The sequence below is a fragment of the Solanum dulcamara genome, chromosome 8, assembly GCF_947179165.1.
Source record: "Solanum dulcamara chromosome 8, daSolDulc1.2, whole genome shotgun sequence".
NCBI lineage: Eukaryota > Viridiplantae > Streptophyta > Magnoliopsida > Solanales > Solanaceae > Solanum > Solanum dulcamara.
In genome coordinates this window covers 60,047,705-60,118,688 of record NC_077244.1, presented here as the reverse complement: position 1 = coordinate 60,118,688, position 70,984 = coordinate 60,047,705, and the positions used below count along the sequence as shown (strand labels likewise).

At 34.4% G+C, this 70,984-nt stretch overlaps 3 protein-coding genes and 1 non-coding gene across 6 annotated transcripts; 1 reads left to right on the top strand and 3 right to left on the bottom strand.

Annotated features, from left to right (window-relative positions):
* Positions 1-6,757: 6,757 nt before the first annotated feature.
* Positions 6,758-8,381, top strand: LOC129899488 (syntaxin-related protein KNOLLE). Its single transcript, XM_055974474.1, has 2 exons — positions 6,758-7,473; positions 7,941-8,381. The coding sequence occupies exons 1-2, from the start codon at positions 6,868-6,870 to the stop codon at positions 8,262-8,264; spliced, it is 930 nt and encodes a 309-aa protein (XP_055830449.1). The 5' UTR covers positions 6,758-6,867; the 3' UTR covers positions 8,265-8,381.
* Positions 8,382-21,593: 13,212 nt separating this feature from the next.
* LOC129898796 (TNF receptor-associated factor homolog 1a-like) lies at positions 21,594-33,276 on the bottom strand. Of its 3 annotated transcripts, XM_055973481.1 has the most exons (14): positions 33,179-33,276; positions 32,388-32,589; positions 28,869-28,980; positions 27,944-28,032; positions 27,782-27,850; positions 27,565-27,694; positions 26,896-27,054; positions 26,274-26,622; positions 26,021-26,133; positions 25,473-25,614; positions 24,419-24,482; positions 24,031-24,301; positions 23,766-23,952; positions 21,594-23,220 (listed from the first exon to the last, which is right to left on the bottom strand). In XM_055973481.1, exons 2-14 carry the CDS (start codon positions 32,566-32,568, stop codon positions 21,802-21,804), a joined length of 3,285 nt encoding a protein of 1,094 aa, XP_055829456.1. In that variant the 5' UTR covers positions 32,569-32,589; positions 33,179-33,276; the 3' UTR covers positions 21,594-21,801. The 3 variants fall into 3 exon arrangements, with proteins under 3 accessions (XP_055829456.1, XP_055829454.1, XP_055829455.1); XM_055973479.1 differs by having other exon boundaries at positions 24,031-24,491; XM_055973480.1 differs by having other exon boundaries at positions 24,031-24,482.
* A 12,564-nt stretch (positions 33,277-45,840) lies between these two features.
* On the bottom strand, positions 45,841-45,992 carry LOC129901897 (U4 spliceosomal RNA). Its single transcript, XR_008769984.1, has one exon. It is a non-coding gene; the product is annotated as a U4 spliceosomal RNA (small nuclear RNA).
* An 8,028-nt stretch (positions 45,993-54,020) lies between these two features.
* On the bottom strand, positions 54,021-55,960 carry LOC129899531 (serine/threonine-protein kinase BLUS1). The gene has a single exon (XM_055974533.1). It carries the CDS (start codon positions 55,776-55,778, stop codon positions 54,201-54,203), a length of 1,578 nt encoding a protein of 525 aa, XP_055830508.1. The 5' UTR covers positions 55,779-55,960; the 3' UTR covers positions 54,021-54,200.
* Positions 55,961-70,984: the final 15,024 nt, after the last annotated feature.

The following is a 70,984-nucleotide window of genomic DNA, read 5'->3' as shown; positions in this document are numbered from 1 at the left end:
ATACATGAGTTATACATTGAATATACATTATGATACACTCTATACATGAAATATACATCCAATATACATGAATATATACCGAATGACCATTTTTTTGATAATTAAAATGACCGAATGACCATCTATTGTAATTATAACAAAACAAAATTATGGATGAGGATGTATATACACTGTTGAATTAATACCACGGTCACAAAAAAAAAAGATATTGAATTACCCATCTTCTTCGCGTGTTTACGTTTTTGTTATTTTTTGGTCTTCCTCGTGTGTTTACTTTTTAATAATTTTTTAAATCTTCTTAGTAGAAAATTTGTCCCTATCACCGACCTTACTTTCAATGGGAAAAAAAAATACTTATACCTCAAAAAGGCAAAATATTTACCCTTAAATGCCCCATTATTTTCATCAGTGGCAGACCCACCTTATGCCGAGGGGGTTCATCCGAACCCCCCTTCGACAGAAAATTATACTATTTATACATGGTTAAAATAATTTTTTATGTATATAAAGTAGATGTCGAACCCCCTTCGACCAGCTCGTGTGTCTACTTATTTAGATTTTGAACCTCCTTATTTAAAATCCTGGGTCCGCCACTGACTTTTATAACTCCTTTCAACGCCCACTCTACATGATACCGATAGAGTATCAATATACCGACAGAGTATCATAGAGGATTAAACTTAGTCCTCTATGATACCGATATGGTATCAATATACCGACAGAGTATAATAAAGAATATATTTTCTATTAATTTAGAGTTTAATAAATAATATTGTGACTTTAACAATTTTCTCTTAATTGTTTTATTTTTATTTCTTAAGCTCAGTCATATATGATAGCGATATGGTATCAATATACCGATAAATTATCACATAGGATTAATTCATAGCAGTGATGTTGACGTCATGCGCGGAATAAGAAAGGAAAAAGTGGGGGTAAGAAGGTAAATAGTTTGGGTCCATTAATGGTAAATAGTTTGAGTCGGGTCTAATTTGAGTAAATAGTTTTACAGTTGGGTCTATTTTGTGCAGTTTTCCCTTTGTTTTATTAGAATGTCTTACAATTAGTAGGCTTTTCAAGTCTCCATGATTAATAGGGGTGTACATGAATCGAATTGGTTTGAATTTTTTAAATAACAAACTAAAATATTTTTGTCGAATTTTTAAATCTATAAACCAAACCAAACTAATAAAATTTGAATTTTTTGACCTTGGATTTTTTCGGGTTTCTCAGGTTTTTGGTTTTTTTTGGGTAAAGTATTCATACAAACATATAATTGACTTGTGTTTCAGATATTTCTTTAATCCTATCCAAATACAATTATCTAAGGTGTTTCTTAAGAAAATAACATAAGTATGATATGAGTGATGACACTAAAATATTCAAGAAAAATAATAATATAATCACATAAAACAAATATTGCAAATAGATAAGTCAAAATGAAAATGTATAATTTTAAAGTACTAAATCATGGTAAAATAATTCTAATAAGTATTACTTATGTGACTAAACTTTAAATAAAACTAAAATTAAGCTATGTATTTTAATTATCTAAAACAATATATAACTAAAGAAAAGATATTCAACATTAATTGTTATCATTCTTAGTATCGAGTTGATTTTTTTTGGTAGCAACAGTGTTAATTTGTGCTTTATTAGAGTTACTAATATCTATGGAATATAACCTTTGTTAGACTATTCAAAATTCTAAATCAAAATAATTTTGTTAAAAGATAAAAAATATGAAAAAGTATGAGAGATATTTATAAATTATATCAAAGTGAATATTTTTATGTATAAATAATTTTTAAAAATTATATATATGATGTCGGGTTGGTTTGATCTTGGATTGATTTTTTAAAGTTAAAATCAAACCACTCCAATATAATCAGATTTTTTTTCTTCAATACCAAACCAAGTCAAACCAAATCAATATTCAAGAAATGGGACACTGGCCAATCACTTATGTGAAAGCACATGATGACAAATAAATCTGAGATTGAGCCTCATATACAGTGGCATATCAATTCTGGTTCTTGTAGCTTTTGGTGGGATGACTGGCTAGGAATTGGCCCTCTAGCTAATCACAATGACTATCTACCTAGACTCAACAATATCACTGTTTCTGAGTTCTTGGTTGATGGAAATTGGGATGAAGAGAAAGTGAGACAGCTTGCACCACAGCACCTGATACACAAGATCCTCAACTATTCCTTTAAATATCAACCTGTTATCCCAGATGCAGCTTGCTGGAAGTTGACCTCTACTGGAAATTTTACTTGTGCTTCAGCTTGGAACCAAATCAGAAAAAAAAGAAACAAAACTATGACTGACAAAAATATTTGGCATAAAAATATTCCTTTCAGGATATATTTTCTTGTATGGAGAATTCTCAGAAGCAAATTGCCTACAAATGATTGTATTGAACACTTTGGCCATGCCTCTGCACAATGTTGTTGTTGTTACAGGCCAGGATGGGACAATATAGATCACATTTTTCTTTCTGGAGACTTTGCTAGCCACATATGGAAGTCTTTTTCTGATTGTTGGGCCATACATCATAGCAGTAGCCCCATAAGAAGCAAGTTGATGAAATGGTGGCTGACTAAACCAAATAATGAGGTCCATAAACTTTTACTACAAGCTACACCTATATTTATTTGTTGGAACCTATGGAAGAATAGATGTTCTAGCAAATATGGGGGCAAAAAATCTAGTAGTACTAGAGTGAAGTTTTCAATCATCAAAGACCTTCATATGCTACTCTTCACAGCCTTTCCTTATATTAGTTGGCCAAGTGATTGGAAGGAGCTTATAAGTATGGTGGAAAGATACAGCCATGAACTGAAGATCATCCAAGTTATTTGGCACAAACCTGCTTATAGCTTGGTTAAGCTTAACACTGATGGAAGTGCTTTGGAGAATCCTGGAAGAACTGGAGCTGGGGGCATCCTGAGAGACAATAAAGGAGAACTCATTTATGCCTTTGCTGCACCACTTGGACTTGGTTCTAACAACCAAGCTGAGGTGCAGGCTGCCCTAATAGGCCTTACTTGGTGCATTCAACATGGTTACAGCAGGGTTATCTTAGAGGTGGATTCTGAGTTACTTGTGAAATGGCTAAAACAAGAGATCACAGCACCTTGGACCATCAAAAAATACATCATACATATGCAGGAGCTGATCAAAATGTTGGATTACTTTCAATGTAATCACATTTATAGAGAAGCTAATTTTGTTGCAGATAATTTATCCAAACACAGTCACAGAGTAGACAACATCATCCAATTCTACAATGTGCAACAACTTCCTAAGGAAGCAAGAGGATATTACATTCTAGACAAGATGGGAATGGCAAGTTTTAGGAGGACAAAGCTGAAGAGGATCAAGCAGCTTCCTTGACTTGTTTACATTTATTAGTTTCTGTAGTATAACATTATCTATGTATAATTCCAATTTTAGAAACATTGTAAAGGGGAGAGTCTCCCTTGTTTATTGCTTTCATAGAATAACTAACTTACCATTAGAGTTACAGTTTCAAAGAACAAGAACCTCAAACTCCATACTGAGCATCCAGCATCTTCAACACTCAGTCTTGGAGCCTCTCAACACTGCAACAACATTCAGAGATACAGCAGATGAGGAATCCAACCACAGAACACTCTTGGAAGTTTTGCTAGCTTGTGCTAGTTTCTTCTTGCTCTTGTTTCCTTGTTTGTGCAGGGTACAAGTTGAACAACAAAATGGACAGTACATGCTACCCACCTTTGCTGATCAAGATTCCATTATGTACAAACATGAACTGAAGCTCTCAGCAACATCCAACAAAATAACAAATCACAGCACATGGGGAACTCAGAAGCTATAGGAAGCAACAGATGGCTTCTTGTTTGGACTTTGGTGCAGCTGGAATGAAGCAGATGACATTACAACAACTACACTCTTGGAACCCCTCTATTGTTTGTGTGTTTGTTTTCTTTTGTTTGTGCGGGTTGGGTCCAGAACTGTAACTCTCAGCAACAAGTGGAATAACAACAACCACAACAGCAAATCCAATTCACAGCACCCTAGGCACTTGTTAACCAACAACAACCATCCAACTACACATAGTTTGTTTTTGAATGATTATTTTTGTGCAGGTTTCATAAATCACCTTACAGCTGTGGAGTGGGTATTCACAGCACTTTGGATGGAGCTATTCTGTGCAAGTAGCTGGAATAATTCAACAACAATCCACAACTATCATATTTAGCTCAATCCACTGAAGATGCAAAGCCCCACCTGGTTGCTTGAGTTGGTTTGCTTTCCTGTTTCAGTTTCTCAACTGAAACACCATACTACCAGCAAGCTACAGCAACCAACAACTCCAGATTGCAACTATGAAGACATCCAATGTGCACTCACTATACCTTGGCAACAACAAGATGGACCCTTCCTATGTTCATCTGTAGGTTGCTGGAGGTGCATTAAGGAATTGAACCAGCAATTGGTTATGGAATTACAGAAGATACAGAAGACAACCACAAGAATCACAGCACCTTTGGAATTAAGAAGTTACAGAAAAATGGCTTCTTGCTCGACTCTTGGTGCAATTGGGATGTACATCACTCAACAACTCTTGGGCCTTCTCTTGAATACAGGTTGATGGACCATCCACCAACAGCTGAAAACACACCGCCGCAACAACAACAACAAGAATCCATACCAGCAACCCAACATCCAATACTTGGAGCCACACACAACAGCCATAAAAAATGAAACTAGTTTTCCTTTTTTGTTCACTGTTGTGTGTCTCTTGGTACAGGTGTCCTGTTACCTTGAGCCTTGTATTGGATTTACAGCTGATCTTGGATTTCTTGAACCAGCACCTGCAGAGCCCAAGAAGTTGCAGCTCGAACGGATACTTCAAAACGTTAGTCGAGCGACCCTGAAAAAGTTAGCCGACTTAAGTTTCATCAATGAGGTATACTTTCTACATATCCAAATCAGTAGCACCATGCACTATCTTTGCATGATGATCACACGACTTATGGAAAAACTCGGTATGAAAAGATTAAGAAGGACAAAGATGACATGAACGATCTCGATCCATGCAAATGAGAAGTTTCGTATACCTGTTCTTCTTCAGTTTAGCTATGTACTGAATTTAGCTTAGTTGAATAGGACTAGTGTAGGTTCCTTTCTCGTATTTACATAGAAGGTGAGAGTTTCCCTCATTTACGTTTTTTCTTAATCGCATTGAGGAGTCCTCTCTTAAGTTATCATCCATCTTAGGTTCGGAGGTAAGGTTTCATGTCCCCCTCCTTGTACTTGTACTATTACTTTTATATATAATAATGAAAGTTTCGATTAAAAAAAATAATAAAAAATCAATATTCAATTTTTTTTCCCAAGTTACGATTTAGTCTGATTTTCGATTCGATTTTGCTAATCCCTAGTGATTAGAATATGACATTTGTTGCATTAGAGGGTGGTTATTTGGGTGTATATATCATGCAATTAGACATGAATAGCTATTAATAAGACTTCATCCATTCATATTATACAGTATTTTTAGCTTGAACTATTCTTTAAAAAATTCAATCTCCTCTAAAAAGTAAAAGTTTTTTTGATTGCTTGATTACATAAAAAATCACTTAGCTAAATAAGGGTAAATTTAGAAAAAAATTAATCTTTTTGATTACCCCTTACCATTTGATTTTTTATTTTTGATGATTCAAACTCACTATCTTATATGGGAGAGGGAGAATATGCTTTTCAGTTTTTCTATGATTTCTTTATCCGATTGTTCTTTGTAGTTATTGTGCAAAATACTTAGAATTGCAATTGTTTAGCTATGAATATAAATTGAAATTGATTTTAACTTTGTGTGAGTAATTTGGCTTCTTTGATATTTGCTTCAGGCGTTATCAGCAAGGCACTAACCTGTATATGCATTTTCTTGTTACCTTTTTTCTTTTTTGCATATCTTGTATATAAATTCTACTAAGTCAGCGTTGGATCATAAATTTTTAATTATTTTTGAGAAATCAAATTTAAAATGAAGTTTGGATTGAAATTACGAATAATTTTGAAAACATATTTTTTTTAAAAAAACAAAACATGAAACATATTGTATACACATAAGTTCTAGGAGCTATCAAAATATCTATAAATTTGACATAAAATTATCATTTTTATAATGAATTAGATAATACATTATTCAAAAATCATAACACAATATTTTAATAAAAATTGCTAATAACACAATTACCCGCTATTACAATTCGTTAAATTACATTAGTTACGAAAATCCATCGGTGCGAATAAATAAATAAACAATAACAATGATAATTAATAGTTATTCTTTAATATAATATTTTCACATTCTACAAATAATTTCTTAACGACGAACATACATTTCTAAAATAGAAGTATCTTTAATAAAGTGAAAGGATAAATAGGATTAGTTGAAGTCGTAAATAAATAGATGAACTTTTTTAAAAATAAAATAAAATATAAAAAAATAGGATAAGTTTTAATTCTTTTTTAAAAAACACACCAATTATTTTTTGGCCCCAAAACCATTTTATTATAGATTTTGGAATTTCGGGATAAAGTGCTTGCAATATCTTATGACCAAATTGGTACAAACATATGAGATCCAACGAACCTTATTTTATTCAAAACAAAATATAGCCGTTACACAAAAGATCCTCCAACGGCTATCTTTCTCCTTAATCTCCCATGCCTCAATCTTCCTCTTTATAGCCTATACATTGTCCATTGGCATTGTGAATCAATGCAAAATTCACTCTCTGTTTTTCCAAATTCCCTTTCCATTACTTGATTTTTCTGCATATATCTCTCTCTCAAAAAAAATTCAAAATGAATGATCTGATGACAAAATCTTTCACAAGCTATGTTGATCTGAAGAAAGCCGCCATGAAAGATGTTGAAGTTGGTCCAGATTTGGAAATGGGTATGACCCAAATGGACCAAAATCTCACTGCTTTCTTAGAAGAAGCAGAAAAGGTGAAATTGGAAATGAATTCAATCAAGGAAATTCTTCGTCGTTTACAAGACACTAATGAAGAAAGCAAGTCCCTACACAAACCTGAAGCTCTGAAATCGATGCGTAATCGCATAAATTCAGATGTTGTAGCTGTATTGAAGAAGGCTAGAGCTATTAGATCTCAGCTGGAAGAGATGGACCGGTCCAACGCGATTAACAGACGGCTTTCTGGGTGTAAAGAAGGGACGCCTATCGATAGGACTCGATCTGCTGTGACTAATGGGCTTAGGAAGAAGCTAAAGGAGCTTATGATGGATTTTCAGGGGCTGAGGCAGAGGATGATGACTGAGTATAAGGAGACTGTTGAAAGAAGATACTTCACTGTGACTGGTGAACACCCAGATGAAGAAGTCATTGACAAGATCATTTCTAGTGGAAATGGTCAAGGTGGTGAAGAATTTCTTTCTAGAGCAATTCAGGTATGCCTAAACAAACAAAAAACTTAGTCTTTTTTCTCCCAATTTGTCTCTGTTTTTTCCCCTATTTTTCTATCTGCAGAAGAACAATGCTCTGTTTTTGTTGAACTGTTTCTTAGTGGCTTAGTTTGAAGTGTTCTATTTCAAGATTTAAGGGATTACCAACTTAGTTTGTAGACTGTTGTTAGTACAAATCTATAGTGAGAATTCATAAATTTATTGAATTTTGGGGCATGTTGCTAGTCCGAATCTAATAGTAGAATTCATATAGCCGAACATCAAATTATTGAATTTTGGGAGTCCAAATCTATAGTGGGAATTCATATAGCCCAACATCAAATTATTGAATTTTGGTGTGTTCAAAATGGTTAGTGAGGTTTCATGTGGTCTACACCTCAAATTGTTGAACTTTGAACTATATTACTAGTTGAAATTGTAAGCCAGGATAGTTGTTATTTTGGTGGGTGCAGGAGCATGGGAGGGGGAAGGTGTTGGAAACAGTGGTGGAGATACAGGACCGTCACGACGCTGCGAAGGAGATAGAAAGGAGCTTACTTGAGCTGCACCAGATATTCTTGGACATGGCAGTGATGGTTGAGGCACAAGGAGAGAAAATGGATGATATTGAGCACCATGTGGTGAATGCAGCACAGTATGTTAATGATGGAGCCAAGAACCTCAAGACTGCAAAAAAATACCAGAAGAACAGCAGGAAATGGATGTTCATTGCAATTATAATTCTCCTAATTCTGATCCTGCTAGTCATCATCCCCATTGCTACCAGTTTCGCTTAATCTTGAAGTGCCCATTCTTTATATTCTTTTTAGCAGTTGAGAGATGGTTGTTTATTCTATATTTTTCACTAGTCCTGTTGATAGGACATAAAGTGAGTATTGAACCTTAAATCTCCAGAGTTTGTCTCTTCGTCTCGGTTAAAGTTGTACATTATAAACACAAGTAGAATTTTCCAGTACAACTGAAAAGATCTCTTTCTCCCCAAATTTAAAATTTGATTATTGTTCCTACTACTCACGTAACTCGATAAACAACCCTTTTTTAATCTATCATGTATAATTATTTTCTCAAAACTTTATTTTAAAATATTAAAATTATTTTATATTACGATGAACATGCCCAAGTAAAAGGAACTACATCACCCCGTTTAGTCATAAAAAAATATAAATTAACCTTCTTTTTGAAATAATTTTTACTTTATTGAAAAATTAATTTTTGACAATGAAAATTTCAAATTAAACTTGAAGTTGAAATATGAATTTGAAAAACTTCTCAATTACTCCATATCCAGAATTTCAAGTAAAATGGTATATTTTCTATCATTTGTGAAAAAGCATAATAAGCGCAACTCCAATTTTAAAAATTTCTTGTAAAGTGAAAAATATTTGATTTTTAATTATATATGGACAAAAATGTTCATCAAATTCACGATCTATTTTTTTCTTCTAATACTCGAATATTAAAATTATCAAAAAGTATATTTTTATTAGAATCAATTTATTTAAATATTATCTTTCTGACGTGTAATCTAAACAGAAGAAATCATAACATCTACCAAACGTCTTTTCTGAACCTTAAGTTTTCAAATATTAAATCAATAATTACATAAAAACATTATCTATATTTTATTTTAAGCAAATATGAAATAATATGTATAAAAATAACTTCTTGGCAAATCTTTGATTGTATATTTGTCCAACCAAGTTACTTGTTTATTTAGTCTTTGCTATTCAAGAAATAATTAAATGAAAACATGATATCAAAAATTTCTCAAAAAACACACCTCATTGTATCACCCAAAAATGAATATAAACACAACAAACTTTCATTAGTTTTCTACTCATACTCACCAGTCTAATATTATGAATTTTAACATATTATTTTTTGATTATGTTCAAATTTTCAAGTAATTTGGAGTTGTGGCGAAAATTCTACCATTAAAGGATGTTAAAGTTTTAAAACTTTGAAGAAATTTTAAGTGTGTCTTGTTGGATTAGGTTGAATTCGAGCTCAAAAGATATTGAGGTTTGATATCTTGCTCGAAGGGATGCTACTATTGAAATTTGAGGTGATTTCGTGAAAATTTGAAGAAATTGAAAATTTGAAGTTCTTGGTGTTCTTTATGTGTTCTTGGTGTTCTTGAAGAACAAGGAGCAAAAATAGTACATTTGATTTAAAACTCCAATTGAAAAGTGTTAAAAGTTATTTTGGTGATTTTGTAAAATCGAAGTTAAAAAATAATAGCCTAGATGAACTTTTTCTCAAACGACAATGACATATATGAGCCAAACTTTTAACTGATGGCATAAATAAATTTTTTCTCAAAGTTCGATGGCATATTTGAGTTTTTTTCCTTTTAAAAAAGGTAATGAGCAAGATATACATGATTCATTAACTCGGTATATAAACTATTAACCCATATTAGTAGAAGAATTTTAATTTATGGCGTATTAATAAAATAAATTGAATTAAACCTTCTATTATAAATATTAAGTACCAATTTGTTTCATAATTATGGTGTTAAGTGGACGGAAGGTGTAATGATATTGTAATTTATAAAGAGGTATCATATCATCTTGTCTATACCGATCTATATAAGATTATGCATTAACTTGAAAATATCTGGAAATTAGCAATGCATATATTTAGCTTATTCTATAGGAATGTGTTGGCATAACCTTTCTCATACAAGTCAAGTTTTAAGATGATGGTGATCTGGATGGTGATGGATTGTCATTATTTCTGTCTTGATATATTTTTTTCTCAATGAAAATATTTGTCTTTTGATCTTTTCTGTATTTTTGAGTTTCTTCCTTCCTCTTTTTGAAAATCGAATGAAAAAAATTAAGTTTTTTTTTTTGTTAAAAAAAGAAACTGTTAAGTATTATGAATGAAAAGATGGAAAGAAACTAAGAATTCTGAGATTAATATATTATAAATTTACCTATAAATTCAGAAGAGTTGATAGAAAATAATTATAACCATGAAAAATTACAAAGAAATTATTTAAGAAAACAATAAACGCAAAGCAAGAGCATATAGAATTTTTCTCTTTACAAAAATGATAAATGTATGACTAAAATGCACAAACATCATAATCTCAATTCAAAATAGAAAACAATCACTACTCAAAGTTATTACAAAAGTATAAATACATATTGGAACTTTAAATCAAAAGTAAAAAATATTAACAATATCCAATAGCTATGAGAAATGTATCATAGGTAATATAAGTATATAAAAAATGAAGAGAGACAAATTAAGAGAGGAGAGTTTCTTATTCTTCCAAGTATATTCAAGTGTTTTCCCAAATCTTCAAGTGTATAACAAAATCCTCAAGACCTCTATTTATATTGTTACATAGAGACATATAGAGAGATAACAATAAACATGACATTAATCCTTGAGAATGTGGGGAAGATCAAGTGGTGTATATAAAAGATAAATGAGGAGGTGGTGGAGGTGTAGACATTATTACACATAATGATAGAATTACAACTTGAAGTTATGGACATTAACATTAAAATAATATATTTACAACAAAATATTAATTATTCAACAATTATATAAATAATAACCGTTCTACATTAAAATGAGGAGAAAAACTAACAAATGCTCAAAAAAAAAGGATAGATTTATTATATATATAGATTTGGACTTGATACACTTATTAAAAAACAATGATTGACATAACTATTAATTGATGTTTAGTACTCCCTCCGTTCCATATTAGATGTACACTTTCTATTTTACTCGGTGATTAAGTGGATCAACTTTATATTTTGCCCTTTGTTCTCTCAGTGCTAGCTAGTATTGGGAATTGATCACATTCAAAACGCCATATTAATTATAGGAGTAAAATGAGAAAAAATTAATCAATTCTATCTTAATTTAGTAAGTGATGAAGTAATATGGAACAACTTTTTTTAGTAAGATGCTTATCTAATATAGAAATTATGGAGTATTAAGTCTTGAAACATGATTTGGAGAATAAGCAATTAATGTTTAGGGTAAAACATGAAAAAAAAATTATTTTTTCTTGATATGTTAAAAGTGACAAGTAAAAATGAAAATCTATTTATGAAATATTGGACAAAAAAAAGTGAACATATAGAATAGTTTTTAAAGAAGACAAATGGGGTCTTAATTACTCCATCATTTTTCAAGACCTATACTATAAATATTAAGTAATATGGATATTACGGTAAACTAATCATATTAATTATTGTTTAATAAAAAACGTGTAAAATCTTGGGTATGAGATGTTCCTTCCTTAATTAAAGGTCTTGAGTTTGAGTCTTGAATATAAAAAAATTCTTAATAGAGATCGCTATCCCTTGAATGGGGTCCTATCCGATACAAATTCAAAATAATCGGACTTCAATGTGAAAATCAAACTCCAAATAAAAATTAAAAGAACCATGTAAAATTTAAAATCTACAAGTAGCTATTTTTTGCCAGCTATATTTTGCCAGCTACAAATGTGGCATACTTTTAAGATAAAGAGATTGCATTTTTCTTTTTTGGGGGTCCCACGTAAAAGATATTTTACATATCAAAAGTATGACCAGTGAAAAGTTCTATCATAACTAAAAATCAACATTTTCGGAGAGGGAAAAATAAAAAATGAGAAAAGAAAAAAAGAAGGAAAAAAGTTTAAATTTTTTTCTATATTACAAGCAATCCCCTTGAATTTTATTTGTTAAAGAAATTTCTAAGGGAACTTTGAAGCCATTACTTTAAATACCCATATACAGTGATCAAGCTAAGTGTATCATTCACAAATCACAATGAACAGGCTCGATCATTAAATAAATCTCTACTTACTAGATCTAATATCTTCTTTCTATAAATAAGAGCGGCTTAATTAATTAATAAAATCTTTCCTTCGTACATTACAATATAAAATATCTTCCCATATAATATAGTAGATTCATCTTACAATCTTATTTACTTATTATTCATTGTCAACTAACATTGTTCTTCAAATTGAATACGCAAATGGAACTTTGTGTTGCATGCTTAGTCATCTTCCACAAAAACAAAGACTTGTTAATTCAATGTTATCCAATAAGCAATATATTAGTTGTCTCTATTGTTTCAATATTCTTAAGAACCTTAATTTAAAATTAATGCTAGCTAGCTATAAAAGTTTGAATTTGTAACTTGTGTTGCTTGTCCACTCACCAGAATAATTAATTTGCGTGTAACACGAAAGAAATTGGTGAGATATCTATGTTTGTTATAAACATATTTGTATTATAGTGAATGTCTATTACGTGGATTTCTTGAGAGAAAAATTAAGAATTCTACTTAGGGATCAAGTCAGTTTTTCCATATAAATAAAAGGATTTTCCTTTATTGTAATAACTCTTAAATGTTCATCAAGAGGAATAAGAAGTTTCTTTCTTCTCCCTACTATCTTTTCTTCTTATTATTTTATATAGTTTCATAACACGTTATTAACATGAGATTTTAACCAATGGAGGATCGTTTCTTCGCCGCAAGGTATAATACGTTTTATTAAGTACTTGTATGTGTTACTAAAGTACTGCGACGGAAACGAATTTTGAAAATTACATCTTGAAACAAGATGCATACGAATACAGATCCGTAGCTAATGATGACAATGATCCGTATAAAAAAATATATCACCTGCATATTTATGGCCATCATGACTTAAATTTCATTAATTTTTAAGTTTGTTTATGTTCTGACAATCACGCCTTTGATATTATATATCGCAAGTTTTTGTGACTAAGTTTGTTAAAATTAGAAGTGGTTAAATTTGTTGAAGTGCAGTATCTAATCTTTTTTTAAATATTACTGCAAAATTATTGGGAAGTATATCGGTATGATAATTGTTACCATCTTTATTCATCTGTAGGTGTATTACCTGCTAATTCACGCAAGTCAATTTTAATTTTTGGACTACATTCTACTTTGAGATTTCTGTTTGCAAATCATATTTACTGATGAGTGCAGGATACTTTAGATATTGAGTATTTGATTTAATTCGTTTATGTTTATACTCGTTAAATGTTTTAATATTTTAAAGGTTTGATGATGAATCTTGATGTATTTTGACCTATTATGTCATTAGTTAAGGGTAAGACGATGGATTTAAGTTCTATCGCACCAAAAGGATAAGACATCCACTATGATGATAAAATTTTGGGTTCAAATCCCATCGTTTTATGGACTAAGACGCCTTTATATGGGTAAGACGTTGGGTTTGAGTCTCAATGCACTATAGTGATGATATAATGATCACTAAAGCAGGCTAATATGCTTTTCGTGAAAAGTCATGAAACCTATTCCACTGAATTTGCTCCATTCCTTAATGTAAATGTGATAGCAGTGCATTATATGTCTGAAACACGACAAGTGATTGAATAATGCACATGAATGTGGAATGAGGTACTAGGCTATCATAATTTGATATGCTAAGATGATTGTGTCTCATTCATGACTAATGAGAACTTTTGATAAATACTACATAGACAAATCCTTTCTCTAAAGTGAATGTAGTAGCAATGCATAATATGTCTAAAAGAAGACAAGTGGTTGAATAATGCACATGAACATGGAATGAGGTACTAAGATATCATAATTTGATATGGTTAGATGATTGTGTTTCAATCATTAAGAATGAGGACTTTTGGTAATGATGAGAAGAATTATAGAAAATTCAAATGGACATTCATTAATGAATGTAAAGATTCTTTTAAATGGTGAATTAATCTTGTACTGCTTGTTATCAAGACAAGTTAATTGTGAGACAATCACCAACGGAAGTTGAGATTGAGTCCCCCGCGTTCTTGGAATGTATTTATGGGAATATTTGTGGACCTATTCACCCACCTAGTGGGTTGTTTAGATACTTTATAGTCCTAATAGATGTTTCTTCTAGATGGTCTCATGTGTGCCTATTGTCATCTCGCAACTTGGCATTTGTAAAATTGTTGGCACAAATAATATGATTACGGACACAGTTTTCTGATAATCAGATTAAGTCCATTTATCTTAATAATGCTACAGAGTTTTCATCTGAATCATTTAATGATTATTGTCTATCGTTTAGAATTGAATAAACTCAATATGGAAGTGGATGTGATAGTGCAAAAATGAAGCTTATTAATATGGATGTGCATTTCATTGTGATGAGATCACGACTCACCTTCAGAAGAGGTAAAGTAATTGAGAAGAAATACATTTGAAATTTACTTCTGAAGTAGTAAATATGAAATTTACTCAAGAAAATAACATGTTATGATAAACTTGGAGTTTACTAGTACAAATAATTTTGCCATCTCGAAGATGCGCATATTAAAAGAATTAGAAGATTCTTCAAGAATTCTTTAAGTTGCTTGTTCTCATGATAAGTTGATTGGATCAACTAATGTTGGGACGAATCCCAAAAATTCTAAAAAGTATACAAGGTGAATACGGGCCTGTTCACCTGTCATGTGATATGTTAAAGAGATGCATCTATAATATAATCACATGTGCATTTGTTGTCAAACCTGCAATTTGACATTCGTAAAATTATTTGTGCAAAATAATTGAGTTAAGAGCACAACTTTCAGAATATGTAGTCAAGATAATTCATCTTGATAATATTGATATTATCCAAGCTGATCTCAGATAAATAGTTTAATAATTATTTATGAGAACAAAATTTCATGGTCTGAAATATAATATATTGAATATAAAAATAATTGTAGGCATCAGACTAATAAATTATGATCAATTTTTCTCTCGTTTGATTTATGGTCAAGCGTCATATAATTTTCATCTAATAATTTTGATGTGCGGTATATGATTAATAAATATACCATGATGCATAAAGATGAATTCTCCAAAATAGAATAGGATATATGTTAGTTTGTCTAACACAGGGGGAGATAAGAAGCAACCAAGAGTTGGAAATACTTCTATTGAATGTCCCTGAAGGACAGAGTCTATGACATGCATGAAGCATGATAAACTAATCGATTCCAAATAAAATAATTCTCGAAAAAGGAGGAGGAGTAAATAATTAAAATGGTCATAATGATGAGGTAATGTGCTCTGGAAGAACCTATGACATAACACTTCATGAAACCTCATGAGAGAGGTATGTACCTCAAAATAATGAAGTGATGAGATCTCAATAAGTTATGATGTATTGTGAACCGATACAAAATGATATATCGCCGACGATATCTTTGATACAATATAGTGCAATATCGTAAAAGATTATGAGGATCTAAATTCTACAGTCTACTAAGATATGCTGACGTAGAAATATTTATCAAGTGAAAAGTGGAATAATGCGTCTTGATAAGCGTAAAACTTATTTGACTTGTAATCTAGACACTAGAAGATGAATGTTGTCATTTGAACAAAATTGATATGAAAATATTTGAAGAATTCAAAATGCATTAAGCATATCCAAGTTCTTGAAAAACTTGTTTATAATCCTCAAATGGAGTAAATCAATCAAAAATCTTTGTATTATTATGCAAGTTGATGACTTGAATTGAAACTCTTGAATAGTCTTCAAAAGACAATAGATTATTTGCTTAAGGAAGTTGAAGTGAGGAACTTGCAGAATTCTTTGATCATGAAGGGATGATTCATTAAAGGAGATAATATGAAACACATTTTGCAAGAGCTTTTCTACACACACAAACTCCCAAAGATGGTGATATCAACGTGCAACAGATTTGTTCAAGTAACAATATGACTGATTTATTCACCAAACTCTATCAACTACAACTTTCAAGAAGATGGTGCATAAGCTTGGAAGGCGAAGATTCGAACCATCGGATTGATGTTCCCGTTAGGGGGAGCTAATATGCGATGTACTCTTTTTTTCTCACAAGGTTTTGTTCCATTGAGTTTTTCTTGTAAGATTTTTAATGAGGCGTCCTAAATGCGTATTATTAGATATGTGTACTCTTTTTCCTTCACTAGAATTATTTTTCATTGGATTTTATATAGTAAGGTTTTAATGAGGCACATAGTCTATCAAATACACATCCAAGTGGGAGTGTTATAAACATATTTGTATTATAGTGAATGTCTATTATGTGAAGAGAAAAGTTAGAAATCCTACTTAGGGACCAAGTCAGTTTTCCCATATAAATAAAAGGGTTTTCCTTCATTGTAATTAACTCTTAAATGTCCATCAAGAGGAATAGCCGTCTTCTCTCTCCTCCCTACTACCTTTTGTTCTTATTGTTTTATATAGTTTTATAACAATGTTTTAAATTTAATCCCATTCTCCAATTTTAATTCTATGAAGTTTCGCTTAATATTTCATTTATATATATCATTAGAGCGTATATAATTTTCTATGATCAATGTATTTAAATAGACTATGAAGATTATCTATTTTAATGTGTATATGATCAAACTAAGTTTATTATATACAATAATTACATGTTTTTTGTACATCATGTCAACTTATAAATTGTGCGATAATATTACACACTGCCAATGCATTTAATCCAACTTGCGTTTATGTATGACATTCCATAATTACCACACTTTTTGAAAGATCCAATATATATGAATTTTTATATTTTTAATATACAAATTGATATATATTGACTACAAACATTATCAAACGAATATCTCTCTGTACATAATTTACAAACAAATGAATACAATATTGGAAACCCTCCCAAATTAAAGAAAATCCAAAAAGGAGTTCCCACAAAATGTAGTGTAAAAAAAAAGACACCATCTTGCCAATGTGTCCACTAATTAGTTTTTTTACCGCCCACATTTTATTTATTTTTGAGACGTAGGACACAGATAATATGAGCAAGCTCACACAATGACACCAAATTGAACCATATTGAGGCTGGCCGGATCAGCAGAGTTACTAGCCCTTAACATATGACCAGCAAAGTGCATTGCATTGAGTGGGCAACCCGACCCGGAACCACTATTTCCAGGGATATTTGTGCAACCAGATGGTCCAGAAGAAGGGACTGAACCTCTTTGAAGAGACTGTAAATTCATCAAATCCTTTTCATGTAACAACCTGGTCCCTTTACTTGGCTGGATAGACACAATTAGGATAATTAAGGCTAAGAATACCAATAAATTGGTTTTAAGACACTTCATCTACAATTATGTTGCAAAAGAAGAAAGAAAAAAGAAAGAAGAATTAATGTTGTTTTTGAAATTAAGGAAAGAGTGAACATATTTATAGGCAAGGTTTATTATGGTCTGATTATAGGATTGGTTTTTGACTACTGACTAGGAAATTGGTTTTGAACCGATTGACAAATAATATTCATCCAAGGTTTATTTGTTGGTATTTCGTATTATTATATATTATTGGTACGAGATAAACATAAGTGGGATTATGTACGTAGTTGATGATGTTAACGTTTAGTGCTAGTATATTTTACTCAAGACTCTATATGAGTGTGAAATATCCGTTGAATATCTATGAAAGTTCGATCGTAAACTTATTATTATTGTGCACTAATGATTTGAAGTCATTATAAAAATGACTACTACCTTCGTGGAAACCTTTAGTAGGGTGGCTGCTGCAATTCCTGTTGGGGATATTTCTTGGAAATGAACTAATGGTCCGCGCTAGTCCAACCTTTGGACTTTTGCACCAAAGGCTCCTCCTGACTCCGCAGGAATTTTGTTAAGAATGTTCAAAATTTAATATATATATATATATATATATGTAATTTTTAATTTATATACACAATATGAATTTTTTAATAAAAAGTGCTCAATTGACCACACTTCATTCTACGTTGCTACACTACTAGCCATCCCTAAGGTTAGGTTCACAATCCAATAAGTTTAGAAATCCCTTCAAAACAATGTGCACTCTTGAAACTAATTGATTATTGTTGCTCTTTTGTTTACCAGTGCTTAATTCCCACGGATTGAAAAGTTTTGCGTAACAAGTACCTTCTTAAACATTTCCTGGTCAAAAACTCAAAAGCCTAAAAGGAGAAAAAGGTCTAGTGAATGAAAATAAACAGAAATAAAAATATAGTACGTAGTATTCTTTTCTCTTATTCATGTTAGATAGTAGTGAAGATGCGAACACTATGTGGGATAGGACAGCTAGTTATATTAGAGTTGTAGTAAGGGAAGTGTTGGGAGTCTCGACAGATAGCCGTGGCCGGCACAGAGGGGACTGGTGGTGGAATGGAGAAGTGGAAGGGAAGGCGGAAGCAAAGAAGATAGCGTATGCGAAGCTGATAGAAAGCAAGGATGAGGTGGAGAAGTGGACGAATAGGGAACTTTATAAGATAACGAGGAAGGAGGCGAAGTCGGCGGTCTCGACGGTAAAAACGGCAGCTTTTGAACGCCTTTATACTGAACTAGAAGAGAAAGGTGGGGATAGAAAATTGTTCAAGCTAGCCAGGTGCGAGAGAGAAGGGCACGCGATGTGGATCAAGTGAAGTGCATTAAGGACGAGCATGAAAAAGTATTGGTAGAGGAGACCCTCATTAAACAGAGATGACAGTCGTACTTCCATAAACTCTTGAATGAAGAAGGGGAGAGAGAAATTGTGTTGGGAGATTTGGAACATACAGGGAGGCTTCACGATTTTGGGTGTTGCAGGAGTATTACGGTCGAAGAGGTTAAGGGTGTTGTGCAATGGATGCGCTGGGGGAGAGCAATCGGACTTGACGAGATTCCTGGAGAATTTTGGAAGAGCGCGAGCTCGGTAGGTTTGGAGTGGCTGACTAGGTTATTTAATGTCATCTTTAAGACGGCAACGATGCCCGAAGAATGGAGGTCGAGCGTAATGATCCCTCTATACAAAAACAAAGAGGATATCCATAGCTGCAACAACTATAGAGGTATCAAGCTTCTAAGCCATACTATGAAAGTGTGGGAAAAAGTGGTGTAGATGAGGGTTAGGAGAGGCGTGTCTATTTCAGAGAACCAGTTTGGATTTATGTCGAGATGCTCAACTATAGAATCCATCCATCTTATGAGAAGACTGGTGGAGCAGTATAGGGAGAGGAAGAGGGACTTGCATATGGTATTCATCGATCTAGAAAAGGCTTACGATAAAGTTCCACGAGAGATACTATGGAGATGTTTGGAGGCTAAAGGTATACCTGTGGCGTACATTAGGGTGATCAAGGACATGTATGAGGGAGCCAAAACCAGGGGAAGGACAGTAAGAGGGGACTCAGAGCACTTTCCAGTTGTGATGGAGTTGCATCAAGGATCAGCCCTTAGTCCATTTTTATTTGCCTTGGTGATGGATGGTTTGACGCGACAAATTCAAGGTGAGGTGCCATGGTGTATGCTTTTCGCGGACGACATAGTCCTGATCGGTGAGACTCGTAGAGGAGTTAACGCTAGGTTGGAGGATTAGAGATATACCTTGGAGTCTAAAGGGTTTAAGCTGAGTAGGACCAAGACAGAGTACTTAGAGTGCAAGTTTAGTGAGACACCTCAGGAGGTTGACGTAGAAGTTAGGCTTGGTGACCAGGCCATCCAAAAGAAAAGTAGTTTCAAGTACCTTGGATCTATCATGCAAGGCAACGGGGAGATTGAAGAGGATGTCACACATCATATTGGGGCAGGGTGGATGAAATGGAGACTCGCTTCCGGTGTACTGGTGACAAGAAGGTGCCACCAAAACTTAAGGGGAAGTTCTACAAAGTGGTGGTTAGACCGGCTATGTTATATGGGGTGGAGTGTTGGCTAGTTAAGGTCTATCACGTTCAAAAGATGAAAGTAGCCGAGATGAGAATGTTGAGATGGATGTGTGGGCATACCAAGAGTGACAGGATTAGAAATGAGGCTATTCGGGACAAGGTAGGAATGGCCTCGGTGGAAGATAAGATGTGAGAAATGCGACTAAGATGGTTTAGGCATGTGAAGAGGAGAGACACAGATGTCCCAGTGCGGAGGTGTGAGAGGTTGGCCATGGATGGTTTTAGAAGAGATAGGGGTAGGCCGAAGAAATATTGGGGAGAGGTGATTAGACAGGACATGACTCATTTACAGCTTAACGAGGACATGACCTTAGATAGAAGGGTGTGGAGGACCCATATTAGGGTAGAAGGCTAGTACATAGTATCATTATTCTTCCTTATTAGTAGGCGCATTAGCGCATTATAATTTCTTGTGCTCTGACTTCTGTTATTATCTCCCTATTACTTTCTGTACTTTGATTACTCCATTTTATCTGTGTCGCTTTCGTTATTTGCATTATTCGTTATTTGCTTTCTCATATCGCTTTGAACTTCTTAGCCTTATCTGACCTCCTTTTATGCTTATTTTTTTAGCCGAGGGTCTCTCGGAAACAGCCGTCCTACCTTGATAGGAGTAAGGTCTGTGTACACTTTATCCTCCCCAGACCCCACATTGTGGGATTTCATTGGGTTGTTGTTGTTGTATGTTAGATATTTTGAAGTATGAGATTAAACAATCAGATACATGCTTGCTTCTGAAACAAACCATTGTAATTTTACCAAATGCATAGAAGACTTTACATTAATTTCAAAATTTTAATATTAACTTTTCATAAACCTATACACCAACACGTACGCCTGGAAAGCTGCTTTGCACTGGATGGAAGATAATTCCATTCAGTTTATTTTCTTATCAAAGGGAAATAAGCACAAATCTTAAAAGGGAAGTGAATTGAAGTTTGAGTTGGGTCGAGACCTCCCCATAATGAGTTTATTCGCTTTTCAGGACATAATTAAAAAGATGATTAGACTCTTGGTTTTGATCTAAACAGAAATTCCAACCACGATAGAAAGAAATGCCCCCAAAATCCTAGTAACGTAGCTTTTTATAAGCAGGGCTTCAACCGTATCTGGCCACCTCCTCAAGGTAGTGTGTGTCAAGTTTGAAGGATGGAATGTGCTTAGTAAATGGTGTGATCCATTGGCTAAGCAATATCTTACTGCAAACCTACCAACCCTTTCAATTTTAGGGGAACACAACGCCCTAAATCAATCAAAAGACGATGAAGGTAGTAATTGGGTCTGAAAAAGAATCATCCACTTCCAATGCCCTCTGGCACAATGAAACCAGCTTCAATCCTCACACTAAGGACATCATAAAACCTGCAACTCATACAACTATATATGTCAAAGATCTTACCGAGAATGTGCTTATATATATTAGGCGCCAGGCACCAACTTTTAAAACATAGCCAATATGGGTTTTCCAAAGAAAAAACAAATATGAGAGCAGAATCACTCTTTACACAAGGGATAAAACCCCGCCAACAAATCTAAAGACACATTACGGCAGAGAACAGTTCAAATGTTTCGGGGCTAAGCTCCCACCTTAAATAACTTGCTTTCAAAGCCCATTTGAAGGCCTAAATACTCTATACCTATTTACGCCACACGCCACGTTTGGATAATCAGGGGCGTGATACAGGTAACCAGTATCAGTATGAGCATTTCTCATTCCAAGAAAAGATGGATCAGAACCCATCAATTGCCACTGGTCATGAACTAACTGATCAATCTGCCCATTTACAAATTGTGGATTAGGCTGCGGAATCATATTCCTATAACTATTATAAAGGCCTCCAGAATAGTTATGCTGCAACTCGTCATGATAACTTCTTGTTCGCTCAAACCTACAAGAGCGTGTAGAGGGGTCTAGATCAGTTGCCATGCTAATATCACCCGGATAACTGAACTGACGATTCAGATGGTTGCTATTACTTTGCCAGCCTGAGTTTGGTACGGAAGCCCTTCCAATTCCATGCTCATCGTTCAGCAACTCATTGATTATATCAAGATGTGGAAATTCATCTGCCAATACACTCTGGGACTGACAACCAGAAGTGCAGGCTGGAAGTTCAGACGGAAGATGATCATGGGTCCTGCTGTTTACAGGCTTTAACATATCAAATTCCTGGATGTCATTTAAGACAGAAGACTGTGATATTGACCTACTATAACTTGCAGAGCTATCCCATTTCTGCCCATTCCACGAGGTATCCTCATTTGCCATTCCATAAGAAAAGCTTGGTCCAGCAGAACTATGTTCTGTTCTTTCCGGGGCCTCCGGTGACAACATTAAACCAGAAGTCAGTGAAGGTGCTTGAGAGTATGGATGTAGTGAATTAATGGTTGAACTTGGAGAATGTGGCTGACTAAAACCAACCGGGCTTCCAGAATCAAGACCTCCCACAATAGCATTTCTATAGGACTGAGGAACATAACTATGTGTTGCTGGTGAAGGATCAGGGCCCAATCGACCAGCTGCACTAACTGAACAAGGCAGTAATTGTGTTGCCTGAACCATGGAAACAACAGGGGCAGCAGGCCTAGGTTCAGTAACTAAAGGAGCACTCAAGGGTCTCGACTGGGCAGGCACTTGTCTAGAGATGGACCTTTCAGCTATGGCAGAAGTAGTCGCTTGTTTAGACGTGGACTTCTCAGTTGTAATTGAGGCAGGCTGTAGCAAGGGCTTCTTCAAGGCTTTTACCTTTACAGCTTTATGAGGATCAGCCTTCAACATCATGGAAGTTTCAGCTGAGATAACCTCCGGAACTGATTTATCAGTCAGCTTAGGACTATCTGAAAATGAACTTTTGACCAAGATAGGATCACTAGTGACCGAGATTTTCAAATTTTCCTTTGACTGAACAGCAGACAATGTACTTTTTTGGGGGCTTGTAGGAGGAGACTGGACACTTGGCTTCAACATGGAAGATCTCTCTCTATCGTCAATTAGCTTTCTCTGCTGCAAAACTGCTACTTTCTGCATACAGTAAGAAAACAATGTTGCATGATAATTGTAACTCAATATAAAACATGCACATAATCAAGCATCTACAGAGTAATCATCCTTTGAAATAATCAATCAATTGGAAAGGCCGGCATCTCACCATATGAATAAACAGAGAGATGAATATAATTAACAAGTAACATACAAAAGCCTATGCAATTAACCGATTTTCCAGAAATACATTTTTCTAGAAAATAATATTCCAGAAGAACATCCTTAAAAGATGGGATAGTTTCCACAAGTTTTTTTCCTCAATTTCTTTGTTCATAATTCTACAAAGAAACGTTAGTGGAAGGAGATGGGCACCTAAGAATTTTCACAGCAATGTGCAAAGGAGAGGGACAGAGTTAAAACAAACTAGAGGATTTTTTTTTTATAAAAAAGGGACTTTAGAACTAAGAGAAAAACATGATTTAGGTGCTTCAACTAGCTGAGTGTTCAGAAACCACACTTCTAGGATGATATCCACTCCGTCTGGAGGGGCAAAGAAGGAAAGGGTAGGGGGAGAAGTTAAAAACCTTGTTAGTTGCTTGCTGCTCGCATGAAAAAAATGCAGTAGCATGACACTCAGATCCTGTTGCCCCACAGCTTACAGATGTATCACTTAGCTGACCATCATCTGAAACAACATCCGACATCTGACCAACTGTTTCACGAGCCCAATCAGCTGCCTTACAAGTTGACCTGCTTCGTTCATTCCTCCCTCTAAAAGGTTGAAGTACTAGGAATTAAAACTAAAGACAGATATTTAAAAGATATTTAGACGGAAGCAGAAAAGGTTACCTGCTAGGTAATATCTGGTTTTTCTGTGTCAAAGAAAAAGCTCTTTGGGTTCCATTAATAACTACTGAAGCAATTGAGTCAGTGGAACACGTTGATGAACTATCATCCATCATGGAAGGACTTATCTTTCCTGCTATCCCATTCTGCGAAGCTGAAAGGCCAATTAACCCGCTGCAACCAGCTTCCACAGATGGATGCACCTCTGATGTGTCAGTATCCCAGTTGACAGGACTTGAAGTTGTGTCTTCTGAATCAGGATGAATTAAAGAGTCTATAGAATCAGAAATATCAGAAATCTCTTCCAGTACATCTGATTTACCAAGTACTTGTCCTGGCACCTCGGCCACATATTTATTTCCTTCAACAGGACCATCAACTTCAGTCTTACCTTGCACCATAACATCAGGTTTTTTGTCCCTCTCCTTATCCTTTGCTTTCCGGATATTCCGTTTCTGTTTAGACTGAAGTACAAAGTAAGCAACTAAACGCAATAAAATGTAACTGTCCTCAATGCGTTAAATTCTTCTCAGGATATTCAATGAAAATAAGTGGTTTTCAACATTAAGTTTGCTTGTATATATCATGCATTTCAGTATTTTCTGACAGATAATCACTTTTCTGCATAACCAGTTTTTGATTAGTCAAGCTCCAAATGAAATCTCTGAATAAAACAAAAGGATAAGCACCAGAACCTACGAATGATCTTGCTAATCAAAATTGAAAAAGATAAATTTGCACCAAGGATAAATAAATACCCAGGGTCATACATGAAGAGCTCCTTAGTCCGGCATTTCCATAAACACTTTAAAAATATTCCAATTGAAGCATCTTGCTTATCCTTTTCTGAATAAGTAATGGATCATCTTTCTTATCCTCAAAGATATCAAGGGGCTCGTGTGCTCCATTGTTCAAGTACGATATATATATATATATATAACAATTCTTGCCCTTCCTTCACAAGGTAGGGGTAAGGCTGCGTACACACCACCCTCCCTAGCCCCCACTAGTAGGATTACACTCTGTATGTTGTTGTAATTCTTGTCCTACTCAATTGGCCAGAGTGCTTTTAGTGCATGCTCTCAAAATAAAGATTTTATCCATTTGTAACAGGTCATTAATGCAAACTAGTGATAGAATACTTAGTTCTGTAATATTAAACCTCCCGTTACAAAACAGCCAATAAATCCAAGGGAAATTATTTCTTCCGGCCTTTTAAGTGATTTGTGGGCAGTGTGTGTATAGGGGGAGGGGCATAACTCTTGCTTTTCTCTCTCTTGGGTATGTTAGTCTCGCTCTCTTTTCAGCAAGTATGTCTGTTATGAACCTAGTAGCATCTGAGCCTCCAGCCACAAAAACTGACCTAGTAGCACCGACTAATTGTATAATTGATGAATTTGATTCTTCATGCAATTTTTGTAATTAAACTCAATGCAAATCAATACCTGTTTTTTCTTTGACTTCTTCTCCTTCTCAGATGCTCGTTTAGCTTTCTGCTTAGTTTCAGCCAGCCAAGCAGCCTCTTCACGGATGAGTTCCTCTTGCCTCTTTAATGCAACAGATTCCTGATATGCAGCCTCTATTTTACTGCAGAATGTAAGCAATCAAGTGACTGTTAACTATAAAAAGCTGTAGTCAATAACAAAATACCACTAGCTAATGGAAGCAGCAGAACTCATAACTTGTAACTAGAAGAAACAAACAACATCACCCCTCACTGATGCAGAAAATGCAGTTAATAATGCAAGGGGCGCCAACCTATGCTGCTGGCAAAACTAATAATCCACCACAGCAATCTATTAATGTGATATGTAGATCAAGCTCATCGAGAGAGAGATATGCACAGTAAAGTTCAATGCAATCTGAGTTACATCACATAACATGAGCGCTCACTCCCCTTTCCTTGCAGATCCATAAAGACCTGAACAATAATTTCTGCATCGCCTCTCAGTTAAATGACAAAGAAAAGGTAATGAATGATTAAAAACATTACCAAAAAATATGCGCGAGGACAAATATTTCAATAGTTCGCCGACCTAGTTCAGTTAAGTGCCTCTCATCACGCTGAATGGGATCTCTGTTTGTGTCCTCTCCAGAAGTTCCATCCTGAAATGAAAAGGTAATGGTAAAAGCAACTTAACAGTAAGTGACTCAATTAACACTATAATTGTTAGACATTTTTTTGTAAGGGCTATAATTGTTGTACATTTTGCATAGAGTTTCAAGAATGCAATTATGCAACTCACCTTTGTACGGTTCTGAGGACCTTTCTCAACCTTTGGAGGCAACGGCTCCGAAACAGCCCTCTCAAGCAAAAGCAATACATCATCCACCAAGACAAACATGTCTTTCTCCAGGGAAACAATAGGCACTGTTTGTTCCTCTGCATCTAAATGTTTCCCTTTACCTGTCTGTCCCTTAGTCTGGCCTATCAGAGCTTTAAGCCCACTGTACAACGAATCCATCACAAGAGTAGACGTAACCTCTTTTTCTATGAAGAAGTTCTTGACCACCATTTTCAAAATCCGGTCTGATTTCTCCCTGGACATGCGGCGTCTAGAGTTTTGGTCTATTCCCAGCCAAAAAGCACAGAAACTGAAACTCCATCATAAATAAGCAGTCGCTAAGTTTAGCAAGGAGAGTTAAGAATTAACATAATTCATAACATAAATGACATTAGGCAGTGACCAACAGAAGGCAAGGGGAACAAAAACCTAATTCAACATATATCTAAATATGAGTATGAGTCAGTAGCCACCAATAATATTGCTAAATATTACAGAGCAAAAACATAGAAATAGAAGCTAGAAGCGATCACACCAATAATCTCCAAAACATGGCAAACAGTTGAGAAAATTCACATCCTACCTCGACCATCTAGCTTTATCCCCTATTAATTTCCCAAGCTTTCCTCGTCGCTCTTCCACAAAACGGCGGCAAATTTGCTCAACGTTCGTCAAATACACCCTAACAAGTTCTCTCCGATACTGGCAGTCAAGGCAATGGAAAGGACGCTCTGCTCTCTCTCTACAAATAAAAAACATAGGTCAAAATGGTTAGCATCACAAAGATCTCTGTAGAATCTGATAATCACTGTTTGAGATCCATAAAAACATGAAGGAGACAGCTTATGAGCTCAAGACTAGACACATAAGAAGACAGCAAATTTTTATATGAAATGGAATTTTATGCTCAAAGAGAAGAATACAGAGAAGAAGACTGGACGTCCACAAGCTGATTAGAAAAGTTAAACTAGAAAAAATTAAAATAAATAGACACTTACAACTAAAGACAGTATCTCCTTGGTCTACATTCATCTAAGTTACTATTTGGTTCATACTTAACACTAGGCAGTACTTCAAAAAAGGCAGGATGCTTAAGTTGAAACCGATGTTTAAGTTGACACTCATTAGATATACATCAAAAAAGGTGCTATAGACTAAACAGTGTAAAACTCCTACATGAGTAGATCCCCCATTTATTCATTAAAATTAAATGGGAAAACAAAACTATATAGAGGAAAGCGTCGTGATAAACCTGATAACTTGAACTTGAGCTTTGATAATGAGGGTATCCGAATCAATAAATCCATCTACAACTTTGGAAAGTTCCATAAATTTTTTCCATCCCCAATCATGTTCTTTCTTCCAGAAACGATGCAATGTATCTGCAGAAAAATTTGCAACAGCATATTAATGAGATAGGACGGAAAAACCAAGAAGTCCATCACACGAGCAATTTCTAATCAATTCACCTGAATACTTGGACTTCTTTGGATCTTTGTTAACCACAGCTATAGTAAATTGTGCAAAATGACCCCAGCCTGTTGTCATGAAAATAGAAGGGAAAAAACATCAGCTTAGATAAAGCATCATTTTCAAATTAGCCGTGACAAACACTATCAGCATTATCATACCTGGAAGAAGCTTGTCATGATTAGCCACACAAAGAAACAAAGAGAGATGATTGCAGACATCACATCCCTGAGGATAAATCAAAATGTACCTGCACCCAACAGTTGGATCAGAGAACTTCTATTAGTAACCTCTTAATTTATAAATTGATGATTGTCATTCGATGTGAGGAGAAACAAGCATATAAGAATACAAAAGATGCTACTGTTATACCTGCCAATTGGCATGTCGACTAAAAGTTACAAAAGTAGCAAAATGGATCACAGATCTAAACTCTTAAGTTAATTCTCACAAAGACAAGACTACACATATTACTTTATATTAGTATAACAAGAGCATGGTAGTCAGCACTTAAGAGTATTTTTGTTTCAACAAAGAGAAGGAGAGGGGGCACGTCATATATGAATCATTCATTTGTGTCAGTACAGCTCAAGGGGAAATAAAAGGATTCACTTCATTGTTTTTATCCATTTACAAAAGGTTGAAAAAAGATGAAATGGAGGAGATACACAGCTATCCTCTCCTACTTCCAGAATAAAAAAGAAACATAACCCTTACATCTTCCCTTTGCCTAAAGGGATAAAGAGGTATGCACATACAGCTTTTCTGCAACTCTCTGCTCTTTACCTCTTAAAAGAGAAAGCCAGATAGGAAAGATAGAAAAGACTAAGAGGTCCTATGACCATGTAGGATATCTCCAACATAATAAGATGTAAAAAGTAAAAGAGTTTAGTCAATTAACAGTCGAAAGCCATAAACATAAATCAGCAGCTGATGCATGATTTTTTCCAAATCAATACAACTGCACGGAGAGTTGAAAACACATCTGGCTCATTTAGTATCACCTTCTAGACATTTAAAAGACGAGATCATAGAGCCAACTGCACAAGTATATTTCACAACATAATTCTTCCCAAAGAATAATACCATTTGTAGCCGCCAACCTCAAAGGCATTACTCCGAAGTTCTCTCTTGTTAATTTGTGAGAACTTATCAATCTTCCAGGTATATTTTCCATATAGCTCAACCGGTTTAGGTCCTGAGAGACAATAGAAAAGGTTAAGAAAATATATAAAGTGAAGACCTTTAAATAAGGCACATAAAATAGGGCACAAGTAGAAAACTGGTGAAGTATAAGGAAGAAACTTCATACGAGAAACAGGTAGTTATTTCTCTGAAAGTTAGAGGCTCACACTACCAAAATGAAAATATGTTCCACATATCCAATTAAGATAATACATAATTATCCCCTCAAACTATAACACTATTTCAATTTGGTTTTGGAATCGTGCATATCATTATCTTCTTGTTGACTTGAGAGATTATGTTTCTCGCCCATCCTCTTGTCATTTTTTTCCTAATCTTCTTGCTTCTCTTTTTTTACCTTTTTCTACCTTCTGCTCTGTTTCTTCAACATTTTTTATCCATGAACCTCGTCTCTAATCCCTCATTCTTCTCAGATTTTTTTCTATGGTTTTTGTTATGGAGTTCTGAAGCGAGTTAATTACGGAATTTCAATTCATCATTTTTTAGTTAAAGAATACTATTAAACTCCATCGTAATGGAGTTACGATGCATCATTTTTGTGATCGGTTAAGGTGCTGGAGATGGTGTTTTTTAATTTTCAAATTTTAATTTGGCAGTGATTTTGATTTTTCGATTGTAATTTTGATTTGGTAGAGATTTGGTGGTAGATACTGTCGAGGTGCTGTTATGGCAGTGGTGGTGATGGTAGCTACGCCGGAGGATGGCCCGCGACGAGGAACAAAGGGTTGGGATTATGAGCATACGATGAAGATTGAAGAAGGAAAGAGATAAGGAAAATAAAATAAGAAAAAACATAAATGAAAATACAGATTAGACAATTAAATAAATTTGACACATGGCAAGCAATAATTGGTGCGTGATTTGCACTTCTTTTCTTATAACTGAGGTTGACTAGAAAATGGGGTATTTTTACCACTTTTGAATTGCTCAAGGGGTACTAGAACCCTCACAAAGTTCCAATGTCTCTTTGAAAAAAGTGTTATAGCTGGAAGGGGTAATTATGTACTATCTCTATTCCAATTTGCCAAATGCATGCATGAGAAATGATGATACCTTTCCCACAGGGAATTATTAAGTATACTTCAAGCATATCTAATAGGTAAAAAAAACTTAAAGCATATCTAATAGGTTAAAAAAAAACATACTATTTTGCAATTTACTTCTTGTGTGGAAATATCTAATAGGTAAAAAAAAACTTCAAGCATATCTAATAGGTTAAAAAAAACATACTATTTTGCAATTTACTTCTTATGTGGCAATAAGCTAACAGAAGAGATGTATTGATGACTTTATGATATAATGAATGAGTACAACATCCACCTATTATAGGTGTCAACACAATACACATTCTAACAGAAGCACAACACCTATGTTGCTCAGACTATTCAAGAATATCGCCAACTACTTCAGTTTGCTTTTTTTGAAAACACAGAAAGTAAAGTCCCCAAAATAATAGCCAAAGAACCAACCGTAAAATAAATCAACTGTGCTTCAATCTCAAATTAAATGAGTTTAGCTATATGAATTATCTATATCCACCTTGCTTTATTTAGACTCATTTCATTCCAATACTAAATAATTTGTCTTGTAACTTAAGAGTTGGCCTAGACATTGCCCTTTTTTTTTATGCCCGTGGTGTTCAGCCAACTTTCGCGCACATCGACTAGTTCCACGGTATACCTACCACCTCCCACCTCCCACCATATCAGGTAACTCTGTTCACCAAGGCTAGGAAAGATGGGAAGAATCACCTAGTATTTTGTCTCCGTCGGGATTTGAACCCGATACTTCGTGGCTCTCAATACCTTCATTGGCCACTAGGTCACACCTTTGGGTGCCATTGCCGTTATTTAAGAAATGAGAAAAAAAATTAGGAGCTCTAAATGAAGAGATTCTCTAAGGCCTCATTTGTTTTTATCAAGATTAAGACATTTGAATCTGAATACACATCTAAGTATTAAGATGTGCATTAAGAATTAGATGTCTGAACCAAATACATATCTGAATATTAAGATGTACATTAAAATTAAGATTTTTGAATCTAAATACGCATCCGAATATTAGGATGTTGTATTAAGATTTGAATACTAATTAATTAAGACTGTTTGTTTTTTCAACACTAAAATGTATAAATGTCTTAATTCAAAGATTAATAATTATAAAATTCAATGAAACACTAAATTAATCTAATACTATATATCAATTGGGGATGGTGTTAGCTAATAGTAGAGTGTGGGTAGTAGCTAGTGGTGATGGTGGTTGGGACTTGGGAGTAGAGGTTGATGGTAGATGATACTAATAGTTAATAGTTGTGGAGAATAATGATGGTGGTTGACAATATATAACGTGGTGATTGAGGGTGGTGATTGTCTGTGGCGATTAGTTGCGATGATAGTAAATGGTGGCTAGTGGTAGTGACAGCTGCTTGTAGTGATTGACAACGACGGTGATTATGGCTAAGGGTGATGGTACGTAGTTGATAACAATGGGTGGCAACTATGGTAGTTGATAATGGTGGACGGTGGCAGTCGCAGTAAATAGATGGAATTGGTGAACTATCATTTTTGTAGAAATTTTTAAATACACATCTTCATGATACTAAGACTTTGTTATATATCTTAATCAAGCAGATCTATTTAGACCGATTAAGTGGCTGAAACGTTTTTAAAACAAAGCATTTAATGATTAAGATTTGAATTACTAAGAGTCAAACCTAAAAAACAAACGGGCCTAGTGACTGAGACCTAAATAATTAAGATTAAGACCTTCATTAAGTGCAAACAAATGAGGCTTAAATCTCACACTTATCCCTTACGTAGCATACACGCCAGTAATAATTCTCAATATTACTAAACCCTAAACCCTAAATATTAGTCCCAACTAGTTGGTATCATTTATATGGAATTTTTTGCTTCCACAAAACTTGTTTTTAGAGATTATGAATTGTATCTCGAGAATCAGGCAAAGAGTTGCCGAAAAATTTAGATCACCACATTCTTGTCAGATAAGCTTGATAACCAAAATCTGTAAGAAAAGCTTGAATATTGGAATCTTGTCGTAAGCAAAGACTGAAGTAGCAGTCGACAAGAGATGTGTGCTACAGAGGTTACAAAAAAGAGATAGGTTGCCACAACACAATCACCAGAAAAGGTGTTTGTCAACAACAATTCGATCCTAATATTCTATCTCATCACAATCAAGTTCAAGTCTCCTGCAGCCTATGAGCTCTCAGCATAAAAAGAAAGCATTCGCAGAACAAATGACAATCTCATTTCCCACAAATGCATCTTAACGAAAACAATATAGCAATACTTCAAGAGAGTAAAACAAATAGTACCAAATCAAACAACATAAAATACCACCCTCATCTATCAAGAAACAAAAAGAGAAGCATCATACCACCATCATCGTCGTCATCACTGTCCCAGTATGGAGGTGATATTGATGGAGTCCTATTTTCCACCTGCTCACAGTACCTCCATTCCGCCAACGTTTCACTAGATTGGTACCGCTGCTGCCCCTTTGACACTCCCTCCAGAGACTTCCCTATTCCTGCCTCCTCACTTGCACTTGAAGCCATTTCTCACTCCACCAACTTCACCTGTTTTCATTACAAACAAGTTAAACCCCACTTAATCTTTACACAAAAACGCTAAAGCTTCCGCTTACATTTATGCAGAATTCAATTCAGAAGCAAAAAAGCAATGAAATATACAGACCATGCTAAATGATTTTATTATCTAATAAAAGCAGTCACCCTCATTGTATTAGCACTAAAAATGCAAACATCTGGCAAATGCTGAGTTCAATTTTCAAACCCCTATGGAAATTCCTATTCATAAATGACTGAACATAACCTAAAACTCCTCAAACTAAACATCCACATTAAAAACATCTTCTGATAACCCTATTCAGATTAAGCTATCCATTTAATTATACACATTTCAAACTCAATGAATAGAATAACCAAACCCCATATATTAAAACCCAATTAGCAAGTGAGGAAAGAAAACCCTCATTCCAAAAAGGATAAGAAATTAAAATTCCTAAATTATACACATCAAGAGAAAACCTAAACCTAAACCTAAAGCAAGCAAAACTAAGCCGAAAGATAAAAACACAGGAAAAATAAATTCGGAATTACTGAAAACAACAAAATCAGAAGCGTACATCAAGGGGTAAAAAAATACCTGAATTGAAAAAACGAGAGGTGTGTCAATGGCGGAATGACAGCTAAGGAGAAAGTGAGGAGGGATTTCAGAGGTTGAAGAAGCAGCAGGACAGAGGCGGAAATATATAAATAAATATATACCAATGTGAATTTATTTGTGTCTTTTATACTCTAATTACATTAGGAGATATTTGCATTAATTATGTTGAAATTATTTCTTTATCTCTATTTGGTTAGTATATTAATAATAATAGTCATTATATAATTTCTAAAAAAGGAATCGTTTGTAAAAATATTTTTCACAGAATACAATGGAAAGTAGGGGTGTTCACAATTTGGATAAAAATCGATCCAAATTGAAAAATCAAATCAAACTGATTTTTATTTGGTTTGGTTTTATATTTTTAAAAATCGATAATATTTGATTTGATTTTGATTTTGTTCAAAAAAATCAAAGAAATAATCGAACTGAACCCGACAAATTATATACATATTTTTTAATAATAATATATACATAATATATTACTTTTTTTGAACATTTTTATGCAAAAAATGTAGCACACTAATTTAAAATAATAAGATATGATGCGTCGCATTTTATTTGTACAACCATATCATTAGCTTATACATTATTCAGTAAGTTTATGTTGTTTAGTACATTGGATTAACTAACAATATAAACAGGAAGTTAAACATAGTTAAAGTTCTAATATAATAATTATAAAATCCAAAATGGCAAGACAATTATTTTTTTTGAATGAATTATTGTCTTTTTTTCTCGTTTGAATGAATCGTTCTTTTATTTTTGTGTATGGTTAATAACCAAACCAAACCAAAACCGATAACCAAATCGATGGATATATATTTTATTTGGTTGGGTTTGGTTTTAATAATTTTAAAACCGATTAAATTGATTTGATTTTAGTTTTGACCAATAACCGACCCAAACCAACCCGTGAACATCCCTAATGAATAGTATATAGAAATGGTTTTGAAGGATAATTGTGTCATTAATTATGTTAATGTATATATTAATTCTTTGCATTACTAATATCAAGATTTTTTCATGTATTAGTTATACATAGTGTTGACACCATTCAAGAAGGTTTTGACAATGACAACTGAGAACCAAATTATGGGAACCGGTTCACTTGCTGGATGGTGCAGTAGACAGATGCGGAAAACTGGACAAATTCTAGTATAAGTCAAAAACGCAGAAATAAAGGAAAGATGGCACAATAGGACTCCTATAAGGAAAAGCAATAAAATAAAAGTTGTACTTTCCTTGTAGGACTCAACTAGGTCTTTAAAAATCAATGCTATAAAAAGAGAATGGCGTACAAAGGATTCTCGGGGCTTCTGCAATCTAATATCACGAGTTTCTTTTAAGCAAAAGGCAAGGTAGCGTTCTAAGAGCAAAGCATTGAAGGAAAAAGAACTAGAGTTAGTTTTTTCTTTCCAAAAATTAATTCTTGTGTTTGAATTCTACGTAGGAATATTATTAAGTTATAATTCTCTAAGGTAGAAAGTGAGGCTTGTAACAAGAAGTGGTTTGAGTTCTTGGAGAGTTTGAGTTGCGATTATAGTAGATCGTTAGAGTTAGGAGTTTGAGTTAGTTCGTTGATTATTGAGTTGTAATCTATACTGCTCTTTAAAAGTTGGTGAAATTTAGTTGAAATCCTACGAGGTGTAGATTGTGGTTTTTCTTTTCTTGAGTAAGAAAGTTTTCCACAATAAATTCTGTGTCTTTTTTTTACTGTTTACGTACGTATCACTAGTTTAAAAACCTGGTTTTTGAAATTATTAGGTGGTATATGTTTCTATAATTGGTATCAGAGCAGGTTTTTTCACTCAAAGATTCAAATCTTGGAAAGGATCAATGGTTGCACCACCTATTGCACAAGAAGGACAATCACAGACAAGGCCACCACTATTCACTAGAAAATACTACGGATAGTGGAAAAATAGGATGATGGATCACCTGATAGGAGATAGTCTATATCTCTGGAATGTTATCCTTGACGGATCCACTATTCCTATGAAGACTGGAACTGATGGGACAACACAGGTACCAAAAGACAGAAGGAAGTGGAATACGGAAGAAAACTGTAATTCAAAACAACGCAAAGGCTAAGAAGATTCTAATTTATGGAATAGGTCCAGATGAATACAACAAAATCTCTGCTTGTTAGGATGCAAAGGCAATATGGGATACCTTGCAAACTACCCACGAGGGAACCAATGAGGTCAAGAAATCCAAAATCGATAATCTGAACTGACAGTATAATTTGTTCAGAATGATAGATGGAGAAACAATTCAAGACATACATACCAAGTTCGCTGCTATAATCAATGAAATCTATTCTCTAGGAGAAGTAATTCTAACTGGAAAAGCTATTAGAAAACTCCTGAGTATTCTTTCTAAGTCTTGGGAAAGCAAAGTAGAAGCGATTACTGAGGCACGTGATCTTGACACTATGATGGTGGACGAACTCATTGGAAGTCTGCTGACCTATGAAACAAAGAAGAACCAAGAGAAAGAAATCGAAGGCAAAAGGAAAGAGAAGAACTTGATTCTTAAAGCCACTGAGAAAGAAGATTTTAAAGAGGATAATATAGCACTGATGACAAAAGGTTTCAAAGAATGTTGAGAAAAGGACAAACAAGTCAGAGGAGACAATCTCAGAGAACTACTGACAAAAACTTGAGAGAGCAACGATGTCACAAGTGTGGAGTCCAGATCACTTCATCAAATTCTGTCTATTGTGGACTTTGGAGTACAGAAAGAATAACCCTGAAAGAACCAATGAAGTCAGGAGTGATCAATACATTCCTACAAATCGAAGAATGACCAATCAAGAGACTGACATGACTATAAAGAAAGCTTGTGCAACAATGAAAAATTCTTCTGGAGAAGAGTCTGATGGGACTGAAGTTGAAAATCAGTCATTACTAAAAAAGGAAAGAGAAAGGGAGTACGACTTCCTAGCACTAGTGGCAATTGCAGAGTCAGATGATGAGGAGAATTATTATTAGTCAAAAGACAAAATCCTGGCTCTGATGGATGGAATAGATTCAGAAGAAGATGAAGAGACAACAAGCAGTCCAAGGTAAGCTTTCATCATATCAAAGAAAATCTTCATCTCTATTCCAAAAGAAAACTAGAATCACTATCTGCTGTCCTCATCGATGCATATCCTGCAACATGCTCTGTAAAAGAACAGATGTTGGATGATTATATACAGCTTTGAGAATAGAGAATGAGACTCTAGAAGCCTTAAACAACAATCTTCAAGAAACAAATAATGGGATGAACTCCTCTAGAAAAGAAAAAGATGTACAAAACAATATACACCTTGCTCTAGATGAAACTACAAAAAGGTTAAACAACGAGTTACAGTCTTTAACTAAAAAGAATGAGGCTCTATTTGAAGAACTTGAGAAAACTAAAAGGGAATTGGAGATCAATATGAGTAAACTAAGTCATCCGTGATGCTTGATGATATCCAAAGAAGTCAATCCTCAACTAAACATGGAATAGGTTTCAAGAACAATTCTATAAAATCTGGTGAAAATTATTATGATGTGCCATGTACTCAGTGTGGACAAAATAGTCATCAAACGCATATGTGTCAAAAGAGAAACATAGTTATTAAAATAATCTAACATATGTGAAAAAAATATCTTATGGAACAGGAATTAGGAAACCGGTTCATAAACATAATCACCTACCTAAATGGACTAAGAAAAACGTAATTCATCCTTTCGCTCACAAATAGGGACCCAAATGGATCTGGGTGCCCAAAATTAATCTCTGATTGATTGTGCTGGAATAGAAAAGAGGAAGACATAAGCAGTGGTACTTGGATAGCGCTTGTTCAAGGCATATGACGAAAAATAAATATAAATTTCTCTTACTGAATGATTTCCATGGCGGAAGCATAGCTTTTGAAAATGGAAAAAAGGCAAAATCATGGGAATTGGCAAAGCTGGACCTTCTCATTCTCAAGAAATAGACAATGTGTACTATGTTGAAGAATTAAAACATAATCTTCTCAGCGTATCACAAGTGTGCGACAGAGGGAATGATGTACTCTTTACATCTACTGTATGCAGAGTGACTAGTGCAAGATTAAAGAAATTGGTTTTTATAGAAAAAAGGCACCAAAATATCTACAAAGTTGACATTATGGGCCCAGAAACATCTATGCTAAAAAGCTTAAGTGCAGTTGATGGCAATTTATTTTTATGGCACAAGAGATTGGGGCATGCAAGGTTTTCAACAATAAACAAACTAATCTCAAAAAAACTGGTACGAGGACTGCCAACAGGACGATTCAATGTAAAGAAAGTATGTGGAGCGTATGCATAAGGAAAACATATGAGATTTTCATTCAAACCAAAAGGTATGATAAGCATAAAGAAACCCCTGGAATTATTGCACATGGACTTATGTGGATCAATGAGAGTTTAAAGTCGTGGAGGTAAGAGGTATGTTTTTGTTATTGTTGATGATTACACTAGATTCACATGGACTCTGTTCTTAAGTTCAAAAGATGAGACATGATGTATTTAAAGTTTTTGTGAAACTAGTTCAAAAGAAATTAAAATGTGAATTAATGAGCATCAGATCTGACCATGGAACATAATTCGAAAACTCTAAGTTTCTTGAGTTCTGTGCAGAAAATGGTATAGAACACATTTTTTCTCCACCTCGAATACCACAACAAAATGGTGTAGTGGAACGAAAAAATAGATCCTTGAAATACAAGAACCATGTTGATTGCCAGTGGTGTTCTTAAGGGGTATTGGGCAGAAGCTGTAAACACTGCATGTTACTTGATTAATAGATGTATGATTAGGTCTATCCTCAATAAAACACCCTATGAATTATTAAAAGGCAGAAAACCAAACTTAATGCACCTTAGGGCCTTTGGCTATGTATGTTATGTACACAACAATGACAAGGCTACTCTAGGAAAATTTGATGCCAAAAGTGATAAGGAAATTTTTCTCGGATACTCCTCTCAAAGCAAAGCCTATAAAGTTTTCAATAAAAAACTAATCGTGTTGAAGAAAGTGCACATGTTATATTTGACGAAGCTAATCACTTGGTCGAGAAAGATATTCAAGATAATCGTGATGAGATGGGAACGACTGATCTTGTACAAAGAGATGTTGATGATGCTGACTATGAAGACATTGAACCTTCAAATAATAACGGCGGAACTCCAGACCAAAACTATGAATCAAATGAGCTTACAGAAGATACTCATCCAACTATGGACGGTATCTCTACTGAACCTGGTCCTCCTCATTCAGTCTCAGGAGATAGCAGTCAAACAAACAACTAGAAATACAAAAGCTCTTATTTCTTACAGAACCTGCCCACTCCTCCTGACTCAAGAATCCAAACCAAATCCAAACTATGGAACTTATGTACCTTCTCAGCATATCTATCAGTCATAGAACTCAAGAACATTAAAGAAGCACTCCTAGATGCGTATTGGATCATTGTCATACAGGAGGAGTTAAATCAGTTTGAGCGAAGTAAGGTATGAAACCTAGTTCCTAGACCTCAAGATCGAACAATGATAGGAACAAGATGGGTATTCAATAATAAACTCGATGATTAAGGAACTATCACAAGACACAAGGCTAGGCTTTTAGTTCAGGGTTACAATTAAGAGGAAGAGATTGACTATGATGAGACATTCGCACCAGTAGCCCGAATGGAAGCTATCAGAATGTTGATTGCGTTTGCAGCACAATGGAGTTCAAATTATATCAGATGGATGTGAAGAGTGCCTTTTTGAATGGATATCTGCAAAAAGAAGCGTATGTTCGTCAAATACCAGGTTTTGAAAGCCATGAATATCTTAACCACGTATACAAATTGGACAAAGCTCTTTATGGCTTCAAGTAGGCACCACGTGCATAATATGATAGGCTGTCCATATTTCTTCTTACACATGGATATACAAGAGGCAAGATTGACAATATATTATTTCTCAAGAAAAAGAGTCCTCATGTCTTAATTATGCAAGTATATTTTGACTATATTATTTTTGGAGGAACAGATGCATATATGGGTGTCGAGTTTATAAAACTTATGAGTAGTGAATTTGAAATGAGCATGATGAGAGAGTTGAACTTCTTCCTCGGACTTCAATTCCATCAGTCATTATCAGGAACATCGATTCTTTAAAAAAGTACATCAAAGAACTACTGAAAAAATTTAACATGCATGATGCCAAAGTACATGATACACCTATTACCACCACCACCACAAAACTTGACAAGGATGAAACTGATTCCAAGTCGGTGACACAAAATACAAAAGCATAATTGGATCCCTACTATACCTCACAACCAGTAGATCAGACATAGTGTTTAGTGTCGCACTATGTGCACGTTTTCAGTCATCTCCAAAAGAGTCACACATGAAGGCCGCCAAAAGAATACTACAATACCTTAAAGGAACTCAGAACCTGGTTCTCTGATATCCTACAAGAGACTCTTTTGATCTAGTTAGATTTGTTGATACAGACTATGCAGGCTATCTTGTAGATAAAAAAATCACATCGGGTATGGCATATTTTCTTGGACCATGTTTGGTGTCATGGGCTCCACGAAAATAAAATTCAGTTGCACTATCCATTGCTGAAGTAGAGTATATAACTGCTGCGTCATGTTGTGCTCAACTCTTATGGATAAAATAACTCTTGGACTTCAAAATCATTGTATGATGCATACCAATAAGATATGACAATACCAGTGCAATGAACATGGCTAAGAACCTGGTCTAACACAAATGAACCAAGCACATTGATGTACGACATCACTTTCTTCGATACAATGTTGAAAAAGGACTCATAGTTATGGCGTTTTGTAAAACTGAAGATGAGGTGGATGATATATTTATCAAAAGCATTAGGAAGAGAACATTTTGAGAAAAATAGACTGGCTCTTGATCTCATTTATCAGTCAAATTAACTATCTTCTCTCTTTCTTGACAGATCAATTGATAAATAGTGAGTTAGTATTCTAGATATAATGTGACTTACTGACTCACCTCTGTACTGTACCAGGTACACACTCATCTTTAGAAGAACATTACAACTCAGATGATATTACCCTTAGTTTCCTATAACAAAGCAGAGACACAAATTGACGGCACATAAGAACTAGGTCCTTCCCTTAATAGGTATGCACTCATCCTCCTGGACTTTACTACTCCGGCATATCTTAAATACATATTCACATATCTTACTAAACCTGGTCCCCTTACCTGTACTCTACATTCCAAATGGGCGAGAAATTCATATCTTCTCTCTGAATATTAACTGACCAACGCACTAATCTCGGGATTTTAACCGTCACCTCGCCATCTATTCACTAAACAGACTATTATCAGTTTCCATCAAATCACCCGTAAATCCCATAATTATTAGTTCCCATCATTCTCAAACCACCCACCCACTGGTATTTCCTCTCCCCTACCAAGCCCTAATTACATTCATGGCAGTTCCACCCCCTCCACGTACCACCCACCTAGAACCAACCTCCTCCAATGCCATATCTTCCCTCATTTCAGTCCTCGTCGATTACTCTGACGATGAGGACCCCGCATCATCTTAGGGGGAATCACCGGAGGCATCTTCTCAGGGGAAAGATTACCCAAAATTGCCGACGAACACGCCACCATCCTCTCCTTCTCTTCAAACTCACCAACCTCCTCTCCCACCATATAACTCCACGGAACCCTTCACCCCTTCACCATCACCATATCCCCCTAAAAACCCTAATCCTTCATCCATCCCTAATACCATTGAACCTTCACCCCATCACCATCACCACCAACCCCAAAAAACCTTAACTCTTTGTCTATATCTTTTTCCCCCATTGCAACCTCCAATGTGTCCCCTAACCATCCTACAGTACTAATTTCTCCACCGTCTTCATCTCAGCCCCTATCTAAACCCCATTCCACTTCGAATGATGATATTTCACTAAATTAGCTTTGTCGGTCTGCACTCAAGAGTCCTAGGAAATATATTGTGGTTAAAGGGGTTGGGCCCCGAACTCTGTTCACTCGCAGCCAAAGGAAGGCTAATGTAGAGGAAGTTGCTGAATCAAGTCGCAAACGACCACAAACTTGGGGTAAGTCTCCCTTATATCCTTTCTCCCTTTTTGTTGACCTTGAGTCCAGTTATAATGAACTCCTTGAGGTTGTACTCTCTAAACCCACCACATCTAGTGTCAAGCCTAACAAAAATCTAGAAAAATTTCTTGCTATGGGAAAGGAGTTGTATTTTGGGTCTAAAGCTATTCTTCGGGGAAGGAGTATTGATCCGAAGGTTAAAGAGTTTCCTATGGTTCAACAGTTGATTAGACGTTTAAATTTTTTAGGGTTGGGGACATCTTTTTGTGGATAATCCATTAATTTTTTATGAGTCTGAAGTGGCTGAATTCTATACCAATCTGGTGGTATTGGAGGATAATATGGTTAATTCTAGGATTCATGGAGTTGAGATTGTTTTTGATTCTCTTCAACTTGGAGAAATTTTGCAAATTCCTATTGTTGGGCTAAGTGAATATGCTTGGACTAAGGATGAAAATTGCATACTCACATCCAAGTTCACACAAGGAAGGATGATTGTCCGGCCTACGAAAGTAATGAAGGGTGAAATGACACCTTTTCACAAGCTTCTATTTGAATTAGTGCATAAGGCGATCGTTCCTCATGGGGAGAGAAGGCATGAAACCACATTTAGGGACATGGTATTGGCCAATGCTCTTGATCTGGATGATCGCATAAACTGGCCTGTTATCATGATTTCTCACATGGCTAGGGTGGTTGATCCTAAAACTGGTCCTCACTAGTTGGCCTATGAGAGTCTGCTCACTCTTGTATTTCAGGCCTTCAAGTACCTCTGGGAAAAGAACATCGGGACACAAAGAAGGACATGATTGATAGAACACTCTTACTGAGTGTGATTTCCTACCAGTTGCCAATTCTGCTCTTATACCTGGTCTAGTTACCCAGTTGATGGCTTCTCTCAATGTTGCTCGAGACCAGAACAATGCTCTGCAGGCTGAGATAAACACTCTAAGGGCTGACCTTGCTAATGCACAAAGAGGATTGGTTGCTCTAAAGTACCAACTAATTAGGCAGCAATAGGAAAATAATGCTCGTATGGACAAGCTACTTCTCCTTATTGATACCTCTCCTTCCTTATCTACTCCTCCTTCCTAGCCTACATAGCCTATTCTTTGACCCTACCCTTATTGGATTGTGAAAACTGTATTTTTGTTGTTTTTGCTCTGTAAAGACTATGTTAGTGCCCTTCTGGGCTTAAATGTTGGGATATCTTGCTATGTGTTTTGGATCTGTTGCTTCGTGTTCTCTTTTGTTATCTGTTGTTTTTTGGATGGCTAATATTCTTAGACTGTGAGTATTTTGTGTTTCTTCAAACAGGTGCTCGTGTTGCCATTTCTGGCTCTGATTTAGTCTACACACATTATTTTCTTCATGCCCTCCTCACTTACTCTTCTTTTTGAGATGTCAAATAGGGGAAGTTGATTTTTGTTGGTTTTGTACTTAACATATGTGTAGGTGCAAAAGGTACAAGGTTTGTCATCATCAAAAAGGGGGAATTTGTTGACACCATTCAAGAAGGTTTTGATAATGACAACTGAGAATCAGATTATGGAAACCTAGTTCACTTGCTGGATGGTGCAGTAGGCAGACGCGGGAAAATGGACAAATCCTTGTATAAGTCAAAAACGCAGAAATAAAGGAAAGACGACACAATAGGACTCATATGAGGAAAAGCAATAAAACTAAAGTTGTACTTTTCTTGTAGAACTCAACCAGATCTTCAAAAACCAATGCTATAAAAGGAGAATGGCGTATAAAGGATTCTTGGGGATTCTGCAATCTAATATCACGAGTTTCTTTCAAGCAAAAGGCAAGGTAGCGTCCCAAGAGCAAAGCATTGAAGGAAGAAGAACTAGACTTAGTTTTTTCTTTCCGAAAGTTAATTCCTGTGTTTGAACTCTACTTAAGAATATTAGTGGGTTATAATTTTCTAAGGTAGAAAGTGAGGCTTGTAACAAGAAGTGGATTTGACTTCTTGGAGAGTTTGAGTTGTGATTATAGTTAATTGTTAGAGTTAAGAGTTTGAGTTAGTTCATTGATTATTGAGTTGTAATCTAAACTGCTCTTTGAAAGTTGGTGAAGTTTGATGGAAATCCTACTAGGGGTAGGTTGTGGTTTTTCTTCCGTTGATCAAGAAAGTTTTTCACAATAAATTTTGTGTCTTGTCTTTACTGTTTACGTACGTATCACTAGTTCAAGAACCTGATTCTTGAAATCGTTAGGTGGTATAGATTTCTACACATAGTATGATACCACCAAATAATTTATTAATAATACGCAAGCTAATACAAACGTTATTTTTTTCTAATGCATCCTATCAAGTGATTCCTTAATTACATACTAATATTCAATCGGAAACCTGGTTTAGTATGTCATAATAAATTATTTTTGTACAGCTTATAAGAATATCATTACTAGTATACAATATAAAAAAAATTAAAATAATTATGCTATCAAATATCAATGTAATTTTATTTGCATGGCATTTTCGTACTTTTGTAGCCTTGTAGGGTACCTAATCCTCTCCCTTTCGGTTATTTTGACTATTTTGAGGAGTTCATCAGTTTGGTTTACTGGTTTCTTATATTAAAAATAAAATATATATTTTTACTTACTAATTTTAATATATCAAGAACAATTTATTATGTTATATAGTGTATAAAAAAGGGTTCCCTAAAGTTATACATTGTAATTAGTATGATATCCGTTTGAAAATAATGACTACATTAAATTGAAGGATGAAAGTTAACTATTTGTTTTAATTATAATCTCTTTAAATAAATAAAAAGTTGTCGAGTTTGGGATTAAGGTATAATAGTAATAATTGTTAGTATTCTTGGCATGACATACTCAATCTATATAATTTTTACATGTATAGATTTTTAATTTATTTCAAAAAATAAGAAATATATAATATACCTTAAATTAAATTGCATTCACTATTCTACTCTAAAACTATGTCATCTTTTATGAAATATGTAATATTTGATTTTTCTAATTTCTTTTAATCAAGATATATCCCTATTCCCTATATTAGTATTTCGATAATGAAACTCTTTAAGTAATGATCCTCTTTATGTTATTTTTCTTAATGTGATATAAAAGACGATTTTCGAAAGTCACTTTGCCCCTTGACCTCTTCTCTCAAAAAAGATATTGTGCAGGCAAGTAGATCAAAGTTGAACAAGAAAAGAATATTTATTTACAATTATTGTAGTACGATTTTTCATTTCCTGTTCGATCTTTCAATAATTAGTCAGTTGTAAACGTATTGAAAGGAGTTGATAGCTTTAAGGTGTAGCTTCCATCATCCAATCTCCCCACTCCCACCCCACCCCACCCTAAATCCTTATTATATTGAGCTTTATTTTAGAAAAAAATCAGTTTTTTATAGAAGGGTCCTTAAAGTCTCTTTTTAAATCAATGTTTTTCTATTACATGCAGAGGAAAAAGAAGGGAACATTTTTAATATTTATAAATATTGGTGATAATTCATGAGTTAATTTCCTCTACTCAATTTTCAATTTTAGTTTGATTTGATTCTTCTTGTGGTCCCTAAGTTTAGTTAAAGCTAATATCTACAGTGTAATAAATTTTGGTATGGCTCATCTAATCTAGTTGACTTTTTATTAAAACCATATATATCACTAATTATAGGAGTATTATTTTGGAGGAATCAATCCAGAGTTAATTGGTTAATCAAGAAATATTTAAAAGGAAGAAGTCATTTATTATCCTCTCTAGAGTGTCAAAAGTTGTCCCAAGTTTATGTAACGTGTCAAGCATGTCCAAAGATTGATAATTTGGTGAGATAATTAATATATAACTAAAGATTAGTCATTTAGGTTGACCCTAAATTGACCTATCAAGGTTTTAAAGCAGTAATGGTAAAAAAAAGTGTATAAAAAATGATGTTCAACATGTTATTTAAAGGTCTAACCTAAAATATTCAATAATTTCTATTTTTAACTCTTAACAAAATGTATTTTTAACCCTTATTCAATAATTTCTAGTTAAAATGATCTTTAATTGGTCAAAGAGGTATTCTTAAATAGTAGGAAAACATTCAGAAGAACATTCATCTGCTTTATGTTGATCCATTTTAGTTCATATCATTAAAGGCGAAACTTTTAGCTCATATAAATTTAGGACAAAACTTCTTAGCTCATATAAATTTAATTAGGGCAAAGCTAACTAGCTTACATCTTAGCTCATATCAATTTAGGACGGAGCTAACTAGCTTTGCTTCTAGCTCATATCAATTATTGTAAGCAAATGCTTCATGTGGATCCATTTTAGCTCATATCAATATTAATTCAAGTCGAAACAAACTTGAATTTTAACTCATATCAATTCAATTCAAGACAAAACAAACTTGAATTTTAACTCATCAATTCAATGCGAAGCTTAAGCATAGAAAGTATAAATTTCAATTAAATTTAATAACTTTGGTATTAAAAAAAAAAAGAGCTGAAAACTTGATAAGATATAATTAAATTTTTTATTGAGATTTGTAGGGCATAACCCCAAAGGGAGCCCTTCCAAAAATTCTCAACGGCCAAAGGAAGAACCCAAGCCGAAGAGGGGGTTTGGAAATAGTTTTCAACCAGCAATAGACGCGCCTCGGTTAGAACCTCACTAGCTGCGTCATTGCCCCAAGCGCAAAGATAATTGTCAATGTCATTGAGATCGAATTTTATAGCCTCATTTCTGGACTCTATGACTCCACATGAGCGATGTGGGATACTATTGGTTGGATTAGTATAATAAAATCTAACTTCTGAAATGGTGAAAGTGGAAACCATACAGCTTCACATTAGTTTTAAATTATTTCACTTGATGAACTTAGCATTAGTTACTTAGCTTAATAAGTGCATAGGGGTCGTTTGATTGTTAGATACGAATAGGGTTATTTATGTATTAAAATTAGCATAATTAATACTCATCACGTTTGATTTTTAGCATATTAAGTAAGGTGTATGGTTATCATTTTACAACCCAAATAAACAAAGTGTGTATAATTTATGAATCAATTCATGTATTATATTATGCATGGCCATAAAAGATGGAATAACTAATACATAAATAAATAAAACTTAATACATAATCAAGATATTTCATGTAGACACTCGAACTAAGTCATATTTCAATTGAACACATCAATTCCTAATAAAGTGTTTTAATTAGATATTTTCAGTTCAAATTTCACAAGAAAATTGCCCCTATTTTTATTCGACTATTAAACAGTTAAGTTAACCACATAAAATATCTATCACTTTTAATCAACTAACCTTAACATAATCAATCTCTACATTATTAATATTAATACCTACCCAACTCTAAAAAAAACTTGGGAACTAGTGTTTGGTCATATAACTTGCCATTACTTGACAAATATATTTAGCAAACATCCCAAGTTCTCAAGTTCTAGAAAATTTAAAAATTGGAATTTTTTAAAAATTAGGGAAAAATTGGAAATTTTTAAAAATATATTTGGGAATTTTTAAAAAAAAACTTGGGAACTAGTATTTGAAATTTTTTAAAAATTACCCAAAACTTTTATATTTTTATAAAAATACTCATCATCTATTAATCCCAATTAATATCTATCTACAACCAACTTCATTAAAAAGAATAACTTATTTTTAATGGGTTAGAATTAACCCGAATCAATGACAAGTTTGAGTGTGTGATTATTTTATTTTTCTAGCCCATATTGTTATTTTTGTTGTTATTGATCGTCATCAATTATGTTATAGGGTTATTTTTTAACCGAACATGTTCTAAAATGATAATACAAACTTATGGATAATTTTAATAATTTTTATAACTTATGGATATAAATCATATTTTCCCCAAAATATATGGTCAAGCGCATGGTGAAACTTAGGGGTGTTCATGTTTCGATTTGGATCGGTTATTGGTTAAAACCAAAACCAAACCAATTTAATAAGTTTTCAAATTTCTAAACCAAATTAAAAAAATAACTGTCGGTTTGGTTCGGTTTAGTTCAATTTTTTTGGTTTTTTCGGTTTGAAAATAATAGATTTGTTGAAATCATTCGCATCCCGATAAACACAAACACCTAGTACATGAACAATCCACAGTAGCATCCACATGAAAGCTATTGTGGATTCAATTAAGTAATTAAGCAATATTAGAGTTATTATTACACAAAAAAAGTGGTTTGTTTAGTTAAGCAATACTAAAGTCATCATACACCAAAGATCAAAACATCAAATCTCTATAGAAAAAAAATAACTCAAGCTCAACAATTGAGGAACCACCCGGAGGAGGGGTACAAGAGACTTATATACCAAAATTTAAATGTTGGGATTGAGAAAATGATAAACTTAAAGACTTAAGTTAATTAAAATTTAATAAAATATTTATATTTTATTTATGAATAATATATAATTTCTCGGTTCGGTTCGGTTATTTTTGCGGTTTATTTTTAGTAAAACCAAAATCAAATCAAATAGTATCGGTTTGCAAAATTTAAAATCAAACCTAACCAAATCAAACCAAATATCAATTTTTTTTAATTGGTTTGGTTCGAATTACGGTTAGATTTGATTTTTTAACCATAGTCATGAACAATTCTAGTGAAACTTTACCCAAAAATAACTTATCAAAAATATTTAGAAATTTATGATCAAACGCTAACTAACCAACAACCAATCGACCCGTTAGTATTTTTCTTATCACGTGAAGGCCTTTAAGGAACTAAACATATCGTTTTAACAAAAATGTTTAATTTTAGCTTGGGTCGATAATCATTTTGTAAATTGTTAGAATCACCTTTGGCCTCTGGAGGAATCAATCTTAGAGTAAATGGTTAAAGAGATATTTTAAAGGAAGAATAGTCATTTATTATCCTCTCTATATGTCAAGAGTTGCCCCAAAGTTTATGTAACGTGTCAAGCAACGTCAACCGATTAATATTAGGTGAGTTAATCTATATCTATCTATCTATATTATTATAAAAATACGAATATAACTATTGATTAATCAAAATATTCATTAAAAGTTGATTTACTTATTTGCCCTTTTAAGTTAAAATTTTCTCATTCTAAAAATTACTAAAGGTTATAAATGTAATTTTGTACTAGGACTAAATAAAACATATTTTTATTAAGATTATTTATTGTAGGATACATATTATCCTATTAACACTAGGAGCTTAACATTAAATTTATTTCATGTAAACTATGAGTAGGGAATTTCTACACGTTTAATAATATTGGTCGATCAAAATATTCATTAAATATTGAACGAATTTTATATCCATAAGGAGTAAATATTTAGTAGTTATAACTTTAATTCATTTCAAAGTCCTACATATTTGCATAATAATTATTTAAAGAGAAATAGTAAATGATAATTTTGTCTATTGTAGAAAAATAGTAAATGATAATTTTATCTATTATAGAGTCTTAAAATAAAGACAATATTCAATCAATAATTCAATGAGATACAACCTTCCGTCATTAACCCAATTTTTCTAAATTCAAGATGATTTGAGACCCAACTCCTAGATCCCGGGTCGAATCTCAATTTGAGTGTTGGATCCCCAGTCAGAAATCGAGGTAAGATTCTGGGGTGTCAGAGTTGGATCCCGAGTTAGGTGTCAAGATTGAGTTTCGTGTTGGGAGTTTGAGTTGAATTTCAGATCGAGAGTTGATGTCGGGTCCTAGGTCAAGTATCGGAGTGGGTCTTTAATTGAGCGTTAGAGTCGAGTGTGATTTGGAAGTCGGGTCTCGAATGAAAAGTTGGAATCAGGTCCTATGTCAATAGTAGGGATACTAGGTCAGATTCAGGATCAGATCCCGATTCACTAGACAGATCCAGGGTTTAATGTTGGGTAGGATCTCGAGTCGAAAGTTAGGACGGGTCAGGATTCGAAAGTCGGTGTCTATCTCGTGTCGGATGTTAGGGTCGTATGGGGTTAAATCCTGGTTCAAAAATCAGGTATAGGGTCGAATCTCAGGTCGGAAGCCGAGTCCCGATCCGGAATTCAGATCGGATCCTAACTCAGGAGTTGATGGCGGAAGTGCGGTCCCGAATCAATGTAGGGTGTCAATTGTCACGGTCGAATGTCGGGGTCGAGTTTCGAATCGGGTCTAAAGTCGAATATCGAGATCAGATCTCGAGTCAAAATCGGGTCTCGCTTTGAGTCCTAGAACAAGTGTTGGATCGGAAAATGGGTCGGGAGTCAATGTCAAGTCTTATTTCGGAAGGAGAGTCCTGATTCAGGTGTCGGATGTCGAGGTCGGTTGTCGAGGTCAAGTTCCGAATCGAATCTCGGAATGGGACTCCAAATTAATTATCAAAGTTTTTTTTGTATTATAAAGCACAAATAATAATGTTGTTTGACCAAAATATCCACTAAAAGTTGATTTACTTATTTGCCCTTTTAAGTTAAAATTTCCTCCATCTAAAAAATTATCAACAGTTATAAATGTAATTTTTGTATTAGGAATTAACAAAACATATTTCAATTAGGACTAAGTTTATCGTAGGATACGTATTATCATATTAATACTAGGAGTTTAACATTAAATCTATTTCAAGTAAACTATGACTAGGAACTTTCTACACATTTTATAATATTGGTTGACCAAAATATTCATTAAATATTAAATGATTTTTATATCCTTAATGAGTAAATATTTAATAGTTATAACTTTAATTCATTTCAAAGACTTACATATTTATATGAATAACAATTATTTAAAGAAAATAGTAAATGATAATTTTATCTATTGTAGAAAAATAGTAAATGATAATTTTATCTATTACAGAGTCTTTTAATAAAGGCAAAATGTTCAATCAACAATTTATGAGTCGGGTCTCGAGTTAAAAATCGAGGTAAGATCCTAGGTGGAGTGTCAGGGTTGAGTCTCGAGTTGGGTGTTAGGGTGGGATTTCGTGTTGGGTGTTGGAGTTGGGTTTCAGATTGAGAGTCGAAGTCGGGTCTCAGATCAAGTATCGAAGTGGATCCTTAATCAATCGTCATGATCAAATATCGGGATCGAATCTCGATTTGTAAGTTAGATCTCATGGTCAGATCCTGATTCAAAAGTTGGGTCTCGAATCAAGAGTGGGAGTCGAGTCCTAGGTCGAAAGTCAGGATCGGATCCTCACTCAGAAGTCAGGGTCAGGTATCAGAGTCAAATTCAGGTTTGCAAGTCAGGTCCATGATCTAATATCGGGGTCGGATCTCGAATCGAAAGTCAAAATAGATCAGGAGTCGGAAGTCAAGGTCGAATCTAGTGTCAGTTGTCAGGATCAGGTGGGGTCAGATCCCGATTCGAAAATCGGGTGCAGGATCAAATTTTGGGTTTGAAGTCGGGTCCCAATCTGAGATTTGGATCGGGTCCTAGGTTGAAAGTTGGTGTCAGAAGCCAGTTCTAGGATTAGTGTCGGGTGTTAGGTGTCGATGTTGAGTTTCGAGTCGAATCCAAGGTCGAATGTCGGGATCGGATCTTGATCAGAAGTAGGGTCTCGGGTTGAGTCTTGGGAAGAGTGTAGGATTGGGTCTTTGATCGAAAATCAGGATCAAATCTTGGTTCAAAAGTAAAGTTTCGATTCAGGTGTCAGATGTCGAGGTCAGACGTTGGGTTCGATTCCCGAATTGGGTGTCGGGATGGGACTCTAGATTAGTTATCGAGTTTCTTTTTTATAATTGCTAGGGAGTAACGTGCAAAACACGTTCATAGACACTAATATAATTAAGGCATAATACATAAATAGGACCTTAAACTTGGCTTCAAATTTTAAGTTGGACCTTGAACTTTCATAGTGCACAAGTAGAAACTTTAATTATCCCACGCTTAAACAAAAAATCACTCGACACATGCACCCTAAATGCGTGTAAGGCAAATGCTGTGACATGAATTTATTAGCAATTCAATGACTGCCAACTAATTTATACGTAGATTTTAAAATTAAAAAATAAAATAGTCAACTAATTCACCTTTTCATTCACTATTTTCTCAAAATCGCAAACCTTAGCTATAATTTCTTCGCAAATCAAAGAAAAATTTGTTCAAGATTTGTTCTTTCAGTTTATATTCTTGGATGTTTGCCTTTTCTTCATCAATTTAGTCCAGGTATGATTAGTTTTTTTCTTTTGAAAGTTTATTATTGATACATTGCAGAATCTTTTTGAGAACATGACTATAAATTCGTTCCTTTTTACAACTTTGGTCATATGGGTCATCTTCATTATAGCTTTTTTCCACAATGACAAAAAAATTCGAAGCCATTTCCATTAAAAAAGATCAGAAATGGTGAAAAAAGAGAGAAAAAACAGACTGAGTATAGAATTAGAAAGAAGAGGGAAAAAAATTGAATTTTGATTTGAATAAATAAAGGATATATATATAAAAGGGATCCATTAAGGGCATAAGTGTCATTTCTGCTTCTTTTTTTTTTACTGTTGTTGGCCTCGGATTTTACTCTGGACGCGCTTGAATTGCATCCCTATCACGCGTTATGCCAAGTCGAATTCACATGTTTTTTTTATTAAGAGTGAGCTAGTTAAAGTGCCTACTTGTGCATTATAAAAATTGGAGGTCCAACTTAAAATTTAAAGCCAAATTTAAAATTTTATTTATGTGTTATGCCTAAAATTAAATACTAGTAATCATTTAGGCTGACCCCAAATTGATCTATCAAAAATTTAAATTAATAATGGTCAAAGATAGTGTACACAACAAATTGATGTTCAACATTAGCTAAAGATCCAGCATAAATACTCAATAAGTTAACTCTCTATTCTTTTACAAAGTGCTCTTTCATTTCAGTATATGCTTATAACATTATAACAAGGTCAGGTCACGAGCATTTTACTATCAAGGCAAGAAAATGTTGCACTTACAAGTTACAACTTCCTTTTTTTCAACTCCTAACAAAATATATCTCCATTGATTGTAGGTGGTGAAATTTGAGACGGCTATTTTGATTTTTGATGGTGAAATATATAGATTTGGTATTAATATGGTGGCAATGATAGTGGTTCCATAGTGGTGTTCATTAAAAAAAAAGCAATTGAATAATGTGGAGAATGTTTTTCGAAATTTGACGTGACATCTGATGTGGCAGTAAGATGGCATTGATATGACACGAGTGTAATACACATTCTATTGTGAGAGTGGTGTTATATATCTCAGGAAGTAAATAAATTCACTACTTTGAACACTTTTGCTGAAGTCGAAAAGATAAACATCTACTCAGTATACCAACATTCCTTCTATGCGGATACCCCCTTTTTACTCTCAACCATTGCCAAGAAGAGAAAATGCTCAAGGTTCTATATATTCTTGCTTTATTCATTCATTCATATCCTTTTTGTTTTCAGCCCCGGGTTTCCTTTCCTCTCCAAGCCAATCGATCGCCTTCTTAATTAATTGCGGAATCCGTCTTTTAGCCATCTATCTTTAGCTACGGAGGTCTTATGAGCCATAGAATTGGAAGCTTTTGAATAGTAAAAGTGTGTAATAGATAATCATGATAGTTTAAACATGTAATTGACTTTTTTGAATAAGTTTATAAGTGAATTTATGCCTTTTCCTTAATAAATTATAAGATTGTGGGATAATAATATCATAGAATATGGATTGATGGTTATAAAATTTAAGTTTTAATCCATAATTAGCGGTGTTTCTTTCTTATATATATTGATATATGAGAAGTGTGATAAAATATTGTCCTTCGCATGAAAAAAATAGGGTTAATGTAGTCTATAAGAGAATTAAAAGAGGATAAAAAATTCGTGTGTCCAACTTATTCACAACAAAACAAAGAAATATTCTTGTTGAAAGAAGGTGTTCTTATTAGTGAATCTTCGGCTCAATAACTAGTTTGAAGTTGTTTGAATCATACAACATTGTTAAATTGTTGTATTCTAGAGGGACAAATTCACGCTTTAGTAAATAAGGCACAAGCCTTAGGCCCCCAATTTTGGGGGGCTCCAAATTTTTACCAAAAATAAATTATGTGGTAATTTTTAATATAAAAAAATTATTTATGATAAAAAATATTATATTATTTTATTTCTTTAACCCCATTTAAATAGTAGAAATCAAGAAAATATCATTTTGTCTTCTTATATTTTCACCGCTAACACTCATATTATTTTATTTTTTTTAACTCCTTTTGTATTCTCCTTCTTCAACTTTTTGAAAACTTAGAGTAATAAAAATATGAATCAATAGTTGAAAGTATTGAACAAAGTGAATTACAAAACTCTTTTTTTAGTTCTTCTTAAATTGTCATGCACCAAGCATATTAAGTGAGATATACCAAGTTATTAACTTTTTGAATAAGATTTTATGGTCCTAACTCTTATCTTTATGTAAAATTTGTGTACTTGTTAGTTATAGAATTATGTTAACAATTCATATAACGATTGTTTCAGTGAGAGAATGTTTTTCAATGTTAAATAGATAAAATCTTATCTAAAACTAATAATTGAAAAAAAAATCAAAGAAATTATATAGAAATTATTAAGTAATAATTTGCTTTTAAAAAATGTAAGAAAAAATAAATTTTGAATAAATACATATGAAGTTTTTTTAGACTTTAGGCCTCTATTTGAAATTTCGCTTTAGGTTTCCGATTACGTTGAGCTGTCCCTGGACAAATCAATAGTATTATTGGAGAATGGGCGAAGATTCTACCACAATATAGTCAAATCTCGCTAAAGAGATCAAGATATTTTATTTTTCAACTGTTATTGTATTTTCACGAAGACATAGTACAAAAACATATCCGAAACTTATAATAACAACTATGCCTCAATCACAATAACATATCGAAAGCTAAAATTATTAAAATTTCTAGGAATACAATAGATATACAAGTTCTTCTACTACTCATTCGAATAGTGCGACTTGAGAAACTCTATCTCGAGCTGCAAAGCAGAATTTTTCCTCTTCTCATTCTCAACTTCATTTCTCAACTTATCAATCATCTCAATCAAATTGTCTTTCTTATTCACTTCCACAACATGCTGTTCCCCATGAAAAATGCTAATCAAATTCATTACATTTTGTCTTTGATCATCCAAACTCTTCTTCAGAAACAATAAGCTGGCCAACATTACTTCCCTACTAACACTTTCAACATGAATTTTTCTGTCTCCACTACAATTTATAGCAGCCCCTTCGACCTCAGACGACTGTCGTGAACCTCCCGGTGAACTAATAGTCGATGTATCAGAAAATAATTCCGATACATCGACTTGCTTCACTACATCATCAACATAATTTGGTTTTAGGCTACTAATTTCTTGATCTTTTTCAGTTGGGAAAAGTACTGGATCCAATTCGAACCCGTCTACGTTGAAATTCCACCCACTGATCCTTCGTTGTTTAGAAATTTCTCCGTTTATCGGATCATCATCATCGTCATTATCTCCATCAGATTTCTTTAAGGACAAAAGTCTCTGAATCTTTACTTGTCTAAACCTCTGTTCCACACTTGGCAACCCCTGCAAAACATGCTTAACAAGAAAGTCAGGGCCTTTATTACAGCTTTTAAAGAAAGGATGCTTCAATAGTTTCTCTGCTGATGGCCTTCTGAATGGATCTTGATCAAGACATAATCCTACCATATCCTTAAAACCCTTTGAGAATTTCTTGTAATTCTTGCTGTTCTTAGTTTTCTCATAATCAGAAAACCGAAATCGTTTTGTGATTTTCATGAACAAAGACTTTGAAGGAGGGAGATGAGACAGGGGAGGTCTTCCATGTGCTAATTCAAGAGCAGTAATACCGAAGGACCAAATATCAGCCTTGAAACTGTACCCTGTATGTGAATGTATCACTTCAGGGGCCATCCAATATGGCGTTCCAGCTACATCAGTGAACATTAAACACGAAGATGAGGAAGAAAACGACGATCCATAACCTGAAATTGGCTCAAAAATTGATGCAGAAACTCCAAAATCCGCGAGCTTTATAGTTCCATCAGAATCTATAAGAATGTTCCCTGCTTTAATATCGCGGTGAAGGTGGCCTTGATTGTGAAGGTAGGACAACGCGTTGAGCGTCTCTTTGAGGACTATCGCGATACAGGGCTCTGATAAACCATCAGGGAAAGATGAGGAAATGATGGATTGAAGAGAACCTGCAGACATAAAAGGCATGATAACCCAAAGACAACGATCAACAGTGAAAGAGCAATGTGCTTTAAGGATGTTTGGATGAGAAAGAAGGGACATAGTCTTTGCTTCGCGTCTAATGTTGTCGAGATCAGCTCTTGATTGATCAAGATCAATGGCTTTGATTGCTACGACAGATGAATTCATAGGAAGACAAATGGCTTTGTACACAATGGCACTAACACCTCTACCAATCTCATCAAGAATTCTATAGCATGTTGAGTCTAAAGGATACTGAATTTTTCTCTGCTCTTCTTCATTTTTCTCTTCTTGATTATAAGCCATGAATGTGGGGTTTGTGAGAAACTGTTTTTTTTTGGTTAAGAAAGACTTGAAAGTATGGCAAATTTATGAATGAAAGTTTCTTCAAGAAAGACTGAAAAAGTAAAGGATACAAAGAAGCTTGGAGTGGTTTTCCTGTGAAAGATTTTATTACTCTTTTAAAAGTGTTTTGTGTTTGTGCATGTGAATTTTCAACTGCCTTTCTAATGAGATAGGAAGATTTGGCTTGGCTGTCCAGTTTTGAGACATATAGTTACGTGTTATGAATGTTGAAGCTTCGCTACCAGTCGATTCGTAATACATAAAGGAGTTTGACATTAACCCTACCTTATATATTTATTTTTTTAAAACAAAGTTACGGAGAAAAGAAAATCCTAATGGTGGTTAAACATGTCACTATCTTGCTAAAAACGGTGTGACTCTACAACCAAGGGTCAAAAAAGAAAATCTACAAGGGGAAAGCTAGTAGCATCAAGAGCTGAGTTAGAATATGTTATTCTTGTATCAAAGTTAGCAAATCAGAAATAATAAAGATAAAAATAAAAAATAGCATCCGAATCCATAAAATTTACTGTGGATCCTTAAGAAATTTAATCCCCTCACTATACCCGATGTTATGGATTATTTCATCCCACGATAAAACGGATAAACTATTAAAGAAATAGCGGTACCTCAAACTTCAATAATTTCAGAGAACTCAAAGCCAGCAATAAAATCACACAAAAACTCAACTTTTTTTATAAGAAAATATATGCAGAAGAGGAAGAAATTCGATGTTTTAAAAAATGAGAGAAAAATTCTCTATTTATAGACAACAAAGGATAATGTAAATAGATGATTATTGTGGCTTATCGAAAAGGTCACAACCTTTCAGAAAAGTCGTAACTCTTCAAAAAAGTCGCAACTTTTTGGAAAAGTCACAATCTTTCGGAAAGTCACAACCTTTCAGAATGGTCACAACTCTTTAGAAACGGTCACAACCCTTTAAAAAAATCATAACCACGATAGATGGGCTAAGATTTATGCTCTGCCTTCAAAGAATTGGATAAGCAATTGGCAGATGTCTTATCTTCATTGCATTTTGGGTCTACTCTCATACTTAAACAAGAAAACAAATAATTTTGAGTTTAAACTTAAGTTCATTATTTGTCTAATGACAGTAAAATTGAATGAGTTAAGTTATATACATGGTCGGTGTAAGAAATTTGTATACCATCATATTATATTTACTTGTTGTAGTGGATTGCATGTGTCTTATTTTAATGGAGTTTACCTTTTAGATATTTTTTGGATGGTTTGATATTGTGAAAAATTTCCTTACACGATCGTAATAAAACATTCTTAAAACCTATGCATTATTGCACTATATAAATATGAATGTTCAATGAAAAGCTTTTGTTATAAATGAATTTCCAAATTCTTCTTTTATGGAGAATAGCCCTCCCCGTTCTCTTTTTATTTAGAAGAATTGTGCTCTATTCTCAATATTTTAGTGTATAATTGCACTTACTTACACTGTAAGTTTGGTATGCTTACTCTTGAAGTTCTTCCCCTTATGTAGTAATGAAGTTGGCATGTAAAACGTACAAATTTTAGAGGAAAAAAGATTTGTCACCTTGCTAAAATTGTAAAAGTGGAGTTTTCTACTACTAATAAAAGATTACTAACCAAAACCAGCCCCCTACCCCCCCCCCCCCCCACACCCAAATAAAGAAATTAAAACTGAATTTTGTAGAGAAGATGCTTGATACTACAAACAACAACAACAACCCAGTGAAATCCACAACGTGGGGTCTAGAGAAAAGATGCTTGGTACATTGGAATGGATTTAATTTATATAATTTGCCATAGTAAGGAGCTTTTTATGAATTACACTATCGGTATTGTAAACAACAAATTTTCGAGCCGAGAAAAATAAATAATCAAGATCGGAAAATTGGAGTAACAAAATGTAATATTTGATTTCAAAATGTAGTGCGAGTTACAATCTCTATGATAATCCTCTGATTCTTCAAATAATATGAAACACGTTGAACTTGAATTTGATTTAGAGTCAAGGCCTTGAATAGCTTGATCTTGAATCTTCGTCTTCAAATTTGGATTTGAATTATTCGTCACGAACACTTGTATGGTTATGGCGAACAGTAAATATGAACAAGTAACTTGATCTTGATCTTCTTGATATTTTTCTTCGTTCTTGATCTTGAACTTGAACTTGAATTTGATTACTTGAACTTTGTAGCTTTGTAGAGAATTTGCGGTCTTTGATCCACGAGCTCTCTTCTTGCTTCTTGTTCTTGAAAAAAAACCATTCTCAGAAAAATGAGGACCCCTATTTATAATTGTAGGGAGTGATATGAGGGTGTGATTTGATTGGTTGGTTTGAATTGACCAATCAGATTTCTTTGTTGAAAAGTTTTAATTTGATTGATCAGAACATGTCACATAGACACGTGACATTATTCTAGTGGCTCATTTAATTTGACTTAGATTGCCACATAACTTTGACATGCGGCATGATTTTAGTGGCTTATTTAATTTGACTTGGATTGCCACCTAACTTTGACATATGACATGATTTTAGTGGCTTATTTAATTTGACTTGGATTGCCACCTAACTTTGGCACATGACGTAATTCTAGTGGCTTATTTAATTTGACTTAGATTGCCATATGACTTTAACATGTGGCATGAAAATAGGCCTCTAGGATGAGATGTTATTGAGCTTAACAAAGTGGAGTCATCTTTATAGCCCAAATCAATTGATTTAGATTTTTAATTAAATTCATATTTATTGGGCTTAAATAATGGCCCAATTTTATTAATCTAAAATATTTATTTGGACTAATATATCTTGAATTTAATATAAATTGAACCATTCTATAAATTTATATTTAATAAATTGTAAATGATTACAAATGCCCCTTGCTTCAAGTCTTGTCGAGATATTTTATCTTTTGAAGACTATGCTTAAAGTATTACTTGTAGGATAATGACATGCCATGTATTTTGAGATGCACCGTGAATTCATACTATATTGATGCACCCCTTCATCATTGTTGGAGTAAGCAAATTAGTTATATCCAATGAGGATTAGGAAAGAGAAAAAGAAAAAAAAATGATTTTGATTTTTTTTGTATGTTTTTTTTGTACGTTTTTTTTTGCACGTTTTTTTTACATTCCAGCCGTTTTTTTAAGGTGTTTACTTGTCATGCAAGATTCCACCACTAATTGGAATCCGCTTAGGAGTCAATTTTGTAGAAGCCTAATTCAAGTTTGAGTCTAGTTATAATAGATGATAATAAACCTTTATAAATAGATGCCTGACCTTCATTATTTTGCAGCAATGTGGCTTGACGATTAGCGCCATGGTACTTTCTTCTTCTCTTTTCTTTGATTTTCAACAACCTTTTTCACATCTTGACATGTCAGTCGTAGAAAATTCATATCTTATTGTAGATACATAGGAATTACAAATGGTTTAATTTTCTAGAAACTAGACTTCTCGATCTACAACATATTCAAAATTGAGAATTTAATACCTTCATGACCGTTCTAGATAATTTTTTTAAAGTTATCTCTAGATTTTGCCATGCTGAAGGTTTCAGATTTGCGTGATTTTATTAAAACTTTTGTATCTTCATGTAGGAACTTCAAAATCACAAGCCGCTTGATTATTCTGAATTTAGACACAAAGTTATACAACATATCCAAAATTTAGATTTAAACTCCTTCAATATCGTTCTAGATAAAAAAAAATCGAAGTTTAACTTCAAATTTTTTCATGCTGAAAGTTTCAGATTTTTGTTGCCTCATAAAATATTTTATATCTTGATGTAGGAACATCATTACCGAAAAGGGTTGAGATTGCTAGAAACTAGACTTCAAGAGCATTATTATCACCAAGAAAATCTTGTCTCAAGTCTAGCCTGGTTAGTCTAGTGTGGCTTCCTCGACTTGACAGGTAATAGTATTTTTTTTTGTGTGTTATCTACCTGCATATTTGGAGGATTTAAAGAGTTCAGGCATACTGTTGAAGAAGCTCATTTTGTTGACTTTGTAGCCATGCATTATTATTATTATTATTATTATTATTATTTCCTTTTTTTTTAATCATTTGAACCAAATGTGTTGCATTGTTGGAAATAATTTCACATCATTCTTGGCAAAGACTTTACATGATTTGTGGTAAAGACTTTACATGATTTGTGGTAAAGACTTTACATCGTCTGAGTCAAAGGCATTCCATAGTCCAAGCCAAAGACTTTACACCATCTGAGGCAAAGACTTTACATGATTTGTGGCGAAGATTTTACACCATTTGAGGCAAAGACTTTACATGATTTGTGGCAAAGACTTTACACCGTTTGAGTCAAAGACATTCCATAGTCCAAGCTAAAGACTTTACACCGTCTAAGACAAAGACTTTACATGATTTGTGGCAAAGACTTTACACCGTCTGAGTCAAAGACATTCCATAGTCCAAGCTAAAGACTTTACACCGTTTGAGGCAAAGACTTTACATGATTTGTGGCAAAGACTTTACATCGTCTGAGTCAAAGGCATTCCATAGTCCAAGCTAAAGACTTTACATCGTCTAAGGCAAAGACTTTACATGATTTGTGGCAAAGACTTTACACCGTCTGAGTCAAAGGTATTCCATTGTTCAAGCTAAAGACTTTACACCGTCTAAGGCAAAGACTTTACATGATTTGTGGCAAAGACTTTACACCGTCTGAGTCAAAGGCATTTCATAGTCCGAGCTAAAGACTTTACACCATTTAAGGCGAAGACTTTACATAATTTATAGCAAAGACTTTACACCGTCTGAGTAAAAGTCATTCCATAGTCCAAGATAAAGACTTTACACCGTCTAAGGCAAAGACTTTACATGATTTGTGGCAAAGACTTTACACCGTCTGAGTCAAAGGCATTTCATAGTCCGAGCTAAAGACTTTACACCATTTAAGGCGAAGACTTTACATAATTTATAGCAAAGACTTTACACCGTCTGAGTCAAAGTCATTCCATAGTCCAAGATAAAGACTTTACACCGTCTAAGGCAAAGACTTTACATGATTTGTGGCAAAAACTTCTGTATAAGGCAAATACTTTACACCGTCTGAGTCAAAGGCATTCCATAGTCCAAGCTAAAGACATTACACCGTCTAAGATAAAGAATTTACATAATTTGTGGTAAAGACTTTACATAATTTGTGGCAAAGACTTTATACTGTTTGAGTCAAAGACATCCCATAGTCCAAGCCAGAGACTTTACACCGTCTAAGGCAAAGACTTTACCTGATTTGTAAAGACTTTCCACTATCTAGATCAGACATAGATTTTGCTCAAAGAATATAATCGTTCATTTTTTAGATTCATTACCATGATTATTGAATTACTAATTTAAGTGCTAACACTTTTTTTTATAGATTGAATCATGGTTTACTTTAGAGATTTAACTTCTTCTTCTTTAGAGTTGCGATACCTTTTGTGTTTCGATAGTATAAGAGATATATCATTGTACGAGAGCACCAAGCTAGGAGAGACTTAATTTATCAGAAACCAACCTTCTTAATCTAAAACATATCCAAAATGTATAGCTCAAGTCCCTCAGGATCGTTCTAAACAAACTTCAAAAATGAACTTCACATGAAGGAAAGCTGACAGATTCATATTCACATGATCTTATTAAAAAATACTCATATCTCAGCGTAGAGAAGCCGAAAAGAAGGTTCATAGAACTACACTGTGTACAATAATTACAGCTAATAGCTTTATGGATTTGTATAAATACTTCTTTGAAGTCAATTAAAATTCTATCTTAATTGGCCTTCTCTAATTCACACGTTATATGACAATCTACGAAAATATTGTGATGCTCAAATAATGGTGTGCCCCATTTTTTTTGAACTTATGAGACTAAAATTAGGATGTAACTCATGGACTATGGTGGAGAGGGTCAATATAGACTATGAGTTCTTTGGATACTCATGCGACTGAACTCAGAATGTAATTCTAAGCGCCTACGTACCTCAGTGAAGAGGATCAAGTCATAACATAGTTCTAAGAGAATGATTTTTTTTTCATTTTTTTGTCCTAACTTTTGCCTAGGCCGCCTCTTTCGAGATTATCAACCTAGCGGATATTTTTTTTTGGGTGCCGTGCACAGTTTATACTCTTGTGGGCCAAGAGTAACATGCAGTTTATACTCGTACCTTAAGGAGTGTGTTTGTTTTTTCAGGGATAGTATCTCTTTATGAACTTTCCGTTAATGGGGTCAATGCGCAATCCTTCTAAGTCAACTAGTTTGTAAGTACCACTTGAGTATACTTCTTGTACCACATATGGTCCATCCCATTTAGCGGAGAACTTTCTTCCAGACCGATGAGAAGTAATAATGGGCCTTCTTACAACAAGAACTTGATTATCCACTTGGAAGCATCTAAGATGAACCTTCTTATTAAAAGATCGAGCTAGACGAGCTTGATAACATTCCAAACTTTATTGGGCCTCTAGTCTTTTTTCATCAAGAGCCTCCAATTCTTCAAGGCGTAACCGAGCATTTTCTTCATCAGTGAGCCCTTCTTGAATGGCAAGGCGCAATGATGGCATTTGACGTTCAAGTGGAAGAACTGCTTCAACTCCATAAACAAGAGAATAGGGAGTCGCTTGTGTTGGCGTGCGATACGTAGTCCTATATGCCCAAAGAGCCTCTTCCATTCTTTCATGCCAATCTCTCTTAGACTTGGAAATAACTTTTTTCAACAAGTTGCAGAGTGTCTTGTTAAATGCTTCAGCGAGACCATTAGCAGCCGCATAATACATAGATGAATTGTGTTGCTTGAAGCCAAAAAGATCACATATCTTCGTCATTAACTTGTTATCAAATGGCTTGCCATTATCTGTCAATATGTATCAAGGAATATCAAAACGGTAGATAATATTGACTCGAATGAAGTTGGCGACATTCTCTTTCCTTACTTCTCTAAGAGAAACAACTTCTGCTCATTTTGAGAAGTAGTCAGTTGTAGCCAGGATGTACAAATGTCCACCAGAGGACTTAGGCAATGGTCCAACAATATCCAAACCCCAAGCTTCAAATGGCCATGAGGCAATAGTTGGGTGCAATACTTCTGGGGGTTAATGTATAAAATTCGCATGGAATTGGCAAGCTTTACATCTTCGGACGTAATCCAAGCAATCTTTCACCATGGTTTGCCAGTAATATCCCATCCTTTTTATGTGAAAATAAAGTTTTGGCCCAGATTGATGCGCTCCATATACTCCAGAATGTGCTTCTTGCATAGCTTGAGTAGATTCATCTGCCCCCAAATATCGTAAGAGAACTCCATCGAATGACCGCCTGTAAAGTATATTTTTATAATAAAGAAAATGAGGGGCTCGTCGTCGGATTTCTGTTCTTCTATGAAGGTTTTCTGGTAATATTCCATAACACAAATAATCTATTATTGGTTGTCGCCAATCGTCAATTTCAGCTTCCGAAGTGGCAGTAACTTGTCGAAATTCTTCTTCATGCTCATCTGGAGGCGGAGTTATCCATCTTTGGCAAACCACAACTTGCATTTCATCAGGAGATACTAATGCAGAAGCTAAAGCTGCCAATGCATCAGCCTTTTTATTTTTCTTTCTTGGGACATGTTGAATAGTCACCTCTCCAAGCCACCCTATCATCTTTTGAGCGTAATTGCAGTATGGGATTAACTCAGGCTTCTTTACTTCATAATTACCCAAGACTTGATTGATCACTAACTTGAAATCCCCAAAAACTTGTAGTTGCAATTGTTTCATATCAATGGCCATCTCAAGCCCAAGTAAGAGTGCTTGATATTCAGCAACATTATTGGAGCAGTTTTGTGTTAGAGTGAAGGAGTATGGCAAAACTTCTCCATGGAAAGTGACAAATACCACTCCAGCACCGGCTCCTTCACGATGTGCAGCACTATCAAAATACATCTTTTAAGGTAGCTGAATTTCCACTAGCATTGCGTCTTCATCAGGTAATTCATCAGATAACTCCCAATCATTCGGAATTGAATGATTGGCCAAGAAATCTTCTAGCACTTGTCCTTTTACTGCCTTCTGAGATATATACACAATTTCAAATTGTTGAAACTGGAGGTACCACCTTGCTAGTCTATCACTTAAGACAGGCTTGGACATGACTTGATAGGATTTGCTTTAGAGACAAGTTGCACAATATGAGCTTGGAAGTAATGCTTCATCTTCTAAAGTGCCAGACATAACTTCTCAATAGGTGAATACTTGATCTCGTTTTGTGTCATCATCCTACTCAAGTAATATAGGGCATTTTCTTTCCCTTCATCATTTTCTTATGCGAGAAGTGCTCCTACTGACCTTTCTTGTGCTGCAATGTATAAAATCAATGGTTTTCCAGGTATAGGAGCTACAAGTACTGGAGGTTTCATTAGATAAGACTTTATGTTCTCAAAAGCATTGGTACAAGCTTGGTCCCATTCAAAAGGAACATCTTTCTTCATAAGGTGACTAAATGGTTGTCATCTCTCAGCCAGATTTGAGATAAACCTCCTAAGATATGTTAATTTTCCTTGTAAGCTTTTCAACTCATGAATATTTTTTGGCTCAGGCATCTTCAAAATAGCATCTATCTTATCTTGGTCAATCTCGATTCCTCGTTGTCGAACAATAAAACCGAGAAACTTTCCCGAAGTAACTCCAAAGGCACATTTTAAAGGGTTCATTTTGAGTTGATATCTTCGAAGTCGTTCAAACACCATTCTCAAATCTTGAAAGTGGTCATAACTCTTTTTTGATTTCACCACTAAGTCATCGACATAACACTCAACATTTTTATGAAGCATGTCATCAAAAATATTTTGCATGGCTCGTTGATAAGTGGCTTTAGCATTTTTTAAACGAAAGGCATTACTTTGTAGCAATATATACCTTTAGGAGAGCGAAATGCAGTAAGTTCTTCATCCCTTGGTGCCATGCGAATTTGATTGTATCCAGATAAACCATCCATGAAAGACATTGTCGCGTATCCAGTTGTAGCATCAATCATAAGCTCAGGGATTGGAAGAGGAAATTCATCCTTAGGGCATGCATTATTAAGATCTCTAAAGTCAACACAAACTCGTATTTGGCCATTCTTCTTTCTTACAAGTACAATGCTTGAAATCCATGTAGGATATTTGACTTCACGAATGAAATATGCTTCAATGAGCTTGTTAACTTCAGTTTCGATCAAAGGAACCAGTTCAGGTCTAAAGCGACGTTGCACTTGTTTAACAGGACGAGTGCCTCATTTCATAGTAGGACGATGAACTGCAACTTTAGGGTCTAATCCTGACATTTCTTTGTAACTCCAAGCAAATACATCCCTAAATTCCATAAGCAGCTTAATATATTTCTTCTCTTCATTGTCATCCAGTGAAGCACTTACATATGTAGGCCTTATATCATCATCAACCCCAAGATTTACTTCCTTCAATGCATCAACAGTATTCTTTATTCTTTCCTCGAGTTTAGGTGGCGCATCTTCAGCATCCTCATCTTTTAGAGGATCACCATCATTAAAAGATATGTGATTTGATGATCCCACACTTTCTTCATCTTCATCTCTCTCCCTAATGTGAACTATGGTATGAGTTCTTGCTCTCAGTACATTTCCACATGAAACTACAAGTTTTGTTTCTCGCCTCATTCTAGAAGGGATCAAACTAGGCCAATTCTTGGGTGAATTATGCTCCTGAGCATGTACCCGTTCTTCCATTGTTCTATAATTTCCTTGACACTTGTATTTCCTCTTCATTGGTCCCAATCGATCAAACACTAAAGTTTTTGGAGTTGATTCTATTAGCCGATCAAATGCAGAAACGTTAGGAGTCATGCCACTAAGTCGATCAAATACAGAAGGCTTCTTGTTGAACATCATTGGTTCTTCCTCAGGGGTAATGTAGTTGATGCTCATCTTTTTTATAGAGATTCGGACTGGTGATGGTTGTTTGTAACCCAAGCCTTCGCACGATTGCTTGACATCATACCCTCTCTCTATCATCATCCTTTGAGTTGGATTTAGGCCATGATTTGCCCTTTCAATAACTTCATTTGGAAGCTTCCCTACTTTAGCAGCTTCATTGGGATTGTATCCCACTTTCACCAACAACTTATATGCATTCGGGTCAAAAACCCTATTATTTAGTTTTATTAATAAATTGCATGAACTTCTTCCACTTCTGAATCCCAAACAATTCGATTAGGGGTCAGTACACTAAGATTTAAGGTCATTTCTTCAAATCGCTCTCTGGTAGTGTAATGGAAGCATCGGGTAGGATGGGAGCTCTGGTTTTGTGCCGTAGAGAGGGGGAGGCATGAGTCGATACGTTCATGTAGGGCGCATAGCGGTTTGTATGCTTTTTAGGAAGTGATTCATGTGAATCATGATTCGATGGTCTGAAAAATCCTTGTATCATTTTTGAAGGTGATTTGATTGCATCAATTTGCTTGATAGGGAATGTCAACTTGCTACTCTGCAACTCAGAGGGTGGGATCTTGACTTTGTTTGTCTTTGGTACATAGTGAGAAATATGAATCATTCTCTTACTTGAAGATGCCTCACTTATCTTAAGTACTTTACTCATGTCTGAAAGCATTTTAGTCTTTTCAATCATGACCCTCACATTATCAGGTGCTACATCAACCTTTTTTTGTAATGTCAGCAGGTATCGCATTATCAACTTTGACTACTTTAAGTAGAATTTTGCACCAGCAAAGTGCGCTTCTGTCTCGGTGAAAGGTTCATCATCAACACCTAGAACCCCATCTTCAAAGTATTTGAAACATAGATGGTAGGTAGACGACACCACTTTGTTCTCATGTATCCATGGCCTTCCTAACAAGATATTATACGAGGTCTTTGAGTCAATAACATGCATCCATGCACTTGAACGCATATCTCCCATCGTTATATCTAATTTGACAGCACCAATGGCTCTCTGCCCCCTTGGTTAAATCCTTGAATCATTAGACGACTTTCAGACAATTCATTTATCGGGATTTCCAGTTCCTTCACAGTACGAATAGGGAGAATATTGATCCCAGATCCATCATCCACTATGATCCTATTTACTTTATGTCCAAGCACAAAACCTACCATATATAAAGGATGATTATGCAACACTTCACCAATAAAAGATCATCATTAGTGAATGTAAACTTCGCATCACAAACGTCCACTTCTTCAGAGTAAGGCTTTATAGGGCCTTCATGTGATGGAGGTAATGATGGTGATGAGCTTTCTCCCATTGTCTCTTCTCTATCAATGTTACAACACGAGGCGTTGGTGTCACGATGAAAAATCTTTTTACGAAACCAACTTGGCAAGAATTCCTCTAATGTCACCGGAGGACGTTGCTTTTGATAGTAATTTCTCCCAACTCTTGACTTCTTCACATTCTTCTCTACCCTTTGAGTTTTAGGTAGTTTTTTCATCTTTGCTATAGTCACTTGCTTACTTGGTTCTCTTTGCAAGCTCGTTTTACAACGTCTTCATCATGTCACTAAAATCCATCCTTCATCATCAGTATAAGCACCGCAAGATTGGTTTTCCTCTAGAGGTTTATCTTCCCTTATTACTTCATTCATCAAAGGAACAAGCAATGATGCGTTAACATCTATTGGTTTGAAGTCACCAAATTTAATCATCTTTGGTGGGATATGGCTAGGTCATCACCACTATCATGTATTTCGATAAAGTTGCAAAGAACTATGGGGTCGAGTGAACCAAAAGTGACAGAGACTTGATTTGAACTCTCCTTCTCATCTTCAAGCAATATCTTTCCTTTACGGGCCAAGTCCATGATCGTTTCCTTAAAGATAAAACACTTTTCGATAGGATGACCCATTAAACGGTGATATTTGCAGTAAGTTGGATCATTAGTCCTCCTAGCCTCATCTAGACGCTTCATTTTAGGTAGTTTAAAGAGTTTTAACACCAGAAGCTCTTCAAAAATTGCTGGAACATCTGAGTCCAAGAAAGGATACTCTTTTGCCTGCATTTCCTTCAAAGTCAGCTTTTTACCAGCGTTATTCTAAAAAATCGTGGTCTTCACCCTTTGATTCTTGCTTAGATTTGTAGCCACTTTCAAAGGTACGACATTAACATTCATCGACTCCTTATTTTCAAACCTAGGTGCCGATTTTCCTCCTCTCTTTACCTCCATTTTGTCTTTTCCCTTGCGAGGCACATAAATAAGTGGTCCTTCAATCCCGCTTACAGACATGCTCAATTCTATATCATGAGCACGTGTGGCTAGTTCCTCAAATAATTTGGATTTAATACCCTATAGGATATAACGAAGTCCCCAACGCATCTTGAATACACATTTCTATTCCAGAAGTTTCACTAAGCCTATCCTTACAATTGAGGCTTGTATTTCAACATCGGTTGATGAACTCAATGACGGGTTTATCTTCCCATTGACGTGTATTTGTGAGTTCAACCATGCTCACAGTATGCTTTGTGCTATAGAAACGATTAAGAAATTCATGCTCAAGTTGTTCCCAACTATCAATAGAGCTTGCATCGAGATCCGTATACCAGTTCAAGGCATTTCCTTATAAGGAGCGCACAAATTGCTTGACCAGATAATCTCCATATGTTCCAGCACTATTGCAAGTTTCAACAAAATGGGCAATGTGTTACTTTGGATTTCCCTTTCCGTCAAATTGTTGAAATTTTGGAGGTTGATAACCTGTAGGCATCTTCAAAATATCGATTCTTGAAGTGTATGACTTTGCATACGTAAATGATGACTTTGAAGACACATCATACTTATCTTTGATGGTTCTCATAATGAAGTCCTTCAGTTGATGAATGGGAATTCCTCCTTCAGTAGATACTTGCATCTCATCTCCTACATTTATTTGCTTTGTAACTGAATCTCCCTTTTCTTGTATCATTGGATGTTTTCCAGGTGCATGACTTGAGTCCCTTTCCATAACGTTCTCAACTCTGTCCGTCAACTTGACAATTCGATTATCTTGATCTTGCACATATTTTGTTAGACCTTCAGTTGCCTTTGTCAAACTTGCCAGTTGTTCTTCAACAGTTGAGGTGTTAGTCATCATCACTTGGATGTCCGTTATGAATGATGGAGCAAAGCATGGATTTTCCCTCAAACTAAAATTTGTCTGAAACAAGTTACGTGAAGTGACTGGGGCAGATCTAGTAATCAGGACATCATCTTCATCTTGAATAGTGCAATTTCTTGTGTTAAAAGGACTAAGTCGAGCCAACGTTCTTTCAACAATATCAACTATATTCTCTCCTTTTTCTAATTCATTCGGAAAGAATCTTGCCCCCTTTGAAGATGAAGGATCAAAAACAGGAACCGATGCGGACGACACTTGGAGTGCTTGTTGTCCTAGCAAGTTTGCTCTGTTCCTAGTGATGGGTCCCAAACTTCTCATAGTCGCATCCAGTATGTTCTCCACCTCAGAGGAGAACTTGGAATCAGTAGCCTTAGAATTAATAGCCCTGGAGTCAAACTTCTTAGATGCCATTTTAAGTATTCTTGATGTTTGATGATCGATGTAAAGAGATGAGAGGTAGAAATTGTCCCACTGGGCGTGCCAAAATTTGTAAACAACAAATTTTCGAGCCGAGAAAAATAAATAATCAAGATCAGAAAATTAGAGTAACAAAGTGTAATAGTTGATTTCAAAATATAGTGCGGGTTACAATCTCTATGATAATCCTCTGATTCTTCAAATAATATGAAACACGTTGAACTTGAATTTGATTTAGAGTCAAGGGCTTGAATAGCTTGATCTTGAATCTTCGTCTTCAAATTTGGATTTGAATTATTCGTCACGAACACTTGTATGGTTATGACGAATAGTAAATGTGAACAAGTAACTTGATTTTGATCTTCTTGATATTCTTCTTCGTTCTTGATCTTGAGCTTGAACTTGAATTTGATTACTTGAACTTTGTAGCTTTGTAGAGAATTTGCGGTCTTTGATCCACGAGCTCTCTTCTTGCTTCTTGTTCTTGAAAAAAACCCTTCTCAGAATAATGAGGACCCCTATTTATAGTTGTAGGGAGTGGTATGAGGGTGTGATTTGATTGGTTGGTTTGAATTGACCAATCAGATTTTTTTGTTGAAGAGTTTTAATTTGATTGGTCAGAACATGTCACATAGACATGTGGCATGATTTTAGTGGCTCATTTAATTTGACTTGGATTGCCACTTAACTTTGACATGTGGCATGATTTTAGTGGCTTATTTAATTTGACTTGGATTGCCACCTAACTTTGACACATGACGTAATTCTAGTGGCTTATTTAATTTGACTTGGATTGCCACATGACTTTGACACATGACGTAATTCTAGTGGATCATCTTTATAGTCCAAATCAATGGATTTAGATTTTTAATTAAATCCACATTTATTGGGCTTAAATAATTGACCCAATTTTATTAATCTAAAATATTTATTTGGACTAATATATCTTGAATTTAATATAAATTGAACCATTCTACAAATTTATATTTAATAAATTGTAAATGATTACAGGTATATTTTAAATTATGGATGTAAGTAGTAGATTTGAATTATTTTGCAGGTTTTTAATCTATTTTTTTGAATGTTATGTGTAGTTATCTTTTATATGATCTAATATATATATAAAAAAAAAATTGTTCAAGAAGGCCGCGACATATACAACATCGTTTCACAGATTAATTCTTGCCTGGGTGAAGATCCAATAGATGAATAGTTATTTTTTAAAAAAATATTTCCTCCTCAAATTATTTTTCATGTTTCTCTTTTACATTCCCTTTAAAGAAAACATTAATTAGAAGAGATTTTTTACTATTTTACATTTACTTATGTCTTAAGATATAATTTCTCTTCATTAAATATTTACTCTATCTATATGTCATCTTGAAGTGTTAATAATCTTCAACAACAATTATTACTACGAGAAAAATGAGAAATTAATAATTAAATTTATTTTAAAATTTTAAAATAATAAATTAATTTTAGATAATTATTATAAAAATAAAGATAAATAATTTGAGATCGATGAAATAATACATGTACTTCAAATTAACTTCAATAGGAATAAATATGAAATCTACCGTCATTTATAGATGCAATCACAAGCATATTCATATGGTATTCCTTTTCAAGGTCTA

What these genes read in the sequence shown, in the direction of transcription:
- LOC129898796 (XM_055973479.1), bottom strand. Translation starts at nt 32,568, where the DNA reads ATGGCTTCAAGTGCAAGTGAGGAGGCAGGAATAGGGAAGTCTCTGGAG. An exon ending in TGATGACGACGATGATGGTG is followed by an intron (nt 28,981 to 32,387) that starts GTATGATGCTTC and finishes ATTGTCTCTCAG; the next exon opens with GACCTAAACCGGTTGAGCTA. An exon ending in AACCAGATATTACCTAGCAG is followed by an intron (nt 23,953 to 24,030) that starts GTAACCTTTTCT and finishes TCAACCTTTTAG; the next exon opens with AGGGAGGAATGAACGAAGCA.
- LOC129899531 (XM_055974533.1), bottom strand. Translation starts at nt 55,778, where the DNA reads ATGGCTTATAATCAAGAAGAGAAAAATGAAGAAGAGCAGAGAAAAATT.
- LOC129899488 (XM_055974474.1), top strand. Translation starts at nt 6,868, where the DNA reads ATGAATGATCTGATGACAAAATCTTTCACAAGCTATGTTGATCTGAAG. An exon ending in TTCTTTCTAGAGCAATTCAG is followed by an intron (nt 7,474 to 7,940) that starts GTATGCCTAAAC and finishes TGGTGGGTGCAG; the next exon opens with GAGCATGGGAGGGGGAAGGT.